This window comes from Trachypithecus francoisi, unplaced genomic scaffold, assembly GCF_009764315.1.
Source record: "Trachypithecus francoisi isolate TF-2019V2 unplaced genomic scaffold, Tfra_2.0 Lachesis_group0, whole genome shotgun sequence".
NCBI classification, from domain to species: domain Eukaryota; kingdom Metazoa; phylum Chordata; class Mammalia; order Primates; family Cercopithecidae; genus Trachypithecus; species Trachypithecus francoisi.
In genome coordinates, this window is record NW_022681453.1 from 4,952,938 (window position 1) to 5,025,026 (window position 72,089).

At 38.6% G+C, this 72,089-nt stretch overlaps 2 protein-coding genes across 6 annotated transcripts in view; both read right to left on the bottom strand.

Moving 5' to 3' along the window:
• Positions 1-1,349: 1,349 nt before the first annotated feature.
• Positions 1,350-38,682, bottom strand: MLF1 (myeloid leukemia factor 1). Of its 5 annotated transcripts, none has more exons than XM_033203179.1 (9): positions 38,470-38,601; positions 17,600-17,861; positions 15,149-15,296; positions 14,300-14,341; positions 10,737-10,820; positions 9,121-9,249; positions 6,789-6,948; positions 4,148-4,280; positions 1,350-1,655 (listed from the first exon to the last, which is right to left on the bottom strand). In XM_033203179.1, exons 3-9 carry the CDS (start codon positions 15,266-15,268, stop codon positions 1,550-1,552), a joined length of 774 nt encoding a protein of 257 aa, XP_033059070.1. In that variant the 5' UTR covers positions 15,269-15,296; positions 17,600-17,861; positions 38,470-38,601; the 3' UTR covers positions 1,350-1,549. The 5 variants fall into 5 exon arrangements, with proteins under 5 accessions (XP_033059070.1, XP_033059065.1, XP_033059048.1 ...); XM_033203174.1 differs by lacking the exon at positions 17,600-17,861 and adding an exon at positions 31,562-31,715; XM_033203157.1 differs by lacking the exon at positions 17,600-17,861 and having other exon boundaries at positions 38,470-38,632.
• A 29,806-nt stretch (positions 38,683-68,488) lies between these two features.
• RSRC1 (arginine and serine rich coiled-coil 1) overlaps positions 68,489-72,089 on the bottom strand; it is a 438,117-nt gene continuing 434,516 nt past the window's right edge. Inside the window, exons 9-10 of the mRNA XM_033203207.1 lie at positions 69,780-69,932; positions 68,489-69,080 (exon numbers count right to left, since the gene is read on the bottom strand). Coding sequence (XP_033059098.1) covers positions 68,988-69,080; positions 69,780-69,932 — 246 coding nt within the window. The 3' untranslated portion in view covers positions 68,489-68,987. The remainder of the gene's footprint in view (positions 69,081-69,779; positions 69,933-72,089) is intronic.

The window sequence follows — 72,089 nt, forward strand, 5'->3', positions numbered from 1 at the left end:
TCTCTTAACTGTAATCTAATGTACAGGAATTATACTGTTAAACACAATTATTTATTAAAGGGTGTTTTTAGATTTGACTACAATGATTCAACTTATCATCAGTGTAATGAGTTAGGCAAAAGGAAAATAAAGTATGTACTTTATTAAGACTTTGCTCTATTAGGTTAATTTATATAAAGATGTTATTTAAAATTTGTGCCGTATGACAATTTCCCAATGTGTTATGGTATGTTAGTAGTATACTAAAGTATGCCTAAAAGGAAATTTTTAACTAATACATGCTCAAATTTAACAATGAATGAACACATTTGCATTTTATTTTAATGACTAAAGGCATAAAACATAAACTACTAAAATTAACAAAAATATTATATAAGAAATTAGAGAAGTATGAGCATAGTCATATAATTTTACTTATGAAACTGAAAAGAAAAATACTTAGGATTATAGAGTGATAGCAAATTTTGGCGGCTTTTTTCCTTGATAGAAATATTAAACAACAGATGTGAGTTAAGATTTTATATTCTTATAAACTTCAAACCTAACTTTTATAAAAACAGATTAATGTTTAAATTCTAGAATAAAAATGCTAAAGCTGATTTTTAATGGTACAATTAAAACAGAAACAACTGAATTATTAAGATGTTGCTCAAAAACACCCATCAGCTGTCTAACAAATTTTGAGACAATGTATCATTCTGGTTTGGAGAATACCAAATGTATTTTTCTAAATGTCCCAAAAAAGCTGAGCAGAGTTTCTCCAAGGACTCTCCAGCTCTAGAATGTTAGCCTTGGAGATAGATGAAGCTGTCTGTGGGAAAAGAGAGCAGAAATATGCCACATTAAGAAGTTAAAGAGAATGGTCAATATGGTATCTGATGAATATTAAGAATGTAATATAGAAAAGATACATTCTATAAAGAAATTATAACCAAAACAATCATGTACATTAGCAATTTAAAATATTTTTCTCTGAAAATGAACTATTTGATTATTCTTGCCCTTTATCAAAATAATAACTATTTTCTCATAAAAGAGTAACAGTGTAGTTTTGCTTTATTATTTTTAAAGTTTTAATCTAGCTGGCTGTACAACACATTATAAAATTAGAGATAAATTATTTAAACCTTTATTAATATCACCCGAGTACAGTGTTAGTAAAAACTGAGAAATTTTTAACATTATAATTTCTTATAACTAATTATAAGTGATAGAACTGCTCTGCAATCAATCTTGATAAATATAAAAGAATACCTAGCCAACACAAAAACAGCTGGGGAAGCGAAATCAGCTGTAAAAAATTAGTATGTTTTAAAGAGTTTTATATTAAATAGACTTTCACAATGTACTCACATTGTTGACAATCAAAATTTTATTCCTAAAAGAGGGACAATATAAAGCTAGGACCTTCATGAACATTCAGGTATCAGAAGAAAGTTGCCAAGGGCAGAACTGATTTAACAGCAAGAGATTGGTCTTATGCTTATTACCCAGCACCATTATTAACTGTTAAAACAACCCAAACTAAGCAAATCAAATGCATGGCTATTTATTTTTTGTTGCTTTTCACAGATGAGCCTCTGATGTGGAGTTTATCCCCCAAAACATTTGATCTTCTTCCACGTTCAATGGCTGGACTTTGTTGAGGTTTCTCCCTGAGAAATATACATGTGAATATTAATATGATTTATAAAATGGCCAATGGTTTATAAATCAATAAACATGTTAAAAACCACTGTAATATATGAAAAGTTTTATCTTAAAAGTTCCTTAATAGCTTTGAAAAACAAGGCTGGCCAGGTGTGGTGGCTTACGCCTGTAATCCCAGCACTTTGGGAGGTCGAGGTGGGCGGATCACGAGGTCAAGAGATCGAGACCATTCTGGCGAACATGGTGAAACCCCATCTCTACTAAAAATACAAAAAATTAGCTGGGCGTGGTGACGTGCACCTATAGTCCCAGCTACTCAGGAGGCTGAAGCAGGAGGACTGCCTGACCCTGGGAGGTGGAGGTTGCAGTGAGTCAAGATTGCGCCACTGCACTCCAGCCTGGTGACAAAGCCAGACTGTCTCCCCCTCTGAAAAACCAAAACCAAAAACAACAAACAAACAAACAATAAAACAGGAAAAACAAGGCAGACTATTTCAGTGAATTTAAAACAGCAACAGCTGTTTTCCTGAGATAGATTTAACTGTTTATAGTTCAAACACTGTTTAATGTTAACAGTATGGTAGCCACTAACCACATTTATATTTGAATTAAACTAAAATAATTCAATACTTCAGTTTTACCAGCAATGGTTCAAATGTGAATCAACAGCCACATGTGGCTAGTAATTACTACACAGGACAGACTAGATATATAGCATTTTTGTCATTACCGAAGTCATTTCAGAAAATGCCATTGGACACTGCTGGTTAAGAGAAAATGCCACTACCGGGCGCGGTGGCTCAAGCCTGTAATCCCAGCACTTTGGGAGGCCGAGACGGGCGGATCACGAGGTCAGGAGTTCGAGACCATCCTGGCTAACACGGTGAAACCCCGTCTCTACTAAAAAATACAAAAAGCTAGCCGGGCGAGGTGGCTGGCGCCTGTAGTCCCAGCTACTCGGGAGGCTGAGGCAGGAGAATGGTGTAAACCCGGGAGGCGGAGCTTGCAGTGAGCTGAGATCCGGCCACTGCACTCCAGTCCGGGCGACAGAGCGAGACTCCGTCTCAAAAAAAAAAAAAAAAAAGAGAGCAAATGCCACTGCCACTGTTAGGGCCAGAAATTTATAGGTCACCCATAAAGAGCATGCTTCTCTAAGTGGGACCTGGATTTCCTATTCAAACTTGGCACTGCTAGGTTTTTAATCAGTACATTTTTCAAATGAGAAAAATATCTGTAATTAATATAGGAGCAAGTTTTCAAGCAATTCAATAGAAAATACCAGGGCTCTAAATTCCTAAACAAGTATTTTAGAAGAAAAGATCCTAGCATATGAAATTCTCCATAAGGCTTCTGATTTACTTGATACTCACTTGTCCACTGCTAGTTCTGTGAAGCCTTCTACCTTCTGCAGCAATTCTCCACTCTCTTATAGCTTAGAACAGATTTCTATTAAAGGTCTGGTGAGGCCTTTCTCTTTAGTGTAACTTCATAGGAAGTAGATATTATTATTCATTTTCCCCCAGAGAACCACATTAAACTGTAGCTCCAGGGTATGTATAAAATGTATTTTAAAATCTCTATAATATTTATTTATTTTTGAGATGGAGTCTTGGTCTGTCACTCAGGCTGTAGTGCACCGGTGTGATTTTGGCTCACCACAACCTCCGCCTCCTGGGTTCAAGCGATTCTCTTGCTTTAGCCTCCCAAGTAGCTGGTATTATAGGTGTATGCTACCATACCTAGCTAATTTTCATATTTTTAGTAGAGACAGGGTTTCACCATGTTGGCCAGGCTGGTGTCAAACTCCTGACCTCAAGCGATCCACCTGCCTCGGCCTCCCGAAGTGCTGGGATTACAGGCATGAGTCACCATGCCCAGCCAGAAATCTCTATAATCTTTAATATGTCGTTTCAGCAATTTATTTTTCTCAGCTATACTAAAAGGGAATTGTAAAATAAGCTAATGTTCTTGCAAAATTCTTCCAAAACACCTAAAACACATCAAATATGGTATTGCATGTACTGTTACATATTATATCCGTGTCTGAAATTTCATTTACAATTAAATGATAAATTGTGATTTGTTAAGGAAGTTGTTAAGTCTTCCAGATAGAGTCCCTCTCCCCTTAACATATCTCTAGGTATATTTACCAGTGTGAAATGTGTGACTCTATAACCATATTAGAATCTGTTTTACAAGAATAACTACTCCATAGCAAATCAGTTTTCCTTAAGAGGATTTTGGTCTCTGTCTTCTGAGGCATAATTTACTAGTGAATTACTAACCATACAATCCTAAACTATTATTGATTTTTAGATATAAATTTAAATTTGTGTGGAATACTCAGTTTTAGTATAAAATTATTACATCTTTCACAAAAGATACTGTGGATACAACTTGGATGATCATCAAAACTTTCTGATAACAGAAATAAAATTATGTAACTGTACTTCAAATTCTTCTTTAAAAACTAAACTATTTTAGAAACAACTTTTACCTTCTTTTAAGTTCTTGGCAGCCAGGATTCTCATGGCCAACACTTCTCATTCTAGTGTTTTCTAGATTGTGTCGTCCTGGTTTGTACTTCAAAACCTCACTTTGCCACTCCTCATCAAAAGCATGAGCATCATCTATGTTAAATAGAAAAATAATGGGAATAAGTATTAAGGTATCAACTGTCAGTAATTGCCTTGCTCCCACATATTTCAGTCTAGTCTGGTGTTTTCATTAGTGTAACCTCAATATAGAGGCAGGAAGCTGCTTCAAATATAAGGATCTTTGATGAGAGTAGTGTTTCTTTTCCTGTCTGTTCCTCTCCTATTCCTGCTGATGACCTAGTTATTGATGATCTATTTTTTCACCTGCCTGGATATCATATTATTTTACCCAATGGACCAGCTGACCCAATTATAATAACAGTTTTTTTTCCTGGGTCATCTCACAGTGAATATGCTCTTCCTGTATATTGTATACTTCTGTGACTAGCACTTCTATTCACCTAACCATCTTTCTATGTAACTTGACCTCATAAGTTTCTGTTGTCAATTTCCTAAGACAGGTTACTCAGCTAGAATGTCAATTCATGCTGTTATGAAGTAAGTAATCTAACTTCCATAGTAGCAACAATAGAGAATGATAGTACTTCTTCTTTAAGACTGCTTTAAAATATTATGTTCCTTCACTAAATTTTTCATCAAAATGTTGATTACTGTGAAATACTCAGTACATATATAAATGTGATAAAATTACAGAGGTTACAATTAAACACAGGTCACAATATCATGGCTTCTATCTTATTGCATCAGAATAATTTCATCAAACCCTGGCCGGGCGTGATGGCTCATGCCTGTAATCCCAGCACTTTGGGAGGCCGAGGCGTGCGGATCACAAGGTCAGGAGATCGAGACCATCCTGGCTAACATGGTGAAACCTCGTCTCTACTAAAAATACAAAAAATTAGCCAGGCATGGTGGCGGCTGCCTGTAGTCCCAGCTACTCGGGAGGCTGAGGCAGGAGAATGGCATGAACCCGAGAAGCAGAGCTTGCAGTGGACTGAGATCGCACCACTGCACCACTGCACTGCAGCCTGGACAAGAGAGCGAGACTCCGTCTCAAAAAAACAAACAAACAAACAAACAAAAAACCAAAAAGGAATAATTTTATCAAATCCCAATGTTAATAGAATTTCTTCCTCCCCCCAACCCAAAACGGAGTCTTGCTCTGCTGCCCAGGCTGGAGTGCAATGGTGTGATCTTGGCTCACTGCAACCTCTGCCTCCCAGGTTCAAGAGATTCTCCTGCCTCAGCCTCCCAAGTAGCTGGGATTACAGGTGTGGGCCACCATGCCCGGCCGAGTTTTGCATTTTTCTTTATTTATTTTATTTTTTTTGAGATGGAGTCTCGCTCTGTCACCCAGACTGGAGTGTAATGACTCAATCTCGGCTCACTGCAACCTCCGCCTCCTGGTTCAAGCAATTCTCCTGTCTCAACCCCATGAGTAGCTGGGATTACAGGCACGTGAGCCACCACGCCCGGCTAATTTTTGTATTTTTAGTAGAGACGGGGTTTCACCATGCTGGTCAGGCTGGTCTTGAACTCCTAACCTCGTGATCTGCCCGCCTCGGCTTCCCAAAGTGCCAGGACTACAGGTGTGAGCCACCATGCCTGGCCAGAATTTCTTTTTTAATACAACAATTTAAAATTTAAACACTTTATTATGGAAAAACATTATTCAAACTAGTTTCTGAAACTAGGAGATGAATCCAACTAAATTTTAATATAATTTCATTATTGAATTAATACAATTAATTAAATATAAAAGCTTAATACTGATTTAAAAATTAATAAAAATAATTTAAATTTAATGATTAAATTTGTTAATAAATTGTAATATAATTAAAAACTACAGGGAGAAAGGACACTAGAAGGATGTAAATGCATTGAAGAATAAATATAAAACCTAGAAAAAGAAAAGATTTACTTGAGAGAGACATACATGTAATTCAACATACAACAGAAATTAAAATCTTATCTATACAAAAGCCTAAGTACAGAACAGTAAAGAATGATTTAAGTAAAAATTATGGCTTATTTACAATAAAACTTTTAGGTAACCACTTAAAATGTTTTTGAAAAATAGCATCATAAGTGACTTTACAATTATAATGGTAAATTAAAATAAGCACAATATAAACTATATAAAAGTAAAATAATTTGAGGAAAAAGCATGTTTATATATATAAAATGATTAGGAAGAAATACATTAAAACATCACTAGTATTTTGATTTTGGATTATGGATGATTTTTGTCTTTACACTTTTCAAATGTACTTTCTTGATAATCAGAAAAAATATTTAAAGAAGCATTTTGCCAACTGATAATATTAATAACAATTCAAAAGATTCCACTTTCCAAGGATAAAATAAAAATAAGTAATATCCCATGTTGCCAAAATCACTATAAAAAAGAGCTCTCCTATGAAAGGATGAAACCACAATCCTATTACTTTGACAAGGTATTATCTACACATATTATTCAAAAACTACCTCTTATAACATGTTTCTACAAAAAATATTAGTCAACTTTAACTGTTATTTTAACTTTACGAGAAAGAATACTATTTTTTTGTGATAACTTACTTTCATTCATATTGATGAACTCCTGGTTGACCTCTTCATCTCCAGTCTTTCTGTTCTTTGACTTTTTAATGACATGAGCTCGGTCATGGATATGATGACCAATAGCCATTTTTTCTAGTCCACTGTCAGAATCTCTCATTGCTTTCCTGGTTTCCTTTATCTGTAAAAATAAAGAAATTTTATTATTATTTAAATATATATAGAATGTATATAACTCTAAAATTCTCAGGGCCAGCTTACCTACTGAGGTATGGCCATAGATCTACCACTCTAAAAATAATGTATACTCAGTTCCACTATTAACTTGTGGTAAAACTGTGGTGATAAGTCTCTGATATTTCCTGAACTCCTTAAAATGAAAATGTCTAGAACAAACAGAACCCATACAATTTAACGTGTTTCCAAATTATAATCAAATATTAAAACAAAAGTAGCAATTATAGTTTAATGCCTTCAAGACTGTTTTAGACAATGTAATAGAAGGAAGTTTATCGTAGCATTCCTACAAATAAGGGCAACTAATTATTTTTTTTTTTTTTTTTTTTTTTTTTTTTTTTTTTTTTTTTGAGACGGAGTCTCGCTCTGTCGCCCAGGCTGGAGTGCAGTGGCCGGATCTCAGCTCACTGCAAGCTCCGCCTCCCGGGTTTACGCCATTCTCTCGCCTCAGCCTCCCGAGTAGCTGGGACTACAGGCGCCCGCCATCTCGCCCGGCTAATTTTTTGTATATTTTAGTAGAGACGGGGTTTCACCGTGTTAGCCAGGATGGTCTCGATCTGCTGACCTCGTGATCCGCCCGTCTCGGCCTCCCAAAGTGCTGGGATTACAGGCTTGAGCCACCGCGCCCGGCCGAGGGCAACTAATTATTTTTCATGTTGATTGGCTTGAATCTCATCATTCGCGCCTATCAACTCTATGGAAGTGTTACTAAACTTCCATAAATAAATAAACTTCCATAAATATTTATGATAGCTACTAACATGATTTACTGGGGGACATCTACAATTATATTCTGTTTACATTTAAGATTGTCACTTTTAGAAAGTTAAAATTAAAATGTTTGAGATTAATTAGCAGAACTACGGCAAGAGCATCATTAAAAGGTTCATCTTTATATGTAAGAACTAAAAAATGTACTACTTCACACTCATTAGATTGGTAAACCTAAATTTTTACTGTAAGTACTAACAAGGAAGTAGAGAAATGGAAACTCACAAGCCACAGTTTGTGGAAGCCAACAATTTCAATCACTGGGATAGTAGCTTGGAAATGCTAGATAAAGAGGAAAGTACACATATCCTACAACTCAGCAATACCACTCCTAGACTCTTTGTATAAGGAGCCGTATATAAAGATGAATTAGTGAAAGATTAGACTCACCTACATATCTATCGACAGAAAATGATTTAAAAATAATGGTACATTCATATTTTGGATACTACGTAGAAGTTAAAGAAAACAGGGCCACATGTATCAACTAGAATAAATCTCAGAAGCATATTAATCATAATATATTCATATTTTGGATACTATATACAAGATAAAGAAACCAGGGCCACATGTATCAAGTTGAATATATCTCAGAAGCATATTACTCAGCAAAGACAAGTTGCAGAGGACACATGCAATATGATACCCTTTACGTAATGTTGGGAAATCTGGAAAATAATCCATTTTTTAATGATAGAAAGATAAGTAATAAAATTGTAAAAACATGCATGAAAATGATAAACTCCAGATACAGGAAAATGGTAATCTCTGAGAAGGGGAGAAAGGGGAAACAGACCTCAGAGGAATGTATTAGAAGCTTTAACTGCCTCTGTACATTTTTGCTTAAAAAGAAAACAAAGCAAGAGACAATTTGAAGCAAATAGAGAAAAATGTTATGATATGACTAAACTGGGTGGCAGGAATATGGGCACTTATTATGTTATTCTCTATATCCTCTCTGTACATTTCAAATATTTCATGAGTTAAAAAATTAATTCACTTCAAATGTAAACTTAAAAATAGACATTATTTCATGAAACAAAGGCTTCTTTTCGTGTTTTGTTTACCTTGTCAACAAGTAAAGGTAATAAACATCCATAGATATTTACACGAAAAAAGGCACCCTCACGGGGGTGGGGGCACGAAAAATCGCCACAAACTGAGTAAATACAGTTGAGTTTTAATGGTTTCCACGGTGAGGACTACCTTACACCCGACCCCCACACCTCCCTCTTGTCCGCCCGCCATCATGTACCAGATTAAATTTGAATAGTTAAAATTTGATCTAGACAGTCTATCATCCCCTAACTTTATAAAGCTCTAGGAATGCTTATAGAAAACTTACTCCTCCTGGAGCTCTACGGGTTTGAGTTGAGGCCTGAAAAACCTTTGGTGGTTCATCTCCTATTTTGGAATAAGTCATAACTGAGGAAGAACAAAATGAATGTCCATTTGGATCCAGTGAAAGTTGACCCTAAAGGTAAACAAATTATAAATTCAGTTGAGTCAAATATAAATAATTATTGCCAGAGAGTTCAAATAAGTAACACTAGCTCTAAGTTCTACTAAGGATACTAAACTACCAATATAGTATAGTCAAAGGGCACATCCAGGTTCTCAAGTGAGAAGTGACTTGAAAAATTACCTCCACCCAAAAAAAAGGCACCTCTAGAGGGTCCTGATGGTCGTCCATTTTAGGTACCATCATCTCACTCTCATTACAAAGACTAATAAGTGACTAATTGAGAGATCCTTAAGTCTTTGGGTGCTTGTGGCTTAGATTTCAATGAAGATGCTATGCCCCCAAACCTGTGATACTTCTATAGTCAGTGGTTGACCCTTGTGCATAATCTTGCCAACGTCAAGCCAATCAGTTAGTTATACAGCAAGTTTCATACCTCTTCCTGTAGGTACCAGATTGCTACATTACTAAAACCAATAATGCCCTAGATTATTTGGGCATTCTGAAATGATCCAAAGAATTCAAACTGGATGACTAGAATGATATGGGTCTTCTTCAGATCAAATCAAGTGACTGGTTTTGATGTTAATATAGAGAGTACTGTTATAGTACTAGTTTATAAGTATTTGGACTATTAGGGACCTAAACATCATTCCTAAAATTTCTGTTTTCAGAGTTGTTTATAAAACCCTAAAACTCGGCCGGGCGCGGTGGCTCAAGCCTGTAATCCCAGCACTTTGGGAGGCCGAGACGGGCGGATCACGAGGTCAGGAGATCGAGACCATCCTGGCTAACATGGTGAAACCCCGTCTCTACTAAAAAAATACAAAAAACTAGCCGGGCGACATGGCGGGCGCCTGTAGTCCCAGCTGCTTGGGAGGCTGAGGCAGGAGAATGGCGTAAACCCAGGAGGCGGAGCTTGCAGTGAGCTGAGACCCGGCCACTGCACTCCAGCCTGGGCGGCAGAGCGAGACTCCGTCTCAAAAAAAAAAAAAAAAAAAAAAAAAACCCTAAAACTCTTTAGATGTCACAAATCCTTTTAAGTAGACAGGTTATTAATAAAATTATGCAAATTCATATAAAATGTTCATTTACAATAGTGACTTTCAATAGAATCAATGTTTTTGAGGTCAATTTTTTTCCAATTTTTAAAAAAATTTTGAAAGTTAACATTATTTTTCAAACTTGGAGGTTATGAACTCAATTTATTATTTTTCAAACTTGGAGGTTATGAACTCAATTTAGGGCATTGTAACCAGGATTTTTAAAACATGAAATAGACTAGAAAATAACTGCATATACTGTAAATAGTATAGTCATTTTTTCATGAAACTTGTGTTTCAAATATATTTATAAAGTATACAAATATTGCTTACTGGGTTAATCATGTAAGATATCTTTTTTAACCACTATGGTTAAAAAAGTGTTTAAAAACCACTATGAAATAGACTATACCAAAGTATACACAATGTTCTCAATGCTTTGTTTTCAGTACTTACAAAGTTTCTTTCTAATTTCTGCATATAGTTTCTCATATTCGACACCATTTGGTCCACTGTCTGAAAAGGGCTCACATCTGTATGCTACAGAATATCAGAAAGTATGTTATTAACTATAAGTAACAACACAAAAGATGCAAATATATCTTCCAAAACAGCTAAAACATTTTTTTCCAATTCATTTAGTGAAATCTCATGCAGTAATCAACCAGACAAAGACAACTTAAAGAGGATATAATAACAGTGATTGGTTAAGGAGAAAATTGAAGCATACACAAAATCCCAAAGAGACAGCATACAAATAATTAGGGAATTGTAACATTATAAATATATACACACGTGTATATATACACATATATGTGCATGCATAAATACACATACACACCTAATCACTCATTACTCACTTTTTCAAAACACAATTTGGTGTATGTTAAATACTAAGTGATATATTCTTTAGCATATGATAGTTTTCATAATTCTCTTTTTTATCTCTGAATATTCCACCATACAAATAAATAAAACTTGGGTATAAGATGCCAGTGTCACCTCCAGCAGTACCACATGGCTGATAGAAGTTGCCCCTCAAGTAAGTAGCCAGCCTTCCTCTCATCATAGTAGGATCCAGGTGACAGAAGTCAATTCACTTTACTAATAGGCCTTCAATTTGCTGCCTACTGAAGGGTCAGTAGGCTACACCCTTGAAGTATGAGGTATGTGTCTTCAGAAAAACAGTTAAGAATTCCTGTAAACAGTAGTTTCTCAACCAAGATTGATTTTGATTCTCAGCGGACATTTGGCAATAACTATACTCATTTTTGGCTGTCACAGATGAGGAGAGCATATAACTAGCATCTAGTGGGTAGAGGTCAGGGATGCTGCTTAACAACCTACAATGGATAGGACAGTCTCCCAGAACAAAGAATTACCCAGCCCAAAATGACAGTAGTGCTGAGGTTGAGAAACTTTGCTCTAGGAAAATCTACCACTGATTTTAGGTCTTAAAATCTACCACTGATTTTAGGTTTTATCACTGGAAGACTCACCAGAAAATAAAAGTCAAGCACACATTCCAATGTATTACCCAGTAAATCACCTGTTATAAAACAGAATGAGTTGCTTGGTTTAATGAGCTTCTCTGTTCAAGCAAGCGGAGCTCTGAATCCTCTAAGTTCTGTTTGTGTCTCTGCCTTCTATTGCTATTGGATTTTTACAGATATTAATAATGTAAAATAGGTGGGAAAACCAAATTCCTCCTTAGAACCTGCACTTAATATAGTAGGGAACAACAAAGACACATTTAGGAAACACTAATATATATTTGGGTACAAAAAAGACTGAAGTAGAATTCATTCTGCATTTCAGAGAGGCAAACGCAATTCAGGACATATTCTGAATATTTGCTTTAACACTAGATTGAGAATCCGTTCTTATTATCATGAGATATGGAAGGGTTAACCCAAAGAAGGAGAAAAAGAGAGAGAGGAAAAGATTAGGCATTTGGGTATTTCTGTCCTCTTCTCAATTCACGTTCAAATCAACCATCAAAAGATGTATCTGCACTTGCTCTGGGGTGACCCAACACACTGGAGTGACAAAAAGTTGGGGTACAAAATGGAGTTGAGACTTCAGTGGGCCCTTAAGGCCTTCAAAAATTTTGTATACGTTCTCCTCTTTCTGCCTTAAATGTTTCCTCCTGACTTTTAGCCTAGTTAGTTCCTTCTCATGATTCAAGTATCATCACCTGAGAAAGGCCACTGCTGGTCACCTGTCTAATCCCTCCTTCACTTTCCCCCACCTCTATATCATTACCCTGTTTCATCTCCTTCAGGGTACTGTGACTATCTGAAATTATTTTGTTGTGTACTACTGTCCGTCTTCCCACTTTATATAAATAATCTCTCTGAGGGCAGAGCAATTTTGTCTATTTTATTCACTACAATATCCCCAATATATATATAATAATTCCTGGCACTTAAGAGGGTTTAATAAATATTTGTGGAATGAATGAATGAACAAATTATCTCTAGCTCAGCTCAAATCCATATATCCAACAGTTTACCAGATAAATCTACCTGGAAAACCCACAGATGCCTCAAATGCCAAACACCCAAAACTAAAATGATTGTTTTGACCACCGCAATCCTATATCTGTACTGAATCAATGCCTTATCTCAGTGGCATTCCCATCTACCTTAATCTTCATGCCAGAAAAATGGGTGTGATACTCCCGTTCTCCCTCTCTACTGCTCCTTCAACCCTATCAATCACCAAATTCTATCAATTTGCCCTTTTAACTCTCTCAAATGAAGTAATTCATTTTTATCAACACAGAAATTACCTAGTAGAAGTAAGCCATCACTAATACTTTACCAAGAATGCTTCAACAGCCTTCTGGCTTCTCTGCCTCCACTATGGTCTCTTCTAATCTTTTAAGAATCTGAACTCTATTACTACTTTGACATAAGTCATCACTGCTTCCTCTGCTCTTAAGATAATGTTTACTCTCCTTACTATGGCCCAAAGAAGTCTCTGGATACCTCTTCTTCCTCATCAATATCTACTGTTCAACTCATACTCCAGGGTTAAGTGATACTAAACATGTTTTAGATCCCTAGCCTCCAGGTCTTTGCACATGCTGTTTCCTCTCTGTTGAACAGTATTCCTTTCCCCTCCCTCCTTTTCAGGCTAACTTCTACTAATCCTTAAAGTTCAGGAAGTCTGCTTGGACTGACCCACCCCACCTCAAAAGGTGCTTTTTTCCATCTGTGCTCCCATAGCATGCTGAACTTCCTGATCATTTTATTCATAACTCTGTGTTATAACTGCTTTTTTTGTCATTTGTCTTACTAAGTACACTGGTCAGGAGGGTCGAATGTTATACCTGTAATGTCAAACTTCAAGGAAACAAATGATTCCATTGTAGCACAAAATAATAATTTAAAAAAAAAAACTCGTTTCATGAGACTGTAGATACAAATGTTCCAAATTCATGTTATTTTCTGCTACTCCCCAGAATGCTTTTAATGTGTTGGAAGCTAGCATCACAGACACAGCACAAAAACCCTAAGAAACAGGTGACAGAAATGCTGGTTGCAGAGTAGCCATTCTTAAGTACAGACAAGAAAAAGCTGCACAGGCAAGGTGGCAACAAAATCCTAGAGAAAGCAGTCAATCTGTGTTTTTCCAAATGTTGTGCTTATCTATCTACAGTTTAGTACTTTTTAAAAAACCTTTTAGAAAGTAATCATAAGCATGTGGAAGTCCCCAACTTTCAAACACAACTATGAGGATCCCTTTTGTAAATCAAGCAAATATTCATCCAATAAAATCTACTTCTTATTTCTGAAGATGAATTTTATATATGTTGAAATGACTTACTTCAGGAAACATGTGCCTAAACTTTTTAAGGTAAGTTTGATACTTGAAACAGAGGTTTTCAGTACAAATATTAAAAAGCCATTATGAAAGTGAGGCTGCAGGCCAATTTAGTCAGCTTGAGTTAATGAAAAATAAGTATTTGTCAGAAAATATTGCTAAAATGATTTGTGTCTTAGGATACGAACCATACCACCAAAACTGCCAAAAGGTACAAGAGAACTCATTGCCTGGAAAAATAATATCCAATTCACTTTGATTATGACATTTACTATACAGAAGTTTCTCAATTTACCAATTAAATGTTTACTGAGTTTCAAATATCTACATTTCAATTGCTGAGATTCATCTTTATTGAAACCCCTGAAGGCTTGTTATCTTAGAACTATTTATTATTCCTGAGGCTGAAAAAGCAACAGAAATAAAAAAGGGAAAAAAGAAAACGGTTATGATATATAAATATCCTGTTTTTAAAAAATTTTTAGTTGAGTATGTTGGTAACCTCTAGCTTTGCTCTAAGGCAAGATATATGAAAATATATTTCAGTTGTAAGGCTTTCGAGATACAATTAAAGGTTAATCTAAGCTTTGAAGGTCCATAGGTAAGATTATAGAAGATTAGTGTTTCCTGGTCCAATAAAGACAATCCTTTGTAGCTTTTGATACGATTTTCAAGTATTAAAACAATGAGTATGGGAGAGAAAGGATATTTCCTTGCCTGTTCTCATTTCAGATATTGGAGGAAATTACAAGGTGAGAAACATATACATAAATATAAAAAAATAATGGTTTAAGTTTTGCTTCTAATATATAACCCTTTGGACCTAAAAGTTTCGGTTAGCACAGTGGAATTCTATATAGCTGACAAGTCACTGTTCAAGAATTCACCTTTCCAAAGTTCCCCCCTTTAATATAATAGTGATTTCTATAACAAGAATATTAGTCATATCCTATCATTATAGATATATACTTCTGTAATAATTTTCTTCAAATTCCTACAGGGTCTTCTCACTAACTGTCTTAAAAAAGAGAACTTACAGTCAAAGAATCTTCACCATCATTATGTCCTCTATGATTACGAGCTCTCCCTCTACCATCAGAGATACTGAGCAAGTCTCTTCCAAAGGGTTCAGATAAACTTCTCATCATCTGTGGCATATTTTCTTGGTGTGCAAGAATGGACTCACTGTTGAAAATATACATAATCATGAAAGATTCAGTGTTGGAATTTAAATAGTAAGTAGGCAGTTAAATACTACAAAGAATTATTTTGGGCTAACATGTTTGTTAGATACAAGAAGAGTAGAAGATAATTCTATTTTATACAAAAATAGAATTATCTCATAAAGATCCACTATTAGATGGTTCCCTACTTACAATGGTTCAAGTTAAGGTTTTTTGACTTTACTGTGGTATGAAAACACTACATATTCAGTAGAAACAGTACTTCAAGGATCCACACAGTCATGCTGGTTTTCACTTTCAGTATAGTATTCAATAAATTACATGAGATAGTCAACACTTTATAATAAAGTAGGTTTTATGTTAGATGATGTTGCCCAACTGTAAACTAATGTATATGTTCTGATGATACTCGGTAGGTTAAGTGTATTAAATGTATTTTGACGTATAATATTTTCAATTTGCGATGGGTTCACTGGAATGTAATCTTCTCATAAGTTGAGAAACATCTGTAGTTATAAATAAAATTAATGAAAACCTGTTTTTATCAATCTAATTCATTTAAAGCATAATAAAAACCACACCTTTATCCCATACTGCATAAAAATAAATATCAACACTCTATAATCTGATATTTACCGTTTTGTCACAAGTCTCATTCAAGAACCTTTTTTTTTTTTTACCTTATCACAATGGTTTTCCAATTTTGTTCCAGTTGGACAGTTACTGACCCACTAATCAATTCCTTATTCCTTCTTCTAGAACTTAAGGTACACCATGATTGAAGCTCACTTTACCAAGGCAATATTATGCTTTCCTGCAGTCCAATGGAATCCCCTCTCCAATAGTCTGGCCTCCTTTTAGATTCTCCACTTCAGTTACATTCTTCTTAGGTCACCCTTCCCCCTTCTAATTTCAATCCTCTGATGTCATCATAAAGAAGCTAGGAAGTTTTTTAAAAAATTTTCTTGGCCAGGCATGGTGCCTCATGCTTGTAATCCCAGCACTTTGGGAGGCTGAGGCAAGTGGACTGCTTGAGGTCAGGAGTTCAAGACCAGCCTGGTCAACATGGTAAAACCCCGTCTCTACTAAAAACACAAAAATTAGCTGGGCGTGGTAGCATATGCCCATAATCCCAGCTACTCGGGAGGCTGAGGCAGGAGACTCGCTCGAACCTGGGAGGCAGAAGTTGCAGTGAGCCAAGATCACACCACTGCACTCCAGCCTGGGTGACAGAGCCAGACTCCGTCTCAAAAAAAAAAAAGGAATTTTCCTTGCAGCTCTGGCTCAGAGGAAGCTTAAAAATTTTGTCTTCTGCTCGTAAGTCCAAGTAGAAAGAGCTTTTCCTCTGAATTTCATAGCATTTATATACATAAACCTATTCCAAAAGACCTCAGATTTACTCATACATTACCTTGGAGGTTAAAAAAAAGTATAATTGTTCCAAGTGTGAGTTTAAGATTAGCAAACTGCTTAACTGGATTTGTGCTTGTGTGTATAGACAGATGTTTTCATTTGGCCTTGTTTAGGCATAATTTACATTCAATGAAATTTACCAATTTTAGTTGTGCAGTTTGATGAATTTTAAAAAGTGCGGTCATAACCTCCACCATAATTAAGATGTAGAACATTTCCATCATTCCAAAAAGTTCCCCCGTCTCTTTGCAGATAATTACCTGCTCCGAGCCCCAGTTACCATGAATAGGCTTTCTGTCATTATAGTTTGGTCTTTTTCAGAATTCATATAATGGAATCACATAGTATGTCATCTTTTGTGTCTAGCTTCTTTCCCTTAGCATAATGCTTCTGTAATTCATCCATGTTTTTCCCTATTTCAGTTCATTCAGTTTTATTGCTAAGTTCATACATATATCAATATCATACTCACAAAACTGTCTTTGGTTTTTGGCTACTATGAATAAAGCTACTATGAATATTTATGTACTAGTCTTTGTGTATAGATAATTTGTCTTAAGTAAACACCTAAGAGCAAGGACTGCTGGCTTGTATTAGAAGAGTACGTAAATTTTATAAAAACTGTGAACTGAGAGTTACAGTTGCGCTGCATTCTTGCTGAAATGTGGGATAATCAGATGTTTAACTGTAGCCATTTGAGTCGTAGTGTCATAACATCTCATTGTGGTTTAATTTTGTATTATTTGTCATTCATATATGTTCTTTGATAGAACTGTCTTTTCAAATACTTTCCCCATTTTTAAAAATCAGGTTGTAAGAGTTCTTTATATATTCTGGACACAGACTTTTATCAGATACAGGTTTTAAATTTTTTCCCAGTCTTGGACTTGCCTTTTTCATTCTCTTAACATGAATGTATTCAGCCAAACAACCATGAATCTTTGTCAGGTCTTCAGTTTTTACCACATTTTGCTAATGTGATTAAGGATTTTCAGATGGGAAGATTATCCTGGATTATCCCAATGGACCCAAGGTAATCACAAGGATCCTTATGAGAAGGAGATAGTAGCATCATAATCAGAAGATGTTACACTGCTGGCTTTAAAAATGGAGGAAGAGGCCAAAAGCCAAGGAACACAGCAGTCTCTAGATGCTAGAAAAGACAAGGAAACAGATTCACCCCTAGAAACTCCAGAAGGAATGTAGCCCTGCCAACACCTTGATTTTAGCCCAGGGAAACCCATTTTGGACTTCTGATCTTCACCATAAGACAATTTGTTGTTTTAAGTTTCTAAATACGTGGTAATTTGTTATAGCAGCAATAGGAAACTAATATAAGTTCTTCAATTTTAATTTTAAAATATACAAAAGTCTCACTCCTCTTTTAGAGTATAAATTCTTCTAGACTAGGAACTGTATCTTCATTTATATTACCAACCTCTGTGCTTGACACACAGTATACATTATAAATGTTTATGGAGGGCTGGGTGCGGTGACTCACGCCTATAATCCCAGCACTTTGGGAGGCCGAGGTGGATGGATCACGAGGTCAAGAGTTTGAGACCAGCCTGGCCAACATGGTGAAACCTCGTCTCTATTAAATGTACAAAAATTAGCTAGGTGTGGTGGCAGGTGCCTGTAATCTCAGCTACTCAGGAGGCTGAGGCAGGAGAATCACTTGAACCCAGGAGGCAGAGGTTGTGATGAGCCAAGATCGCACCACTGCACTCCATCCTGGGCAATAGGGTGAGACTCCATCTCAAAAAAACAAACAAAAAACATTAAAAATAAATAAATAAGGCCGGGCGCGGTGGCTCAAGCCTGTAATCCCAGCACTTTGGGAGGCCGAGACGGACGGATCACGAGGTCAGGAGATCGAGACCATCCTGGCTAACACGGTGAAACCCTGTCTCTACTAAAAATACAAAAACTAGCCGGGCGAGGTGGCGGGCGCCTGTAGTCCCAGCTACTCGGAAGGCTGAGGCAGGAGAATGGCGTAAACCCGGGAGGCGGAGCTTGCAGTGAGCTGAGATCTGGCCACTGCACTCCAGTCCGGCGACAGAGCGAGACTCCGCCTCAAAAAAAAAAAAAATAAATAAATAAATAATTAATGTTTATGGAATTTGAACCATGCTATATATCAGATAGTCCCCCTACCATTTCTTGGCAAAATTATTAACTATTCTTAATTAAAGGCTCACCTTGGTGCTTTCTACAGAGAAAAATCTCCACTGCAACCAATACCTGCAGTCTTGAAGTTCTTCCTTAGTGACTTTTGATTTCAGGGGAGGGGACACTCCTATTTAAACTATACTTGGTTTTCTCTGGCCCAAGTATTTTAGTACATGGGACTTACATGTCCTGACAATAGTTCCAAGGGCTTCTTGTGCTTCAGTTTCAGCTGCTGCAGAGTAAGACCACCTGTATATCTGAGAAACTACACCCTCAAATGAGGTTTATGCCATAGAAGCTTATGTCTTAATTGAGGCCATCCTGAATGTGGTCTCAAAATTTTGCAAATATCTATAAATATCTGTTTCTTATGATGCAGAAACAGATGTATAAACTTTTTGTAGATTTGTAGTTCATTTTCCTGTCTTTAGATGAAACCACCAAAACTGATGACTTAGAATGAGGGCAGTTTTAAATGTGTTATCCTCGTATTAGTTATCTATTGCTGTTGTAACTTAGCTTAAAACAACATTTGTTATGTCACAATTTCTATTGATTAGGAATCAGGAGCAGTTTAGGTGGGTAGTTCTGACTTAGGGCCTCTCTGTAGGCTGCAATGAAGTTATCAGTTGAGGCTTTAGTCATCTCAAGTCTTGACTGGTGGAGAATCTACTTCCAAATTCCTTCACACGGCTGTTGGCTAGTCTCAAAAATGTGCTTCTAAGCTCGTTCAGGTGGACCTCTCCACAGTGCTGCTTTACATCATGGTAACTTTCTCCAGCGTAAGCCACCATGTGTGAGAGAACACCTAAGACAGAAGTCAAGATGCTTTATTTATTTATTTATTTATTTAGAGACAGAGTCTTGCTCTGTCACCCAGGCCGGAGTGCAGTGGCGTGATCTCAGCTCACTGCAAGCTCTGCCTCCCAGATTCACGCCATTCTCCCGACTCAACGTCCCCAGCAGCTGGGACTACAGGCACACGCCGCCACGCCTGGCTAATTTTTTTGTATTTTTAGTAGAGACGGGGTTTCACTGTGTTAGCCAGGATGGTCTCAATCTTCTGACCTCGTGATCCGCCTGCCTCGACCTCCCAAAGTGTTGGGATTACAGGCATGAGCCACCGCACCTGGCCAAGCCATGCTCTTTTAAAAATGTAATTTTGGGAGTGACATCTTATCTCTTCTTTTGTATTCTGTTTATTAGAAACAAATTAGTAAGTCCCAGCCCACGTTCAAGGGGAGATTACACAAAGGCATGAATACCAGGGAGTGGGGATCACTGGAAGCTATCTTAGTAGCTGTTTACCACACATAAATTTGTGGGTTCATTAGCTTACCAGAGACACATATAATCAAGTTTATAATATTCTTAATTAAGTTCAACAATATCAGTATATTTTGCAGCATGCCATAAACAAATATTGATATCAGATGATATTAAGATAACAAACTTTCAGACAGGAAATTCAGAAGGTACATTAGAATAATCAACATAATTTATTCTTTTTTAAAATTTGTAAAGAAATAAGTGAATGAGCTACAAGGAAGTAAAAGACACACACAGATGACTATTTGAAGATTTTTCAGTGCTAAAGGGAAAAAGATAATAGCTTGCGTATCAGGAAAGTTTTGGGAAGAGGGAGGTAACGTGTATGAGAAGACTTTCTTCGCTAGATTAAAACAGTTCTCCTTGGCATAGATGTCATAAATGTCATAAATAATAAATTATTTATTTAATTTTGTAATCTTTCAATAGTCTCAGAAAAAAACTCAAACATTTCCTTGAATTACAACGGGAAATAATAGTTACAAATCAGCCCATTAGTATAGAGAGAATGCTGCCACTGGGGTGGATCCTTCTTCAAGTGCTGATGCTTTCAAGATCTCTTTTTGACTTGTCCTAATTCAAGCTTGTATTCTTCATGCTATCACTCTTAATCATCATTCATAGACATACCATTCAACGTAATAGTGCCAGGTTAATAAAAAGCTGTATTTTAACAGCACTTCCAACTTCTAAAACTATGTTATGTAGACTGGGCAGTAAGAGCTGGATGGTTTTTCTAGAAATTGCTTTAAATACTGTTATTTTTAAGGAACATATCTGTGGTAAGCAGAATGGTTCCCCTAAAGATGTCTATGTCCTAATCCCCAGAACCTGTGAATATGTTACATTACATGGTAAGGGGGAATTAACATTACACATGTAATTAAGATTGTTGTTCTGGTAACTTTGATTAGCCTTGATTATCCAGGAGGGCTCCTTTAATTAAAGATCCTTTAAATCTGGAAGAAGGAGGCATGAAAGTCAGAATGATGTGACGATGCCTTTTTCCTTCCCTTCACCTGTGCATTAAAACTGCAAGGATTCCCTTGACCTTCCAACTACTGAAACCCAAAGGTCATTCTTCTTCCTCCTTGAATTTCAGCAGCATGTATCTCTAACTTTGATGTATCTCTAACTTTGAACTCTGACTGATAAACTTCTTAATTGTTCCTTTTCCTTCTTGCCCTTTACAGAGCTTCTGAGTGTCACAGATAGGTGTCTGGTGTCTCAAAACGTTGATACTCTCAGCCTTGGGGCAGCCAGTGAGGACTGAGCCCTGGAGCTGGTTACTTAAGCTCCCATCAGTGTCTGTCCCTTCTTGAACCCCAAGTACATGGGCAAACATCTTTTAAAAATGAATGACATTAAAATGTTGAAAGTACTGCCCCCTAAAGACATGCTTTCTCCAGTTTTAATCTGTTTTCTCTTCCCTGTCCTCTAAGGACTACTTCAACTTGAACATGCTTAAAAAATCACTAGAGGTACTTATTAAAATTACAGATTTCTGAGACATACACCTGGAATTTTGATTCAGTATATACTAAGCATGGCCCATTAATCTCCATTTTAGCAAGCATTCAATCTATTCAACAATATTGTCAGGAATCTGCATTCAATTTCTTCTTGTTTTAATGCAAACTGTCTCCTTTATTTAACGAACACTTAATGAACACATATGTAAAAGCCATAGTTCCAGGTAGTGGGGATAGAGCCCTGAACTTTGGAGGTCTAAAGCTAATTTTCAATGTCCTATTGGTCAAGAAGTTGGTCTACTTTCCAAAGTACTCAGAATATAAATTACAAATAATGATAAAGCTATGATTAAATATTTACCCTTTTACATTCTAGTAACTCGAAACCTTATTATAGTTCCACATTTTTTCCTTAGTCAGCTTTTCCTTTTCATGTCTCTATTTCTATTAAAGGCACAACCATTATACTCCAAGTCATCCAGGTTCAAAACTTCAGGTATGAGCTATTTGGGAGTTTTTAATCTGTCCTGTGCTAGCTCCAAGAAATGGAAAAATGGTGAGAAACAATTCCATTGAAAGAATAGGGGAAGAGATAGTGCTCTAGAGTTCAGTCTCTTTCCATCAAGAAAAGTTAAGGATGGTTTACTTCTGAATTACCACTGCTTCTTGTATCTTATAATAATAATCCTTCCTGGATTCTAACATCTAGTAATTTGTACACAGTAAACTCTTAGTATCTTACGTCTAAATTCATTTCATACTCAAACTTAAACAATGGCTTGCTTGGGTATATAAATCTCCATTATTTCCTCTCAGTATTTTGATAATATTGCTCCATCATCCTCTTACATCTAGTGTAGCTGAACAGAAATCTGATAACAATCTGGTTCTCATTCTTTCTAAGACATCTACTCTCTGGATGCTTTATGGTTATTTTGTTTATATATATTTAAATGTATCAAAATTGCATTTTCATGGGTCCAAGTGTAGATTAAAAAAAAATTATCCCAACAACCACCAAATTGCCCTTTTCTTTTTCTTTTTCTTTTTTTTTTTTGAGATGGAGTTTCACTCTTGCTGCTCAGGCTGGAGTACAATGGCACAATCTTGGCTCACTGCAACCTCTGCCTCCCGGGTTCAAGCAATTCTCCTGCCTCAGCCTCCCTAGTAGCTGGGATTACAGGCATCTGCCACCACGCCATACAAATTTTCTTTGTATTTTTAGTAGAGATGGGTTTTACTATGTTGGCCTGGCTGGTCTCTAACTCTTGACCTCAGGCAATCCACCCACCTCAGCATCCCAAAGTGTTGGGATTACAGGCATGAGCCACCACGCCTGGCTTAAATTGCTCTTTTCAATCTGAGTTCCAAAACAGTTCAGTCTTTCATTAATTCTAGAAATTGTTCTTAAATTACTTCCTTGGGTATTTACTATTACCTTGTTTCTATCTGTTCACCTTCCTTGTCAAACTTTTCTTAAAGCATATTTTTCTCATCCTCTGTGATTCTGTGTTGAATGTTGGAAGAAATACCTTGGCTCAATTTCCAAGCTTATTAATTTACTCATTGCTTGTGAACATTCTGCTTAACTCATTTTCTAAACAAATTTAATTTTCTGTATCTCTGGTTCTTCGTTAAATGGCTGCACTACCGACATCTCTCAAGATAATATCCTCTCCCAACTCTGAAGGTATGTCCTTAATTTTTGTGTTGTTATAGAGGAATACCTGAGGCTGCATAATTTACAAAGAAAAGAGGTTTATTTGGGTCATGGTTCTGAAGACTGACAAGAAGCATGGAACCAGCATCATCTTCTGATGAGAGCTTCAGGATGCTTCCACTTATGGAGGAAGGTGAAGGGGAGCCAGTATGTGCAGAGATCCCACGGTAAGAGTGGAAGCAAGAGAGGGGTGGACAGGTGAAAGGCTCTTTTTAACAACCAGCTCTCTGGGGAAGCAATAAAGCGAGAACTCACTCACCACCTCACCCTACCCCCCAGGGAGGGCATTAATCTATTAATGAAGGATCCACCCTCCCATGACCCAAACACCTCTCATTAGCTCCCACTACCAACATTAGGGATCAGATTCCAACATGACATTTTGAGGGTCAAATATCTGAGCTACAGCAAGATCTTTTCTTTTTTCTTTTCTTTTTTTTTTTTTTGAAGCAGAGTCTTGCTCTGTCACCCAGGATGGAAAGCAGTAGCATGATCTCGACTCACTGTAACCTTAAACACCCAGGCTCAAGTGATCCTCCCACCTCAGCCTTCTGAGTAGCTGAAACTACAGATGTGCATGACTGTGCCTGGCTAATTTTTGTATTTTCTGTAGAGATGGGTACCACTATGTTGCTCAGGCTGGTCTTGAACTCCTGGGCTCAAGCAATTCACCCATCTTGGCCTCCCAAGGAGCTGGGATTACAGGTGTGAGCCACCACACCTGGCAAGATATTTCTCATATATTCACATATTTAACATTTTCAAGGTTGTTCTTTCCTTCTTTAGTGTACAAATTGCTATCTAATTTCCCTTCAGTGAAGAACAACTTTAACATTTCTTGTTCTGTAGAGATGATTGCAATAATTTCTCTGCAAGAAATATTTCTTTTACCTGAAAATATTTTATTTCATTCATAATTCTTAAAGGAAATTTTCACAAGATAAACCTAGGTTGGCAGTTTTTTTTTTTTTTTTCTTTCTGCAGATGTTATTGCTTTATCTACTGGCCTCTTGCTTTTGGTGATAAATCAAAGGTAATTCAAATGTTTTCCTCTTGTATCCAGTCAATGTATCATTTTATCTGACTGTTTTCAAGATTGTTCTTTTTATCATTTGCTTTCAGAGGTTTGACTATGATGAACTTAAGCATGGTTTTCTTCATATTTACTCAGCTTAGGTTTACTTACACCTTCTTAATTCTTGAGAGTTTTATCTTTTACCATATTGGGTAATTTCCATTATTATTTTTCAACTAATTTTACGCCATTTCTCTCCCTCTTCTCCAATTACACCAAACATTAGACATTTCAATATTTTCATATAGATTTCTAAAGGGTTTTCCCCCCAATTATTTTCTGGTTTTCAGATTAACTTTCATTTATCTATCTTCAATTTTAATGACTCACCTGTCATCTCCATTTTGCTGTTAAGCCTATCCAGTGAATTTTCTCTTTCAAATATTGTATTATTCTAGACCAAGCTTGTCTAATCTGTGGCCTGTGGGTCACATGCAGCCCAGGACAGCTTTGAATGCAGCCCAAGCCAAATTCATAAACTTTCTTAAAACTTTATGAGATTTTGTTTTTCAGCTCATTAGCTATCATTAGTATTAGTGTATTTTATGTGTGGCCCAAGACAGTTCTTCCAATGTGGTCCAGAGAAGCCAAAAGATTGGACATTCCTGTTAGACTTTCTATGGGTGGAGGGGTATATACCTAAAAAAGTATACATAAACACACACACACACACTTTCTCTTTCTCTATGGAGATTCAATATCCTTTCCTTCCTTGCAAGCATATTTTCCTTCACTGGGCAAAATTGTAACGACTGCTTTAAAATTCTTGTCTTTTAATTCTAATATATGGGTCTTTTCAGGATAAGTGTCTTATTTTTTTATCTAGAGAATGGGTGACATCTTCCTGTTAAGTAATTTTGGGTTGTATCCATACATTGTGGATATTATGTTGTATAGGGCCTGGATTTTGATATATTCCTCCAGAGTGTTTTTTAAAGTAGGTAATTAATCTGGTTGTCCTTAAAGGTCAACTTCTGTCTCTCGTGTGGTAGCTCAAATCTCCATTTAGTTCATTTATCCTTATTAGCTGAACTGCTCTGAGTCTGTCTTATGTGTATGTGGTTAAGCCTTAGATAGAGATTTGTACAGAATTTATTCACAGTATTTGGTGCTCACTGTTCTCTGGCTTTCTCCTTTTGGGGACTCCTCTCCCTCCCTTTCAAGCGACTGTGGTTGTACTGAACTCTGTCTTTGGTTGTTAGGTCAAAAAGACTTTAAAGGTCTTCAAACAGTTCTAGTCACTCTACACGTAAGAGATGGGGCCTGCCTTTAGGCTAGACTTGTCTTTCCTTTTGTTCAACTGTTGAGACCTCTCCAGCAAGTATCTGCTTTTTGGTCATTCTCTAATGTCTTCTCCAGTAAGTTGTTTTTGTATTTCATCCTGGGCTTATAAAGTTAACTGCAAGACAGCTGGTCCAGTTGGAGCTCTGTTGGTCACAGCGAAATGAAAAGTCTCCTCAAGATTTTAATTACACTGTTTTCTATAATCTTCTGTTTCATTAACTTTGATTCCTTAAGTGTTGGTTCTTCTGTTTGGTTAGCATAGCTTCTGTCTTTCATGGTGTCAGTTTTTATAAAATGTTTGAAATAATATATTTAGAATAAAATAAATTAATGAATGTCAGGAAATGAATAAAAGTAAAGCTACTTCCATAGATATGAATTGGGGGGAGTAGCTGTATGTGTACTTGGTCCTACAGTTTGGTTTAGTATCTGAGACTTCCATTTTCCATCTCTGTCTCTCAGACCTTGTATTGCCCTTTTATTTGTTGTTGTTGTTGTTTTTTTTTAAGTAGCTTTCCTGCTTTTACATGCTTCCCAAACTCTTACATTATAAGGGCAAATAGACTTACATCTTTTTTCTACCAAATTAGCTTCTCTAGCTAATTTTCTTGTTCTTCCCTTTGTTTCTTTCCCTTTTATTTCTTTTTTAAACAACATTTATTGTCTCACAGTTCTGGAGGCTGGAAGTCTGAGATCAAAGTGTCAGCAGAGTTGGTTTCTCTTGAGGCTTCTTCTCTCCTTGACCTGCAGATGGTGACCATCTCCGTGTGTCCTCACATTATCCTTTCTGTTGGTTCCTTTATTTCTCAGATTCCCTGCAGCAAAATAGCACCTGGGGGCAATAATCTATTATCCAAAAGGGAAGTGAGGGGAAGAGTGGAGTGACTACAAATTAGTTCTTCCCCTGTCATATACAGCCATTTTCAACTACTGCTTTAAACTAGCAACACAAAGGAGAAAAGAACATTTTGCTGCCGGAAATTACTGAGCAGACTTAAGGCCAGAAGGGAGATACAATTGGGGGAAAGGGAAGAAGAATGTAAGAGGTCGATTGGCACTCAATCCATTAAAGTGTGTGTGCCTATTATTATTTGAACAAACTGTTCTCTATTAGATCCATTAGGAATAAGAAAAATAAACGTGTTCATTTTACCTTAAGTTATTCTCTGATGCTCTTGCTTTCTTTATGTACATCAGTTTCTGACTCGTATGATTTTCCTTCTCTGAAGAACTTCTTTTAACATTTCTTGCAAGGTAGGTCTACTGTCAACAAATTCACCAAATTTTTGTTTGTCTGAGAAAGTCTATTTCTTCTTGACTTTTAAAGGATAATTTTGCAGGGTACAGAATTCTAGGTTAGTGGGTTTTTTTTTTCCCCCTCTCAACACTTTATATATTTCATGCCATTCTCTTCTTGCTTGCATGGTTTCTGCAGAGAAGTCAGACATAATTATTTTCTTTGTTCTTCTACAGGTTTTTCCAATCCCCCCCGCCCAGCTTCTTTCAAGATTTCTTCTTTAATTTTGATTTTCTACAGTTTAAATATGACATGCCTAGGCTTAGTTGTTTTTTGTTTGTTTGTTTTGCATTTATTCTGCTTGGTGTTCTCTAAACTTCTGAGATCTGTGGTTTGGTGTACGATATTAATTTGGCGCTAATTCTTAGTCTTCGTTTCTTCAGATATTGCTCCTATTCCTTTGTACTCCGGTACTCCCATTACACCTGTTACACCTTTCGTAGTTGACTTACAGTTCTTGGATATTGTGGGGTTTTTTTTCAGTCTTTTTTTCTCTCTGATTTTCAGTTTTGGAGGTTTCTACTGTCATATGCCCAAGCTCAGAGATTCTCTCCTAAGCTGTTCATAGTCCACTGATAAGCCCATAAAAGGAATCCTTCATTTCTTTTACCCTTTTTTTTTTGGACACAGAGTCTCCCTCTGTTGCCCAGGCTGGAGTGCAATGGCACGATCTCGGCTCACTGCAACCTCTGCCTCCTGGATTCAAGCGATTCTCCTGCCTCAGCCTCCCGAGTAGCTGGGATTACAGGCATGCACCACCACACCTGGCTAATTTTTGTATTTTTAGTAGAGACAGGATTTTGCCATGTTGACTAGGCTGGTCTTGAACTCCTGAACTCAGGTGATCCATCTGCCTTGGCCTCCCAAAGTGTTGGGATTACAGCCGAGAGCCACCACACGCTGCACTTCTGTTACACTGTTTTTAGTCTCTAGCATTTTATTTTATTTTTACAATTTCCATTTCTCTGCTTATATCTGTTCTGGCATGTTGTCTGCTTTTCCCATTAAAGCCCTTAGCACATTAATCATAGTTTAAAAACATTCCTGGTCTGATAATTCCAATATTCCTTGCTAGAAATATGGTTTGGATACTTGTTCAGTTTCTTCAAACTGTTTTTTTTTGCCTTTTAATATGCCTCGTAATTTTTTGTTGGAAGTAGTACATATTTACTGGGTAAAGGGAACTGCAGTAAATAGACCTTCAGTAACGTAGTGATAAGGTGCTGGGGGAGGCAAAGTATTCTGTAGGCATAAGATTAACTCACAGTCTTTTGCTTAGCCTGACCTTGGGTGGTAAACCTCAGCAGTGTGCCTTAGTCCTCCTCCAGTGTGATCAGATGGCTGGAGGAGCTGGAGTTGGGTATTTCCCTTCCCCCAGGTAGACTGGGCTTCGGTAAAAAAGTTTCTCTTGACCGCAGGACTTGCTAAGAAAAATAGAATGCTCTGGCATATTTAATGGTTACTTTCCATCCCCCTCTGTTCTGCTGGAAGCATGAGAAGATTTTCTCCAATATTCACTGTGAGAACGTGGTAGAGCTCCTGTAGGTAAAACTCACAAAATTATGGGGGACCATGGAGTTTTTAACTCTGACACTTGTCCACTCTGAGTCTCCAGTAATTTGTCAACTACAGGTCAGGTTTTCCTACTACCCTCGCACTGGTTCATGAGGAGGTTTCTGTACCAGTTAAGTTGTGATTCTCTGGATCTGCCTATCTCCAATTATGGGGGCAGAGATTTGCCCTGTGACTTCATTTCTCTGCTAGATACAAGAAAAGTTGTTGTTTTCTCAGGTTGTTCAGTTTTTAATTTGTTACTAGCATGAAGTGGTAACCTTAAGCTTCTTACATTGAATATTATTATTATTTTGAGACAGAGTTTCATTCTGTCAGCTGGAGTGCAGTGGCATGTTCATGGCTCACTGCAGCCTTGACCTCCTAAGCTCAATCGATCCTCCCACTTCAGCCTCCTTAGCTGGGACTACAGGCATGCACAGCCATTCCTGGAAATTTTTTTTTTTTTTTTGTAGAGACAGGATTTTGACATGTTGCTCACGTTGGTCTTGAACTCCTGGGCTGAAGCAATCTGCCCGTTTCAGCCTCACAAAGTGCTGGGATTATAGATGTGAGCAACCATGCCCAGCCACATACTCTTGTAGGATTTTTAATATGAATTTTTGTCTTGAGGGGCAAAGGAAATTTAAGACTATCATTCCTAGATTTCCTACCTGTTAAAAGTTTGAGAATCACTATTCTAGCAGAATTATATGCAATGAGCACTATGAAGAAGTTGTGACAATTTATAAATTAATTTTGATTTATAATCTCAGTGTGTACAGATCAATAGTACACACTGAGCAGCTCATGTTTTAACACACTAGAAGGCAGAAAGGGAGCTGTTATGTGTTTTCCAAAATCAAATCATGAAGAACAAAAGTTACTTGAAAATTAAGAATTCAAAATTTGGTGTATGTATCACTTTACTTTTTTTTCCCACCTCACAAAATCTTTTCTTTTTCCTTTTTTTTTTTTTTTTTTTAAGTTCCAAGGTACATATGCAGGATGTGCAGATTTGTTACATACGTGAACATGTGCCACGGTGGTTTGCTACACCTATCAACCCATCATCTAGGTATTAAGTCCAGTATGCATTAGCCATTTTTCCTAATGCTCTCCCTCCCTCTTCCCCACTCTACTTTCTATTTGAAGGTACAGAGTTTCAAGTAGTTCTAAGATGCATAAATGAGTTACCTATGGAACATTTTCTAACTCCTACCTCAAAAAAACAGATTATTCTAAAGTATTTGTTACACCTTTACAGTATGTTTGAAATATTTCATAATAAATATAACTGCATGAGGTTAAAGGATTTCATGCCATCTGATGTTTTAAAATAGGCATTTCAAAAGGAGGTCCTTTTGCTTAGAGCTCCAAACTCACTGGACATTTACAGCTTAGAGTATGGTTAAAGTATGGAGACTAAAATGCTTGTTTCCATTAATACACACTTACTTAAGAAAACCAGTCAACTTTTCCTTTAGATATGTGGATGTGATTTGACTACAATGAAGAAAAGTATTTCAAGAAATACTAAATTTGTTCTTTGAATAAGGAAGTGCTAAACAGCTATTACTTTTCTACAGAAACAAAACTTAGTAAATCAGTTTTTCTCATTGCATTATAATTGGGCTAAAAATTAATCAACTAAACATGGCTCATTTAAAATTTGCCCAGGTTTTTCTTTCTTTATATAGAGGTAGGGGAATATTTAAATGTTTATTTGAATATGCATATGTTCAGCAAATGCTAAAAATTTTATTTTTTTGAGTGACATGAACAAAAGACTGCCTGTTGGAAGATGCATTAAACAAAAGTGAGCCTATAGTTTGGTGTTTGCACCTGTCTGAACCATTCAGGAATAAATCTGGCTGAAACTTCTAGTGAATTTAATTCATGTCTACCCAGAACAGCAGCTGCTTGGAGATATGGCTTTAATGTTTCTTTTGTCCAAGTTTGAATTCACTTTGATCAAAGCTAAAAAAATCTCTATGGTAGCACAGAGTTGTTTTAACATTTTTAAAATTAACCTAGGCTTTTCTTCTCAAATGAAAAATTTTAGCCCATTCATAATGTTCTCTTTTGAAAATAAACATTTCATTCTTCTAGGAATATAAATTGGAAATAGGTTTTAAAAAGCCCATACTATACAAGCTAGTCATTTCTTGTACACAAAAGAGTCTAAGGTAATAATTTGAAAATGTTGTTAAACATTTATGTGAGAAATATGCTTTGTATGTTCATAGGATGCAATATTTTGCAGACTCTAAAGTCACGCTTTAGTGAATATCTAAAGACTAGGAAAACGTTCATGGTATATGTTGCAGAAAAGCACTGAATACTTAACCATAAAGTGTGGTCGAAATTTTGGAAAATAAAAATCCACATGTGGACATTTGAAACAAAATACATCAAAATAATGAGTTGTATTATTTCTGCTACCAAACTTTCTATACTTTGCAGATTTTCCATGAGGATGTATTTTCATTTAGGTCAAGAAAAATGTACTTTTACTTACTATGATAATGACTATACACTACCTCTTTTAGAATTGCTGACACAAACCACAGCCAAACTGAATAAACTTTGGTCTCAAACATACTTTTTCTATTCTATATTATTTACCTGCAGCATATATCACGAGCTAGCAAAAATAAATTGTTGCCTACTTCCCCTTCAAAAGCGTTTATGTCTTAACTCTTAGATTGATTCCAGGTCACTTGGGAATGATTTCAACGTAGTGTATGTACGTACGTACGTGTGTTTAAGGGCTGGTAATGTCTCCCTTTAGAACAATGTTTTTAAAACTCTCTCTCTCTCTCTCTCTCTATCACACACACACACACACACACACCACACACACACACACACACTTATTCTGCCTAAGTTACACTTCTCTTTCATCTATGTAAGAATAAAGATACTTGTGCTTCTAAGTAAATAGCATTACCTATGACATAAGGTTCTCAGATAACTGACATGGCAGGCTCATTCATTAAGGGAAATTCCTCCCTTCCACTATACATGGTAGTGGCAAAAGCTTAGCCAGCAGATGGTTATGTTTCTCTTGATCGTAAAGAAATGTTCCCTAGTTTCAATGAGGTCTACAAGGAAAATAGAACAGAAGATCCAAGTTTTGATACTAGAAATAATGCATGTAACATTTAAAGAAGGCTCTTGAGGGTAGGGGCCAAGACATCTAAAATTTTAAACGAGAACCCACAGGGTTGGGCCTATAGTAGAAACTGAAGAAATACTTAAAGAATGAATTACATTTCTATTAAGCAATTCTATTTTTCCATTGTCTTGAAGTTCAAAGTGTTGGTGTGGCAGAAGCCTTTGATATCAAAAGAATTGTGGAAATGATTATGCTCCCCTGATATTTTATAAATATTTCACTCCTTTTTCGTGGATATTTACAATATTAATTGGCACAAGTAGGCATTATCTTCTGGGTACATGCTACTGTATGGCATTTTTGACCAAGCAACCATGTCCTAGTCATGTTGTGTTCCCTGGCTCCTAATTCAGTGGTGTTTACCTCATGAACCAAAGAATGCCCCAAATGAATAGTATACCTTAGTAATCCTTTCAACTCAAGGCTTACAGTGTCATTCTTTCAAATATGATCTTATAATTTGCAAAGTTCATTTATAAGAAATTTATATATCAAAATATTCCTAAGAACAATTATAGTAGGTAATTTCACAGTAGGTATTCAGGGTCTTAGAATAAAGTGGGACCTTGAGAAATCAGTAACTTAAATTTTAGCTGAGTATTCTCAAGCTACTTTTATTAACAATATGTTTAGAATGAGAGGTATACGTGGGAGAATATTAACTAGTCAAGTTGTGACAATTTGGCAAAGACTCTACCTCAGACTGTATGTCTGAAACAAATATTTAAGTATTTAAGTAGTAACCTTGAATACTGTTTCCAAAAGCTTAACAAGGTGGTTTTATTTCCTACAATGAGAATGTTTTCCATCAATAAAAGAGTTAATCCACATCTTGTACATAGAATACATTTACTTTGAACTCCACCAGTGGATAGGACAAAGCAATGTCCTTTAATAAATCCAACTACTTCCAAGTATAAAATAAATACAAATTTGTAAAAATTTTTAAAATTGAGATTATACATATAAGGAGACAGAAGAAGTAACATCGTGAATACATGCAGTATTTTAACCAAATACTGGTCATCAGATATATGATGCTCATATGGAGAGTTGAGAGGCTTAAAGAAGAGACAATAATTTATGATTAAACATTAAGGTTGGCTGGGCATGGTGGCTCATGCCTGTAATCCCAGCACTTTGGGAGGCTGAGGTGGGCGCATCACAAGATCAGGAGTTCGAGACCAGTTTGGCCAACATAGTGAAACTCCGTCTCTACTAAAAATACAAAAAATTAGCCGGGCGCGGTGGCAGGCGCCTGTAATTCCAGCTACTCGGGAAGCCAAGGCAGGAGAATCGCGTGAACCCGGGAGGCAGAGGTTGCAGTGAGCCAAGATCATGCTACTGCACTCCAGCCTAGGTGACAGTGCCAGACTCCGTCTCAAAAAAAAAAAAAAAAAAAAAGAATTAAGGTTGACAGATTTGCCAGCCTGCTTCTGAGCTTTCTATCTCCAATAGGTGGTAAGTGGTAACATAGTTTTATTTGTAGACTTGCCCAATCTGAATTACATTTTTGTAGCTCAGAAGATTCAGAGTTCCTGTTTTGTACCAAATAGAAAATTCTGGACCATACTACATATTTATAAACTTTCATACTACATAATCAATGTTTTTTAGGGTATAGAATGCCAAAACCATTTAACCTCAAAATCCTCTTGTCTATACATATTTACTTAACAATATGCATATTGTTAGCAAATACAGATGTGAGAGAAAGGTAGTATTCTTGAAAAAACTGCATGCCAGGAAGTGCTAGCTTTTAACCTTTGTGTTTTTAACCAAGTAACAGATATTGTTTAAGAAAGTATATCTGAATATACTGTGATGTAAATTTTCAATGAAATAACTTTAGCCTTGAGACATAATAAGATACCAAAGTTTAAAAATTCCAAGTATGGAACAAAACACCAAATTTTAAAATATCACTTTTAACATTTCCTTTTACTTTTCTGAAGAAACATTTAAGATGCACTGTTATAATAAGGTAAACATTGAAACTGGATATATTTGAATTCAAAACTACAGATTTTAATTACTTTTTACTTAAGTATTTTAAGCAATTAACAATTTAACCACAGCATCTTATCAGTCTCGTATTTAGTAATTCTATTTTTATATCAAAGAAGTATATATTTTTGGTCCATTTCTGAATAATTAGTAAATCAGTAGAGTTTGCTTATATTGAATAACCTTGATTGTGAACAATATAAGCAACTCTAATGGACTATTTAGAAAATGGTAATGTTCTGATTAGAAAATACCAGTATCAACAATGTTATTTGTTGAATGCAATTGATAATTACTTTCAGCAACCAACTAAATACCAGATTGACTACAAGAAAGAGAATAAAGGACACCAACTCACCATTAAACAATATTTACTCTTTTCTATGACCTGACACAATGTTAGCAACAGGGATAATATTTATATAAAAGAGAGTGAGCATGGGCTATGTGTTTCACATCTCTATGTTCCTTAGGTCTGGGGATGATTCATTAAGGAGTTTTTCACTTTTATGAATTCTTTATGTTTGACTTAAGAAATGGATACTCATTTTGTTTGGGAGTTGAGGTAAAAGGTGGGAGGGTCAAATCGATTACCTGAAATAAACATAAACTCACATTCTTTTTCTCCCTTATCCCCAAAAGTGTGTTAAATATAATTCACTGTGGAGAAAAGAAACTGTTAAGTGTGAATCAATTTTATAAAGTCAACTGTAATATGGTGATAATGAAAGATGGAAGTCTGTAAGCAGAGTTCTGGCCACTGTTTTGGATATTTAAAAGGTCTATGCAAAAGCTTTGTGATGAATAAAGGAGACTAGGCTTAAAAAAAAAGTTAACTGCAACAATTTTACCTTAAATTTGTATGATATGGCTCCCTGCATTTGAAAAAGGCTATAGATAGTGGTAACTGAAAGAGTAACTGATGGTCCTTTCCATCCTAAGCATGGAGGAAGAGTTCTTCTGTATGCTTACTATTTGTAGTCTGTTACTATTTCTGACCCTGACTCTTAAATTCATTGCCTTTGCTCAGAAAGAATCACCCAAGAGTTTAAATTACACTTCCGCTAGACATTTTTTAAAGAACATATTATACTTATTACACATTCAGTTTCATTAAGGATAGAATCCTTAACTATAACAATGAAGGATATAAAACAACTTTTGGTATAATCAAGGATATACTACAACTCAAAAATTGTCGATCATAATCTTCTTAGCTGTTACCCATTGTACGATGTCATATTTACATATGAACGACTTCAACAGCTCAGTAATCTATGGATTTGTAGTATTGTGATTCTCTGGAAAGCCAGAGCTTATATAATACAAAATAATAAAATTGTGGGTTTTACAAAATAATATTCTCTGGCTCAAATATTCTTTTTTTTTTTTTTTGAGACAGTGTTTCACTCTTGTTGCCTAGGCCGGAATGCAATGGCACGATCTTGACTCATTACAACCTCCGCCTCCTGGGTTCAAGTGATTCTCCTGCCTTAGCTTCCCAAGTAGTTGGGAGTTTGCGTCACCATGCCTGGCTAATTTTGTATTTTTTTTTCTTTTTTAGTAAAGATGGGGTTTCACCATGTTGGTCAGGCTGGTCTCAAACTTTTGACCTCAGGAGATCCACCCACCTCAGCCTCCCAAAGTGCTGGGATTACAAGTGTGAGCCATCATGCCTGGCCTCTGGCTTTCCAAAGAGAGAATCACAATAATACAAAAATTTAAACTTGTTAAAATAACACTGTCCATATCCCAACAGCTCCTAAACAAGTTAACCAAAATGGCACAATAAATTTGCCTGAGTTTCTGTATGCCTTAATAAATAATCTTCAGAAAAAAACATTATTTATTTTTCTATATTAATCATTTCATTTCCCACTGTTCATTATCTTTTTAATTATTAATGTTATTTTGCTTTAAATCAGTACTAACACATTTAAGTCAATCATTTATTTAAACAACAACATTGGCTAGGCACAGTGGTACATGCCTGTAATCCCAGCATTCTGGGAGGCTGAGGCAGGCAGATCACTTAAGCTCAAGAGTTTGAGACCAGTCTGGGTAATATGGCGAAAACTTGTCTCTACAAAAAAAATTAGCAGGGTGTGGTGTCTCCCTCCTGTGGTCCCAGCTACTTGTGAGGCTGAGGCAGAAGGATGAGCGTGGGAGGCAGAGGCTACAGTGAGCCCGCCCCTGCACTCTAGCCTGGGCAATACAGTGAGACCCTCTCTCAAACGAACGAACGAACAAACAAACACAACACACCCCCCACAGATATTGTTTGATATTGTTGGATGTGCAAAAAACTGTTATTTTAAAACCTTTTTAAAAAATGCTCTCCAAATTGCAAACCTACAAAATTTAAGGGATCAAAATAAACTAGACATGAATTCAAAATTCAAACTGGCAAAAAACACTTGGGCTAAAAAGTATTACAAATTTCCCCCCTTAGGGATACAACTAGAATATGTCAATATGTTTGTAACAATGGCCAAAGTTATAATTAAGAAAAAAAAAACAAAAACCCACTACTCAAAAAAAAATCATAGTGAAACTAATTTCTGGATGCCTTCTTCCTAGGGCATCATATTAATTCACTGGGAACCTTCATAAGGCAATGAATGGCACTTGCTTACCTGAGGTGTTAAACACACACCCGCCCCCCCGCGCCCCCCACTATCAGCTCCCTGTACTATTTTTAGTTTTGACAGAAAGAGGAGTCCCTTCACAAACAAGGTTAGCTCTGTAACAAAGCGAGCAAAGAAAACAGTGCACTTGGCAACGTCCAACAACTTCGAAGAGAGAGCACAAGTCTCCAACTTTGTTGTGCTCTCATAGGCACATTCCCCACTCACATGGAAAATGCTGTTTTAAAAACTTCCCCTTTTCAATGAACTGTCATGCTATAAAATATTACCTGCTCCTATTTGCAATTTTAAGGGGAGCTATAAAATATTCCCTGATCCCATTTGAAATTATGTGAACATAATTCTCACCATAAGTTTCACCGAGATGGCAGCTGTCACCTGCAAAGCCCTTGCAGGGGCAAAGGCCAACTCTGCACATAGGAAGCCATGGCGGACACCCAAAGTCCGGCCAAGTGGAGAGCAGCAGGCTCCTCGGGAGTGTGAGGGAGGGAGGCTACTAGGACTTCTTTCCACCTCTTGCTCCCAAATCCTCCTCCCTGCATCTGGGGCCCTCAACTCTCTGTCTACCTCATGTCTTCAACCCTCCTCCCCTCGACCTCACGCCCCCAAACCCTCCTCGCATTGCACGCCATCAACTCTCCTCTGTCCACCTCACACCCTCAACCCTCCTACCCCCACACCTCATGCCCCCAAACCCTCCTTCCTCTGCCTCACGCCCCCCAACCCTCCTCCCACTACCTCTCTCTCTCACCCTCAACCTTCTCCCCCCTACCTCACGCTCTCAATCCTCCTCCCACATCACGCTCTCAAAACCTCCCCACCAACTCACGCCCTCAACCCTCCTCCCCAACCCTCTTCCCACATCTCACACCCCCAAATCCTCCTCAGCCCCTAAATCCTCCTTGTCCACCTCACACCCTCAACCCTCCTACACCCTCCTCACACTCCCAAACCAGCCCCAACCAACTCATGCCCTTAACCCTCCTCCCTGCACTTCAAGCTCTCAACCCTCCCCCGCACCTCGTGCTCCCAAACCCTCCCCCACCTCACACCCTCAACCCTCCTCCCCCTACCTCACGCCTTCAACTCTCTCCCTCACCTCATGCTCCCAAACCGTCTCCCCACCTGACGCCCTCAACCCTCCTCCCCCCACCTCGCGCTCCAAAACCCTCCTCCCCCGACCTCATGCCCTCAACCCTCCCCCACACCTCATGCTCCCAAATCCTCCTCCCACCTCACACCTCAACCCTCCTCCCCCTACCTCATGCCTTCAACTATCCCCCATACCTCAGGCCCCAAACCCTTCCCCCACCTCACGACCCAAATCCTCCTTCGTCCATCTCACGCCCTCAACCCTCCCCTCTCCACCTTACTCCCCCAAACCCTCCTCCTCCCACCTCACACTCCCAATCCTCCTTCCCCCACCTCACGCTTTCAAACCTTCCCCAGCCTCACGCGCTAAACTCTCCTCCCCCCACCTCACGCTTTCAAACCCTTTCCCCGCCTCACACGCTAAACCCTCCTCCCCCACCTCACGCTTTCAACCCTCCTCCCCCCACCTCACGCTTTCAAACCCTTTCCCTCACCTCACGCCCTCAACCCTCCTCCCCGCACCTCATGCTCCCAAACCCTTCCCTCACCTCACACCCTCAACCCTCCTCCCACACCTCACGCCCTCAAGCTCCTCCCCCCACCTCATGCTCTCAACTCTCCTTCCCCCACCTCATTGCCTCAATTCTCCTCCCCACACCTCACGTCCCCAAACTTCCCTCTGTCCACCTCACGCGTCCAAACCCTCCTCTCTTCATCTCATGCGCCCAAATCCTTCTCTTACCTCTCTCACACACCCCTAACTCCTCCTCTCCCTTCCCTCCCAGGGCTCTATATCCTCGTCTCTTTCAAACCGCCTCCAGAGTTACCCGGAATTCTCTCTCGTCCTCTAAAACTTCCTTTTCCTTTAAAATAGGTCCCCTCAAAATTCCTTAATTCCCGCGCGACCGCGGACTCCTGGCTCCCATAACTCACGAGAAGAAGGGGTCATCCTCAAAACTGCTGCTCAGCATCCTGAACATTCTGGCTCTATCTTGGGCGGCGGCAGCCGCGGACAGATTGGAAAACCGATGTTAACTAGCCGCGGCCGCGACCAGAGCCTGCCTCCAGCACTGACGACGCCTCACTCGCTACGCAGGCGGTGCCCGCCGGGAAAGGAGGTGCGTGACGCCAAGGTGCTTTCCCATTGGACATTGCTCTGTGACGTCGCCAGGACGAGGCGGAGAGCAATGCGCGGCTGCCCTGGCAACCACAATCGACACAGTGGAGGCGAGAAGTTTGGCCTTGCGCCGGCCGGGCAGCTTTTCACCAAGGCTCCGGTGGGATGGGATAGCTTGTTCTCCGGGCTGCAGGAACCAAAACATTAGACCACCCTTTCTGTGACCTTGGGCATGCCGCCGTCAGTTCCGAGCCGCAAGTCTTTTTTTTCGGGGAAAATGAAAAGGGGTCAAGATTTGGACCAGATGACACCCAATGTCCCATTCAGCGGTCGCATTCTGTCATCCACAGGAATTAGTCCTGTATCCGAAACATTCTCTGGTAGTCAAAAGCTGTGAACAAATAATGAGAAAAAAAAATGTGCAAAACGTTTTTTAGTACAGTTAGCAAATAGTTCTTGAAGGAAATGGGATGAAGCCTATCAGATTTCAACAAACTTTCTTACCTCTTGTGAGTTTGAAACTCAAAGCAATAATGTTTCCCAAAGTGGGAAACGCTTAAGTGATATGTAGACCTAGTATTAAAAAGTAAACGAGAAAGCTGCTCTCTTTTCGGTTGTCTTTCTGTGTCTCTCTTTCAAAGATCAAGTCTCACTTTGATTCTGATATGTTTTTAACACTTCTCCAGCATTTCTTAACAGCAGGATTCAGGCCTGCAGGAAGCAGCCGTATCCAACTAAAATTCCACTACTATGTATTTTTGTTCGCATTACATTTAGCAGGGAGCTTTCTATTTATGGCAAGGAAACTGATTTTAAATTTAAAGCAGTGCTATACATTAAGAGCTAGATTTTGCATTTTTAAGTGAAAAAGTAACCTATCGAATAGAACAGGTGGGATTTGGATATGGTGGGGCGGGGGGTTAGGCAGAGCAGGGGAGGGGAACATCATGATAGTGGTACTCAAATTACTACGTTTTAGAAAACACTATCACGGGGCCTTTCAGGAGCCTGGAGACAGATGGAGGAGAAGACAGAAGAGAGATTAAGTAAGGAGAAGAATGGTAAGAGTTTAAGAAAAGAGAAAATACATCTTGCATGTCCACCCTTAATTCAGTGGGCTCCCCAGCTTCTCTACAGGGCTGCCTTGCAGAGATAAAGGGGCATCCATAGCTCATCAGGGCCCCCTGGGATCAGGCCAGAGGGGTGGCACTTTGCCAGCATGAAGAAGTGTGCAGGGCCTGATTTGGAGGTGACAGGAGTAGTCAGGGGTTATTTTGAGAGCTGGAAATTTAATCCTTTGGACCTTTTACTCCCCACCCCCCTTTTTTAGCCAAGTTCTCTGCCAGCTTCCTTCCCCTGAGACTAGTAGCACGAGGTAGGGCAGACTTCACAGCCCAAGATGAGATGGCACAGCCCATCCAGGGAAGAGGATATTTTCTTTTCCTCTGAACTCAGAATAAAGCTCTGAGAGCATATATACAAAATTTCTAAAATTTCTAAATAAATTTCAAGGCAAACAAAATTGTTTTACAGGACCTTAAATTGTTTTCCTCTTTAAAATAGTACAAGCACAAGATGTTAAGGAGGCCACACTTAAAAAAAAACTTGAAATGGAGTAAGTTATGTGATAAAAGATAGTATTAAAATAGTTCTGGATTAAGGCCAAGTAAATTTGTAATGTTACCCTCTAGTTTCTATGGGAATTTTTTTAGAATCATATTGTTACAAAAGCTTTAGTCCAGGCACAGATTAGTTAGGGAATTAGCTGAAGCCTGTGAAAGCAGTTTGGATCTAATGACAAATGCAAAAAAAAAAAAAAAAGGAGGGCACAGGAGAGTTGGCACTGAAGAGACCTTGACATCATTTTCAGAACTGATGGGTAAGAGGTGGAAATTAAAGAAAGAGTGGGTCAGGAGAGAATGAATACTCCAGCATGGGAGGAATAGAGAAGCAGAACAGGACTGAGAGGAGAGGGTCCTGGACTTGGCTGTAAATATTATCATAATAGCTAATATTTTTTGAATGTGTGCCAGGCACTGTTGTAGGCACTCCATATGCATTACCTCATTGAATCCTCATTAACAGTTTTATGTAGTAGAGATGGCTCTTATCCCCATGTATACATGATACATTCAAGACACAAAGAAGCTGAATAAATTGCCAAGGTTCACACAGCTAGTGACTGAACTGAGCTGGGTACCTGAAGCTTTCCTCGGTGAGTGCTGGGTATATGGTATGTGAGTCATGAGTCATACTTAAAAGATGCAGGATGAAAGCTGGTAATCATTTTTCAAAATCACGCTGACAAGCTAAGCGGACCCAAACTAAAAAGTACAAAATTCAGTGGGAATATATTCAAATCACATAAATTCAATTCCACAAATCTTTATTGAGTGACAACCCAGTATTGGGGACTGATCTACAATCTTAGGCATCATTGAACAAATTGGACAAAAATCTCCTTCCTGGAGTTTATGTTCTTGTAAGGACAGATTCAAAATAAACAAAATAGAAAACAGTATATTGTAAGGTGGTAAGTGTTAGGCAGAAAAGCTGATCAGGGTAAGGAGTATGGAGAAGTGCAACTATAAATAGCAAATTTTGTGTATGCCTTACTAAGGGGAATTTAAGCAAAGACCCATAGGAAGGAAGTGGATGTCTAGTGGAAAAGCATTCCAGACCAGTGAAATCCTAAAGTAGCATTTGAGCATTTGCCTGGTATATATAATGTACAGTTCTACTCATATGTCTTAAAACTCACCTTCCGAGTGAGGAATGAGATGAGCCAAGTAAACTGAAAAATTGCCTAATAGTATAATAGCTCTCATTTACACTTCATATGTTCCAAGCATTGCACTAAGTGCTTCACATATAATTCACATATAAATTTCTCATTTAACCTTTATAGCAACCATGTCTAATATTATGTTTGTCCCTATATTACATATAGAAAAGCTGGAACCCAGAGAAATTTGATAATTGAATTTTGATAATTGATTTGAAAGTTGATAATTTGATTAAATTTTAATAATTACAATTCGATGTCACTCAATTCAAACCCAGATTTGTCTTACTTCAAGGCCTATATTCTCACTACCATCCATACTTTGCCTCCCTATTTTAAAAATTAACTATTTATGGGGCAAATATTTGCAGTAAACACTTTTACATATATAATCTGTAACTACACTGTTGCCTAGGTTTCATTTTGAAGGACACTGACTAAGGAAATACAGAGAAAAGCATGAAACCCAAGCCAAGTCTGCAACTCTATTAAAAACATCAAGACTTCAATATGTAAGTGATTTCATGTTTCTTTCATTGATTTATCAAATACTTATTAAGGACTAGTAATATCCCAGACATTATTCTAGACATTGAGGTTACAAAACTCCCTGGCCTTTTGGAACTTACATTCTAGTGGACAGCTCTTTCCCCAGCTAATTTTACAAATACTGTTGTTACACCACCTCAGAATTTTCATAATGTTTCTGAAGACATTATCTCATGTGCCCAAAATAAAATAAACAGGCTCTTGAGTGCTGAACTTTTAACTTAATTATAGCTTTCCAGAGCCATGAGTACTAGGCCATTACAAACACCTTTACCACAATTAAGTTCAATGTGTCTAGGGTTTCGTTGTCCTAATCCCTTTGTCTTAAACAGTGCATAGAGGTCCTCTGAGAATGAGATGCCACAGCGAACTCACAAGGGGTTATGGGACAAATTTTGAGAGAAACTTGGCATGCGTTAGACATTGTGCAATGTGCTAGTTTAGGGCAGTTCATGTATTTCAATATTAGATTGCACTACATTGTTTTAGATGATGTCATATCATTGGAAAGGTAGGTTTTTGAAAGTTACTATGATGAAAATGAAGTGCCTGTCAACGTGTAACAGTAAAGATTGGTGGCAACATTCAGTCTGTTTCTAAGATTTGAAAAATTGTGCTGTGCTAGGCAGGCACCCATCTGTTAGTATGATTATTTAAGAGTTATACAAAAATATGTTTCTTTCAATTTTTGTGCATTATTTTTTGAAGTTACTAAGTTTTTAGGTCAGAAATATGCTGTTTGTATCTAACTTATACAACAATGGACCTATTCAGTATTTCTTTAGACCTAGGGGGCACAATGAAACAATTACTGAGGAACTAAGGGCTCATGAACTAAGATAGTTTGGGGACCTCTCTCTAACCCCACAATCTTTCTTTCAAATTAAAAAGAAATTTAAAATATCATGCATTCATTTTCTAAGAAATACATGTTTCATTTTATTTTTCATGTTTATCTTCTTTCCAGTCAGCTGACTTACCAGTCCTCGAATAGCTTTGCTTTATATCCTTTTGAGAGATGGGAAAATGGTGCATAGCAATTAAGTGACCTATAAGAGCACAGATCCCAAGGTCCTCAAACTCCCAGTAGGGCTGCCTCTAGTCCATATGGCATCTTTGCTGAAATTAGGAAAAGTGCCTCCCTCTCATGATACTTCTATTAACGAGAAATTTGTCTTAATAAATATACAAGGCTGTAATGTATATGATTTGACTGGTGCTCGCTTAGGTGTTGTATACATGTCCATGGCAGCGCTGTTCCTAATCTTCAATTCTTTCCACTACATACGAGTTAATTGAGTGCCAAGCTTCATCCCCAAACTCATGGGCAAGAAATGTAATTTTATTTTCCTGCAATCAACCTTAACTTACCTTCTGGGCTTACATTCCACTGGGAGTCATTCCCATTTCCTCTTCCAGGGAGACAATGCCAAGGTGTAGTTGGTTGCTAGCCATGCTGCATTCCTAAAGTCATCTTTATTGCCCTCACTGGGTAGGGCCAAGGGCACTAAACATCTCACTATGTGTGGTACAGTCTGGCACAATGAATTGTCCTTCCCTAAATAGCAGGTCCTCTCCTTTTAAGAAATACACTCTCTAGAGCAAATGTTTCCTCCAGTGAAGCAAAAATTTAAAGAAGAATTGAGTTAACAAAGGAAAAAAGTGGCAGACTTTTAAAGTCGTATTTACTTTTGCAGCTTTTATCTGTAGATGTGTATGCCTATGACTAGTGGTTTATTTTACACAAATTATAATTGAGGCATATTTTAGTTTGAAAACTATTGAGTAAAAACCACTTTTGGGGGGGTTGGTAACAACAGATCGGCTTTAGCGAAAAGATGCTAGAGGCAAGAAGCTGGAGCTTTGGGCCCTGGAGTTGGATCTTAGAATTCAGGTGATAGTGAGGGAGTTGTAAGAATTCAGGCAGTATGAGGGTCTATGTAAGCAGAGGAATGTTCTGTTTCAGTGATGGATGGGCAAAGGGGGTGAGGATGACAGAAAAATCTGGAGAGGAAGTCAAGATCTGCTACTGGATCATGGCTGAGCCAAAGATTATACTGTTGTTTAATAAGCGTAGGCAAAAGTTTTGGCCTTTCCCTCATTTCTTTGATGTATATCTTTGAGGCTTGGATACTTAGGGATGTATTTCATAATCTTTAAAAAATAATCTTTTATTTTCTACCATAAAGACACATACACATGTATGTTCATTGCAGCCCTATTTACGGTAGCAAAAACATGGAATCAACCTAGATACCCATAAACGATGGACTAGATAAAGAAAATTTGGTACATATATACAATGGAATACTACACAGCCATAAAAAAGAATGAGATGGTGTCCTTTGCAGCAACATGAATCCAGCTGGAGGTCATTATCCTAAGGTCATTAATGCAGGAACAGAAAATCAAATACTGCATGTTCTCACTTATAAGTGGGAGCTAAACATGAAATACACGTGGACATGGCTGGGCGTGGTGGCTCAAGCCTGTAATCCCAGCACTTTGGGAGGCCGAGACGGGCGGATCACGAGGTCAAGAGATCGAGACCATCCCGGCTAACACGGTGAAACCCCGTCTCTACTAAAAAAACCCAAAAAACTAGCCGGGCGAGGTGGCGGGCGCCTGTAGTCCCAGCTACTCTGGAGGCTGAGGCAGGAGAATGGCGTAAACCCGGGAGGCGGAGCTTGCAGTGAGCTGAGATCTGGCCACTGTACTCCAGCCCAGGCGACAGAGCGAGACTGTCTCAAAAAAAAAAAAAAAAAAGAAAAAAAGAAAAGAAATACACGTGGACACAAAGAAGAGAACAATAGACAGTGGGGCCCACTTGAGGTTGGAAGGTGGGAGGAGGGTGAGGATTGAAAAACTACCTACTGGATACTATGCTTATTACCTGGGAGATAAAATAATTTGTACAACAAACCCCCATGACACACAATTTTTCTATGTAACAAAACATGTACCCCATGAACATAAAATAAAATTTGAAAAGAATAAATAAAATAATGATTTAGGTAAGTGCTAATTTCTATTCAGTAATAGTTCCTGTTTAAAAAGTATCTACTGGGCTGAATGTGGTGGCTCACATCTGTAGTCCCAGCACTTTGGGAGGCCGAGTCAGGCGGATCACAAGGTCAGGAGTTTAAGACCTGCCTGACCAATAAGGTGAAACCCTGTCTCTACTAAAAATACAAAAATTTAGCCGAGTGTGGTAGCGTGTGCCTGTAGTCCCAGCTACTTGGGAGGCTGAGGGAGAAGAATTGCTTGAATCTGGGAAGCAGAGGTTGCAGTGAGCCGAGATCATGCCACTGCACTCCAGCCTGGGTGACACAGCAAGACTGCATACCCCCCGCACCCCCCCAGAAAAAAAGAAAAGAAAAAGAAAAAAAAAAGTATCTACCAAGAGTTTTGTAAACTTTTATCCCAACTAATTCTCTCAATAATGCTATGAGGGAGGCATTATTTATATTTTGCATGTGCCAACACAGAGGTTCAGGTAGGAGAAATGATTTTTAGCTTGTATGGTTCAACTATAAGTGGTCTTCTAGCTGGTGAGTGGTTTAATGTGAATTCTGATCCAGACCTGACCATTTTGAAGGCCATTCCCTTCTCACTGCATGCATAGCCAACTCTCATGATGACAAAAAGGCCTTGATGTTGTGGAATTACATAAATGTAAAGCTGCTGGGAGAATCCAAACTTAGGTTGTTTGGTTTAAGTACATAAAGAAGTTTTTCAATTTTCCTGAAAAATGAAACAAACAACACTGAAACTGTCATTCAATGAATAAAACAAAGGTTATTACTTTAAAGACAAATAATTTGAATGGCAATGTCAAATATAAATATACCAATTATTTTGGTGACAAAACTCCAAGTTTCCACACAGCTCATAATGGATTCTTGAGCAGTTGATGAATGAAAGTCCACATCCAAAACTTGCTTAGTCTTTACAATTTACATTTTAAATTGAGGTGTAACTTAAACATGATAAAGTCTACTACACTTCAATGTATAGCTCAATAGTTTTTTACATATGTGTAAACTTATGTAAACAACACCCAGTTGAAGATATAAAGTATTTCCAATACTCAAGAGAATTCCCTTGTGTTCCTTTCCCATCCATGTCCCTCTAGGGTAACCAGTATTCTGAGATTTCTTTCTTTCACTTAACATTATGTCTGCAAAATTCGTCCTTGTCATTGTGTGTAGCAACAGTTTATTCTTTTTCTTTGTTGCATTCTAGTATATGAATTTGCCACAAGTAATTTACCCATCTACCGTTGATGGATTTTTGAATTGTTCTTTTTTTTGGCTTAAAACACAAGGCTACTATGATCATGCTTGTGTTTTTCCTGATTAAGTTTTAAAAATCAACTTAACATTCAGCTATTCTTGAATCTTATTGTCATTGAGATTCTGAAACCTTTTTTCTACAGACAATAATTTTATAAGAAAGATTTTTGTGTTGAGTCAACACCTTGATAGTTGCTATTGTCTTAGAAACACTTCTTTTAAAAAATAAAAAATCTTAGAATTATAGAGTCTAAAACAAGTTGAATAGTAGAAAGCACTCTTCAGAAAATACTGTTGAGGTCATCTGTTCTCAGGAATACTTTAATGTGGCTGTCTAGAGCGCTATTTTTAAATCCTTGATAAGATTTGAAGAGAGTTCACACTGTAATCTGGAGGCCCCACTGCCAAGGCAATCAATTGAAGTCTGTTCAGAGGACAAGTAAATTATTTTGGAAAACATTAAGGACCTGGAATGACTTCGTCTCTTTGTCATATGCTTAGATGTCTTTACTATTTGAAATTGGAGGAATAATCACAGAAGAATTGTTTTTAATTTCAAGAAGCTAGAAAGGACACAATAGTCATTATAAGGCCATGTAAGTTTTAATGCCATTTGTGATATATATTCTGGGGTAACAAGTTAAGGGGAGCTGCGGAATTGAGAATGAGTGGCTCCAAGCTATACCTGATTTCCTCCCAATTCATATCTCCCAAAGACCTAGAAATTCCCCCGGGAAACAGCCTCCAGGAAGGCTCACACTGCTGAATGGCACTGGCAGTCTGTTGGGAGAAATAAGACAGCTGAGGCCAGAGGTTGCCAGGCAGGGGGTGGGGGTGGGGAGTGGAGAATGCTGGGGTTTGCTGCAGGTTGTTAATAATAAAAGCTAAAACCTGTTTATTAGGCACATTAATTCACAGCAGTTTTTTTTTTTTTTCTTGAACTCCAAGTTCCAGGGTACATGTGCAGGATGTGCAGGTTTGTTAAATAGGTAAACGTGTGCCATGGTGGTCTGCTGCACAAATCAACCCATCACCTATCCTCAGCAAACTAACGCAGGAAAAGAAAACCAAACACCACATGTTCTCACTTGTAAGTGGGAGCTGAATAACAGGGACACAGGGAGGGGAGCAACACACACTAGGGCCTGTTGGGGGTGTAGAGGGAGGGAGAGCATCAAGATAAATAGCTAATGCATGCAGGGCTTAATACCTAGGTGATGGGTTGATTTGCATCCTTTAGCTTTTCTTCCTGATGCTCTCCCTCCCCTCGCCCCCTTCCACCAGCCTCATTGTGTGTTGTTGCCCCCAACGTGTCCATGTGTTCTTACCGTTCAGCTCCCGCTTATAAGTGAGAACATGTGTTGTCTGGTTTTCTGTTCCTGCAATTCACAACAGTTTTATTACTATTTTACATAAGCGAACACAGGTTTTAGAGAATTAACTAATTTGCCGAAGGCTGTATTGCCGGAAAGTGGAAGAACTGGGACTGGAACTCAGGCTGTCTGACTGTAGAATCTGGGCTCTTAATCACTGAGTATAACCTCAGCTGGGACACTCACTGGCTAACACACAGGAGACTAGCTGTCTCCTTCACCTCCAGTTGAGGGTGGGGCTTTACCTAGAGTTGGAGTCAAAAACACAACACCAATAGGGATCAGGGAAGTAAAAATGTGAGGCAAGTGAACTAGGTAAGATGATAAGGAGAATAAGAATTAATTATAATAATAATGCCGGGCAAAGTGGCTCACACCGGTAATCCCAGCACCTTGGGAAGCCGAGGTGGGCAGATCACCTGAGGTTGGGAGTTTGAGACCAGCCTGACCAAAATGGAGAAACCTCGTCTCTACTGAAGATTAAAAAAAAAAAAAAAGTAACTGGACATGGTGGTGCAGGTCTGTAATCCCAGCTACTTGGGAGACTGAGGCAGGAGAATTGCTTGAACCTGGGAGGCAGAGGTTGCAGTGAGCTGAGATCGCGCCATTGCACTCCAGCCTGGGCAACAAGAGTGAAACTTCGTCTCAAAAAAAAAAAAAAAAGAGTTAATAATAATAAAAATAAAAACTAACATTTGTTGAGTTTCTACTGTGTGCCAGGCACTGCTCTAAGTGCTTTACAAATTTTAACTCTCTTAATCCCCCAAATGATATAATGAGATAAACACTATAAGGATGCCCATTGTATATAAGAGGATGATACAGGTCAGAGAAGAAAAACTGCTTGCTCAAGGTCAAACAGCCAGAGGACCCCAGCTCTTATCACTGTGCTGTATATTCACAGGAACCTGGCATGGTGGGCACAGTTGGGCACTGAGGCAGCTTGCCTCCAGCAGGAGGAATATTGCTACTCAGCTCTAGATGATTGCCCTGAAGAAATTCATGCCCACTGGTAATATGGAATTGTGTATGAAATCTAATTTTTTAAAGTTAACAATTAATTAAAAACAAAATAGCAGGCCAAACAAATATTTGGGTGAACATGGCCCATAGACTGCAAGCCTATGATCTAGTTAGAGTGAGTTTTCATGGCATGAAAGAGACACATGATCCCGGTAACATTCACATACTGCCTTTTGAGTGTAACTCAAAACTATGTTGATGGCAGGTCTTGTGTTGTGAGAGCTGAGAAGCAAAGCGCCCTGACTCCTAGCAGTAGGCCTTTGTGAGTGGACACCAGTTACCAACCATATCAATGAAGAGTCATAATTTAAAATTCCAGGGCCACGAGAGAGTTGTTTTATTTCTGCAGGATTTTTAGATTATAGATTAATTTTTTCATTTGGACCACAAAAGGTTAGCACAACTTTATCAGGTTCTGGGTATTACATTACCCTTTTAATTCTCTTTACTCTGTCTTAAAATAGATTGACATCATTTTGGTCTCTGATTTAAAGTGCCTGCCTTTCAATTTCTTATTTATGAAGACAGTCCTCCCTGTATAGCTTTGCAAAATTAGACTCTAATAATGTATATAATAAAATATCAAAAGCCCATATTTCCATATAAAAACAATCTATTAAACTAAAGGTGACTGCCTCCAAATTTTTTTCTCATAATATTAGTCATTTGTTTACTTGTTACTTGTTTTGTCACCTATTGTAGAGTCATAGGTGTTAAACAAAAAACTTACTAGGCAATATTTTTAGGAGAGTCTTTCTTTTACCTTATTTTTCTCCCCTTTATATATAAATATAAAGGTTTGAAACCTTTATATTTATATTGAATATGTACTCTAGGTTCTCAGGAAAAAAAATGTTTAAGCATTTTATTAGTCTCTTAGGGCTGCCTTAAGAGCGTACCACAACCTGGTGGCTTAAAACAACACACATTGGGAGGCCGAGACGGGTGGATCACGAGGTCGGGAGATCGAGACCATCCTGGCTAACACGGTGAAACCCCGTCTTACTAAAAAATACAAAAAATTAGCCGGGCGAGATGGCGGGCGCCTGTAGTCCCAGCTACTCGGGAGGCTGAGGCAGGAGAATGGCATAAACCCAGGAGGCGGAGCTTGCAGTGAGCCGAGATCGCGCCATTGCACTCCAGCCTGGGTGACAGAGCGAGACTCCGTCTCAAAAAAAAAAAAAAAAAAAAAACAACACACATTTATTCTTTCACAGTTCTGAAGGTTAAAAGTCTGAAATCAAGCTGTTGCAGGGCTGTGCTTCCTCTGGAAGCTCTAGGGAGGAATCCTTCCTTGCCTCTTCCTAGCTTCTCATGGTTGCTGATACTTGGCTTGCCTTGCATCACTCCAATCTCTTCCTCCGTCATTACGTGGCCTTCTCCCCCGTGTGTCTCTGAGTCCAGTTCTCCTTCTCCTTATAAAGACACCAGTCACTGGATTTAGGACCCACTCTGATACACTATGACCTCATCTTAAGTTGATTATATCTGCAAAGACATTATTTCCAAATAAGGTCATATTCACATTTTTCATGTGGATGTGCATTTTAAGGGAGGGTACTATTTAACCCAGTATGAATATCTATTAGTAACTTGCACAAAGATAATCAGAATAGCTAGAGAACAAAATTATCAGTGTTAACTGTTATATAAGACTTGCAATATGACCCAACAATCACCTGGCAAACTTGAAAGTATATGACTTTACAAAATTTTAGACAGTATGCATTGTAGAGATTAACCTCGTTCCTTCTAACTTCTTATCTGTTTGTATTAGTCTGTTTTCACACTGCTACAAAGATCCTACCTGAGACTGAGTAATTTATAAAGGAAAGAGGTTTAATTGACTCACAGTTCTGCATGACTGGGGAGGTCTCAGGAAACTTACAATCATGGTGGAAGGCAAAGGGGAAGTGAGGCACGTATTATACGGTGGCAGGCAAGAGAGAGTGAGGGGGAAAGCACCAGAGACTTATCAAACAACCAGATCTTGACAGAACGTACTGACAATCATGAGAACAGCATGGGGGAAACCATCCTCATGATCCAATCATCAGTTCCACAGATCTTTAGGGCAGGGGCAAATTGCCACCACTTTCTTTGCTAAAGCATAGCAAGAATGACCTTTACTCTAGTTCCCAATAAGTTCCTCATCTCTATCTGAGACCACCTCAGCCTAGACTTCATTGTCCATATCACTATCAGCATTTTGGTCAAAGCCATTCAACAAGTCTCTAGGAAGCTCCAAACTTTCCCTCATCTTCCTGTCTTCTTCTGAGACCTCCAAATTGCTCCAACCTCTGCCAGTTACCAGTTCCAAAGTTGTTTCCATGTTCTTGGATATCTCATAAGAATGCGCCACTACCTCGGTATCAATGTTCTGTATTAGTCTGTTTTCACACTACTATAAAGATACTACTGGAGGTTTCAGGAAACTTACAATCATGGTGGAAGGCCAAGGGGAAGCAGGGTATGTCTTACATGGTGGTGGGTGAGAGAGAGAGAGAGAGAGAAGGGGGAAATACCAGACACTTATCAAAAACCAGATCTTGTGTGAACTCACTATCATGAGAACAGCATGGGGGAATCTCCCCCCACGATCCAATCACCTTCCATCAGGTCCCTCCCTTGACATGTGGGGATTACAACTCACATTACAATTGGAGGTGAGATTTGGGTAGGGACACAGCCAAACCCTAACACTATTCTACTTTCATTCCTTCTTTTGTCCCATTTTATCCACTGGCTTGCTGAAATTTCTATTTTATCTGGTCATAATCTATGGATTTTGATAAAATACCTGGAGGTTTTCTGAAACAAAGATTGGTAGGAATAAATAAATAATAAAATAACCACTGTTAATTTTATGGTAATGTTGAGATATTGGCCTGCTTTTGAGAGCAAATTTACTATGAGATGCTTGCTAACATGATAAAGTACCAGTGTAGATCTCAAAGTGAAGGATGTAATTGCCCAGACCTTTTCACATTAGGTATCTGCATGAGTTATAACTCTTTTGTGAAGATAAAAAGGCTTCTGCAAGAAATTGCCCCAGTGCTGTAAGGACTGTCAGACAGGAGGGCATCTCAAATGAGATTAATGATGTTTGCCTTAATATAAGAAAATTTAGCATAACCAAGATTACAGATTCTGCAGAAACCTGCCAGCACTCATTTATTTTGAATAAATATTATTTTTAATTAAAGTCCTAAGGTAGATTATTCCTGAAATAATGAGATGTACAGTGATTTCCTTTGGGAATTAATGTTCTTTCTTAATTTTCAGTCATTCTGATGATCACACCTCATTCAATCTTACTCATGGCAGTCAGCTTGGTAGGACACACTGATTTCCAGCTAAAGGCACTAATAACCCTGTATTTGTTTTTCATGGCACGCTCATTTTCTAATTATATTTGTCATTGAACCCAAACACTTTTTATAGGTATGTCCCTCCATAGCAGTATATAGTGAGTTGATTCATAAAATTAGGAAATCACTCACAAAATAAAGCTTCATAAAATAAAGGGAACATAAAATCAGAAAATTATAGTGTTATTTTAACTATTTTAAAAATTGGTTCTGCTTCTTTGTAAGGCATTTTGCTAGGTGTTTTATCAACTCTACTCCACATGAGAACTCTGCATGACAGAAATTGCTATTCCTATTTACTAGATCATGACATGGAGGTTCAGGAGGTAGCTTGCCAAAATTTAGCTCTATACCTCATGTTTGTAGCATCATGCTATGTAGCCTCTCTACTAATGGTAGTAATCACTACCATTAGTAGAGAGGCTACAGTAGAGAGGCTACATAGCATGTACACAGCATTTATATGAACATCAGTATTTATCAGTATGTGGTTCAACCAGATTTTCAGGGATTCAACAGAGTTGGTGTTTTGGTTACTGTTGTGTGTAACAAACTACCCCCAAGACTTTGTGGTATAAGAGAACCATTTTATTATGCTCACAGATTCCATGGGTTAGAAATCTAGCCAGGGAAATGAAGATGGCTTATCTCTAGAGCCTCAGTTGGGAAGACTCTATGGCTAGAGGGGTTTTCACTCACATGTCTGGTGGTTGATTCTGGTTATTCGTCAGAAACTCAGTTGGGACTGTTAGCTAGAACACTAAAATCCACACTGTCTATAGTGCGTGGGTTTTCTCAGGATGTGGCAGCCTCAGAGTAGGTGGTGATCTTATATGAAAGCTCAGGGCTCCAGGAGTGAGCATCTATCTTAGTCCATTTTCACACTGCTTATAAAAACATACCCAAGACTGGGTAATTTATAAGAAAAGAGATTTAATTGACTCACAGTTCTCTCCATGGCTGGGGAGGGCTCACGATCATGGCAAAAGGCAAGAAGGAACAAGTCACACCTTTCATGGCAGCAAGGAAGACAGACAGTGTGTGCAGGGAAACTCCCCTTCTTAAAACCATCAGATCTTGTGAGACTTATTCACCATCACAAGAACAGCACAGGAAAGACCTTCCCTCATGATTCAATTACCTCCCACTGGGTCCCTCCCATGACACGTGGGAATTGTGGGAGCTGCAATTCAAGCTGAGATTTGGGTGGGGACACAGCCAAATCATATCATTCTGCTCTGACCCTCCCAAATCTCATGTCCTTACATTTCAAACCCAATCATACCTTCCCAACAGTCTCCCAAAGTCTTAACTCATTTCAGCATTAACTCAAAGGCCATAGTCTAGCATTAACTCCAAAAGTCCACACTCCAAAGTCTCATCTGAGACAAGGCAAGTCCCTTCCACCTATGAGCCTGTAAAGTCAGAAACAAGTTAGTTATTTCCTAGATACAATGGGGGGTACAGGCATTGGATAAATACAGCCATTCCAAATGGGAGAAATTGGCCAAAACAAAGGGGCTAAAGGTCCCATGCAAGTCCAAAATCCAGCAGGGCAGTCAAATCTTAAAGCTCCAAAATAATCTCCTTTGACTCCATGTCTCACATCCAGGTTACACTGATGCAAGAGGTGGGGTTCCATACCTTGGGCAGCTTTGCCCCTGTGGCTTTGCAGGATACAGCACCCTCCTGGCTGCTTTCATGGGCTGAGTGTCTGCTTTTCCAGGTGCACAGTGCAAGCTGTCATTGAATCTACCATTCTGGGGAATGGAGCATGGTGGTCCTCTTCTCAAAGCTCCGCTAGGCAGTGCCCCAGTGGGGACTCTGTGTGGGGGCTCACACCCCACATTTCTCTTCTGCATTGCCCTAGCAGTGGTTCTCCATGAAGGCACCACTCCTGCAGCAAACTTTTGCCTGGGCATCCAGGCATTTCTATACATTTTCTGAAATTTAGGTGGAGGTTCCCAAACCTTAATTCTTGACTTCTGTGCACCCACAGGTCCAACACCACATGGAAGCTGCCAAGGCTTGGGGCTTGCACCCACTGAAGCCACAGGTCAAGCTGTGCCTTGGCCCATTTTAGCTACAACTGGAGTGGCTGGATGCAGTGTATCAAGTTCCTAGGCTGCACAGAGCAGGGGTGCCCTGGGCCCCACCCACAAAAGCATTTTTTTCTCCTAGGTCTCTGGGCCTGTATTGGGAGGGGCTGCTGCAAAGGTCTCTGACATGCCCTGGAGACATCTCTCCCTTTGTCTTGGTGATTAACATTTGGCTCCTGGTTACTTATGCAGATTTCTGCAGCTGGCTTGAATTTCCCCTCAGAAAATGGGTTTTTCTTTTCTATCACATTATCAGGCTGCACATTTTCTGAATTTTTTTTGCTGTTTCCCTTTTAAAACGGAATGCTTTTAACACCACCCAAATCACATCTTGAATGCTTTGCTGCTTAGAAATTTCTTCTGCCAGATACCCTAAATCATCTCCCTCAAGTTCAAAGTTTCACAAATCTCTAGGGCAGGGGTAAAATGCCAACAGTTTCTTTGCTAAAACATAGCAAGAGTCACCTTTACTTCAGTTCCCAACAAGTTGTTCATCTCCATCTGAGACCCCCTCAGCCTGGATTTCATTGTCCATATCATTATCAGCATTTTGGTCAAAAGCATTCAACAAGTCTCAGGAAGTTCCAAACTTTCCCGTATCTTCCTGTTTTCTGAGCCCTCCAAACTGTTCCAACCTCTGCCTGTTACCCAGTTCCAAAGTCACTTCCACATTTTCGGGTATCTTTACAGCACTGCCCCACTCTACTGGTACCAATTTATTCTATAAGTCTGTTTTCACACAGCCAAACCATATCAGCATCCCAAGAATTAGGCACAAACCTTTACTGAACTAGCTTTGGAAATTATGTTGTGTCACTTTGGATGTATTCTGTTGGCTACAACCAAGTTACTAAGATTGACACAGAGTCATGTAAGGGGACATAGATGTTCACCTCTCAATGGGAGAAGCATCAAAAATTTGCAGACATGTTTTATAACACCATTACAGAGAGTATCAACTCTACTATATATTGTTACTTCTTGGTGCGGGGTTCTTATCTAGTTCCTTTTTTTGATCCACTTTCTCTCCAGCTGCTTCCTGATTACCTATTTGATTCCCGGGAAAATCAGAAGCAAGGAGAAGCTCCAGGCAAATGCACCTCTATTACCAGCTAGAGCTTCTGCCACTAATTTCTAGCTGGTCTGCTGCCTTGATAAGTTGGCCAGAGAAGAATAGAAACAGCCGCAGACCCTTTTCAACCTTTTCTCCGGAGGACAGAGGGAGCCAGATTATACCTTTTGTTTCCCATAGATCATTTCTCTTGGCTCTTCAGGACCAAGTGCAGGCTGAAAAAATTCATATTTATTGCTTCACTCACAGGAGTTCATGCACCTGGTATCTAATCCTTTGTAAATTAAAAGATTTGTTGATAGGAAGCATCTGCTGGTGGAGACTGAAATCATGGCTCAAAGAATGGTTGGTAAATATAGAATTAGAGTAGAATTAGCCATTTCCATGTGGTTAGAATATAAGATGAATGAAAGGCTTTTTTTTTTTTTTTCTTTAAAGGAGGAAATGTTTAGTTGAGTAAAGATGTAGAAACTAATTAGATTGGCAAGGAGGTGATCAGGCACCAGAATTAAATTGATGATTTGGTGCCTTCTTTGCCTTGAGCCCACTCCTTAAGAGATCACACCATTATGACATAAAGTCAAGCTGAAACATTCATGCCAGATCTCTCTAAATGGGATACATTCAGTTTCAGAGAGGTACTCTTAACTGACTAGCATTGACTTGGAATAGAGAACTGAGGAGCAATGATAATTAGGAATTCTCAGGGACTATATGTACTCGTTCACTTCATGTTTGAAATGTTTCTACATAAAGCTATTCTTGCTATTACAATATAACTTTGTGAAAAGAGTGCTTGTCTACTAGCCTTAGAAGAGCTAGGAAAGGAATTATGCCATCTAGCAGTATTCCATGAGTTAATGGAAATTTGAATTGGTAGATGTGCTATGTGGCCAGATTCTTTTCCAGGATTTAAATATTTTCTAAAGCTTCATAATTATCAAGGTATTTTCTGCTATGGATGAACTGAAATACTACCTTTCCAAATATCTCTTGCAACAGGAGAGCAGTCAGTTGACTCAGTTGTAGCCAATGAGGTATAAATTTTAATATATATATATATATATATCTTCAAATTTTAATTTCGGAATCACCTTAAAGGGAGGCAGTGCATTCTTCACAGCTAGAGCTTCAGCAGCTATCTAGAACCATATGGTGGAAGCCACTTACTGAGACCTGTGAAACAAGAGCCCGGGTCCCTGACATATGAAGCCACCATACCTACCTTAAAATGTCTTTCACTTGAGGGAAAAACACATCTTTCTTACGTAAGCCACTGTTCATTGTTTCTGTTGTGTTATCAAAACTAATTGATATACTTAATTAATCCTAAGTGACACAATGCCTTTGAAGATAATTATATCAGCTTTGGTCCCAGCAGGAAAAGATGACATACTCAAAACTTTAATGAAATCATTATATACAGAGATGTGGGCACGGTTAAAGGAACCAATTTGGGAGTAGTAGCTACAAGAAACTATTTCAGCACCTAGGTCTGAAGAGGTATAAGGAGGGAGCTATTGATTCAACATGGTGAGAGCTGTATCCTTGAGACAGAGGCTAGCCTACAAGGGTTAGAAAAGCAGCCACACCGGCCCAGCACGGTGGCACATGCCTATAATCCCAGCACTTTGGAAGGCTGAGGCAGGCTGATCATTTGAGGTCAGAAGATCGAGACCAGCCTGACTAATATGGTGAAACCCCCTCTCTACTAAAAATACAAATATTAGCTGGGCATGGTGGTGCACACCTGTAGTCCCAGCCTCTCAGGGAGGCTAAGGCAGGAGAATCACTTGAACCCAGGAGGCAGAGGTCACAGTGAGCTGAGATTGTGCCACTGCACTCCAGCCTGGGGAACAGAATGAGACTCCATCTTAAAAAAAAAAAAAAAGAAAAAAGAAAAAAGGCAGCCACACTGAAACATGGCCCCAACAGATACCCAATTCTTTCTCCTCCCTCCTTTTAATTTCCTGACAGTCCCTCCCATTGGCCAAATGCAACCAGAAGCCAGAGGGCAAGGGAAACTGGGTGATGCAGTCTGCGAAAGTCAGCCTCTTGGGACACTGCAGGGAAAGAGGAGTCCAGAGTGATTGTGAAGGGATGATGGAGAATACTAGCATATATGCAATTTATCCTAATTACAAATTGACTTTTTAGCTCTTTTTTTTTAAATTTTTTTTTGGAGACGGAGTTTCACTCTTGTTGCCTAGGCTGGAGTGCAATGGCGTGATCTCGGCTCACTGCAAACTCCACCTCCTGGGTTCAAATGATTCTCCTGCCTCAGCCTCCTGAATAGCTGGGATTACAGGCTAATTTTTGCATTTTTAGTGAAGACGGGTTTTCGCCATGTTGACCAGGCTGGTCTCAAACTCGTGACCTCAGGTGATCTGCCTGCCTCGGCCTCCCAAAGTGCTAGTATTACAGGCATGAGTCACCACACCTGGCCCACTTTTTAGTTTTTAAGTGGCTTGAAGAAGAGACTGATATAATCTTAATTTGCATGAAATCACATAATTTGAAAGTTTATTGCTGCTGTTCATTTATTGTTTACTAGTTTAGATGTGAAAGGTACATACCCTATGGCTCAGCAATTCCACTTTTAGGAATCTGTGCATCCACTAAAAAGAATGAGGCATATAGCTGTACTGCTTTGGAAAGTTATTAAATGTATATAACCAGGGAAAATAGTTAACTGCAGACCAATATGTTTCTCATGGTCTGAAACCAGTATGTTGTTATGGTCTGAAAAGCAAGCCCATGTGTAAATATCTCTATACAGATGTATTTGTTTAGGCATAGTGCAAAGTGGAGAAGAACTATTCAGAATGGTCACCTGGTCAGGAGAAAAACAGCAGCAGCAGAAAAGGAGGGGCAGACTTTCTTTACCTTACACAGTTGGTTGCCTATGGATGACTTTCCTTTCCTTTTATGTTTTTTAGTATTTTCCAATAAAAAAACCCAAATCACAAAAATATGGAAGATCTCACTTAAGAAAAAGCTTAATTCAGGATATAACTTTCATTTTGTATATCCTTTTATCAGGCAGTTTCCTCCATATAAGGTTAGCAAATCAGCAGATTTACTAAAGTACATGTGGCCATTTGGTAGCTTGGATACTTACATTATATAATTTATAGAAAAAATATAAATATTGAGAAAAATTTTAAGTACTTAGCAGAAAGATAATTACTTTAGTAAAATGTTGGTCAGTCCTATTTAATTTACAAATTCCATATTAAAACTGGAATCCAATATTTAAATCCCAATTGAAGACATTTAAACATTAGATTAAAAAAGAAATTCCCAGAGTAAAAATACATTTCAAATCTATGCTGCCTTTGTTAGTAAAAGGACAGAATTTTTTGCCACAGATTGTGGTAATTCTGAAACAGTTTTTTCAAAAAATAAGAGAAGCAGCATATATTTTTATAATTCTTACTTTCAAAGATCTCCAAGTTCTGTGTAAATATCTTTCCAAGGAAGTAATAAATCAATTGAATGATTTCTCTGGATAATTATATTGCAGTTATTATAGTAAGGTAAAAATACTTAAAAATTGGAACTTCAAGTTAAAGACCTCCAAAAGAAACAGAGTCTCTGGCATTCTCTAGGCTGTGGTGAAACATAACCTGTTATCAATCACTTGTCACCTTCTCATATTATTAATTATAAATAAGATATATTAAAATTCTCTGAGCACTTTGCTGAAAATGGGTAACATGACCTTTGAAACACAGGTATGATTATGGGATAACAAGTATTAATGTGAAAATACATTTTTCTTAAAGGTTCAAGTGTTTTTGATGGAGTAGCTATTAAGTAATACAGGGCTTGAGCTGCTACTTATGCGCTATAATAGGCATATAAAAAATTGTTTTTTGGCCAGACGCAGTGGCTCACACCTGTAATCCCAGCACTTTGGGAGGCCGAGGCGGGCAGATCATGACATCAGGAGATCAAGACTATCGTGGCTAACACAGTGAAACCCCGTCTCTACTAAAAATACAAAAAAATTTAGCCAGGTATGGTGGCAGGCGCCTGTAGTCCCAGTTACTCGGGAGGCTGACGCAGGAGAATGGCGTGAACTCATGAGGTGGAGCTTGCAGTGAGCCGAGATCGGGCCACTGCACTCTAGCCTGGGCGACAGAGCGAGACTCCATCTCAAAAAAAAAAAAAAAAAAAAAAAAAAAATTTGTTTTTTAAAAAAACATTTCAAGCATGAAATGTATATATCTCAGACATTATAATTTTAGATGAACTTCCATTTTCACCTCGTGTAATTAGACTGCAGATGATTCAAATATACAGCATTTTGAGAAAAAACTTTTTTTGCAAATTGCTAATAAATCAGTTATCATCTACCTTATCTTCTCTGGATCAATTAAGACTTACCATAGCAGAGAAAGTGAAAAGAAAAGCTATAATATGGCTAAACAATGTAGTTATATAATTTGTTTCAAAAATCTACCCAATCTTTATTTTATTTTATTTTATTTTTTTTATTATACTTTAAGTTCTAGGGTACATGTGCATAACGTTTATATCATGTATAACTCCCCAATGCAATCCCTCCCTCCTCCCCCCTCCCCATGATAGGCCCCAGTGTGTGATGTTCCCCTTCCCGAGTCCAAGTGATCTCATTGTTCAGTTCCCACCTATGAGTGAGGACATGCGGTGTTTGGTTTTCTGTTCTTGTGATAGTTTGCTAAGAATGATGGTTTCCAGCTGCATCCATGTCCCTACAAAGGACGCAAACTCATCCTTTTTTATGGCTGCATAGTATTCCATGGTGTATATGTGCCACATTTTCTTTTTTTTTTTTTTTTTTGAGGCGGAGTCTCGCTCTGTCGCCCAGACTGGAGTGCAGTGGCCAGATCTCAGCTCACTGCAAGCTCCGCCTCCCGGGTTTCCTCCATTCTCCTGCCTCAGCCTCCCGAGTAGCTGGGACTACAGGCGCCCGCCACCTCGCCCGGCTAGTTTTTATATTTTTAGTAGAGACGGGGTTTCACAGTGTTAGCCAGGATGGTCTTGATCTCCTGACCTCGTGATCCGCCCGTCTTGGCCTCCCAAAGTGCTGGGATTACAGGCTTGAGCCACTGCGCCCGGCCTGTGCCACATTTTCTTAATCCAGTCTGTCACAGATGGACATTTGGGTTGATTCCAAGTCTTTGCTATTGTGAATAGTGCCGCAATAAACATACGTGTGCATGTGTCTTTGTAGTAGAGTAATTTATAATCCTTTGGGTATATACCCAGTAGTGGGATGGCTGGGTCATATGGTACATCTAGTTCTAGATCCTTGAGGAATCGCCATACTGTTTTCCATAATGGTTGAACTAGTTTACAATCCCACCAACAGTGTAAAAGTGTTCCTATTTCTCCACATCCTCTCCAGCACCTGTTGTTTCCTGACTTCTTAATGATTGCCATTCTAACTGGTGTGAGATGGTATCTCATTGTGGTTTTGATTTGCATTTCTCTGATGGCGAGTGATGATGAGCATTTTTTCATGTGTCTGTTGGCTGTATGGATGTCTTCTTTTGAGAAATGTCTGTTCATATCCTTTCCCCACTTTTTGATGGGGTTGTTTGTTTTTTTCTTGTATATTTGTTTGAGTTCTTTGTAGATTCTGGATATTAGCCCTTTGTCAGATGAGTAGGTTGCAAAAATGTTCTCCCATTCTGTAGGTTGCCTGTTCACTCTGATGGTAGTTTCTTTTGCTGTGCAAAAGCTCTTTAGTTTAATGAGATCCCATTTGTCAATTTTGGCTTTTGCTGCCGTTGCTTTTGGTGTTTTAGACATGAAGTCCTTGCCCATGCCTATGTCCTGAATGGTACTACCTAGGTTTTCTTCTAGGGTTTTTATGGTATTAGGTCTAACATTTAAGTCTCTAATCCATCTTGAATTAATTTTTGTATAAGGGGTAAGGAAAGGATCCAGTTTCAGCTTTCTACTTATGGCTAGCCAATTTTCCCAGCACCATTTATTAAATAGGGAATCCTTTCCCCATTTCTTGTTTCTCTCAGGTTTGTCAAAGATCAGATGGCTGTAGATGTGTGGTATTATTTCTGAGGACTCTGTTCTGTTCCATTGGTCTATTTCTCTGTTGTGGTACCAGTACCATGCTGTTTTGGTTACTGTAGCCTTGTAGTATAGTTTGAAGTCAGGTAGCGTGACGCCTCCAGCTTTGTCCTTTTGACTTAGGATTGTCTTGGCAATGCGGGCTCTTTTTTGGTTCCATATGAACTTTAAAGCCGTTTTTTCCAATTCTGTGAAGAAACTCATTGGTAGCTTGATGGGGATGGCATTGAATCTATAAATAACCTTGGGCAGTATGGCCATTTTCACGATATTGATTCTTCCTATCCATGAGCATGGTATGTTCTTCCATTTGTTTGTGTCCTCTTTGATTTCACTGAGCAATGGTTTGTAGTTCTCCTTGAAGAGGTCCTTTACATCCCTTGTAAGCTGGATTCCTAGGTATTTTATTCTCTTTTAAGCAATTGTGAATGGAAGTTCATTCATGATTTGGCTCTCTGCTTGTCTGTTACTGGTGTATAAGAATGCTTGTGATTTTTGCACATTAATTTTGTATCCTGAGACTTTGCTGAAGTTGCTTATCAGCTTAAGGAGATTTTGGGCTGAGACAATGGGGTTTTCTACATATACAATCATGTCATCTGCAAACAGGAACAATTTGACTTCTTCTTTTCCTAACTGGATACCCTTGATTTCTTTCTCTTGCCTGATTGCCCTAGCCAGAACTTCCAACACTATGTTGAATAGGAGTGGTGAGAGAGGGCATCCCTGTCTTGTGCCTGTTTTCAAAGGGAATTTTTCCAGTTTTTGCCCATTCAGTATGATATTAGCTGTGGGTTTGTCATAAATAGCTCTTAGTATTTTGAGGTACGTTCCATCAATACCGAATTTATTGAGCGTTTTTAGCATAAAGGGCTGTTGAATTTTTCAAAAGCCTTTTCTGCATCTATTGAGATAATCATGTGGTTCTTGTCTTTGGTTCTGTTTAGATGCTGGATTACGTTTATTGATTTGCGAATGTTGAACCAGCCTTGCATCCCAGGGATGAAGCCCACTTGATCATGGTGGATAAGCTTTTTGATGTGCTGCTGCATCCGGTTTGCCAGTATTTTATTGAGAATTTTTGCATCGATGTTCATCAGGGATATTGGTCTAAAATTTTCTTTTTTTGTTGTGTCTCTGCCAGGCTTTGGTATCAGGATGATGTTGGCCTCATAAAATGAGTTAGGGAGGATTCCCTCTTTTTCTATTGATTGGAATAGTTTCAGAAGGAATGGTACCAGCTCCTCCTTGTACCTCTGGTAGAATTCAGCTGTGAATCCATCTGGTCCTGGACTTTTTTTGGTGGGTAGGCTATTAATTGTTGCCTCAATTTCAGAGCCTGCTATTGGTCTATTCAGGGATTCAACTTCTTCCTGGTTTAGTCTTGGGAGAGTGTAAGTGTCCAGGAAATTATCCATTTCTTCTAGATTTTCTAGTTGATTTGCGTAGAGGCATTTATAGTATTCTCTGATGGTTGTTTGTATTTCTGTGGGGTCAGTGGTGATATCCCCTTTATCATTTTTTATTGCGTCTATTTGATTCCGCTCTCTTTTCTTCTTTATTAGTCTTGCTAGCGGTCTGTCAATTTTGTTGATCTTTTCAAAAAACCAACTCCTGGATTCATATACCCAATCTTTAATACAGTCATTCAATCCATTGTGCTATTTTAAAAAAGATTTATTTTTCAATTACTTATGATTTTCAATTCAAGTTTATAACACAATTTTCATAGAACATTTATAGAATCACAGACTGCAGCTATGAATTTTACTCAAGACCTGGGATTTTAGCAGTTCATTTTATTTATTTATTGTTTAGAGAGAGGGTCTTGCTCTGTCACCCAGGCTGGAGGGCAGTGGCATAATCACAGCTCACTGCAGCCTTGAACTCCTACGCTGAAACAATCCTCCTGCCTCAGCCTCCAAAGTAGGTGGTACTAAAGGCATGCACCATTTTACCTTGTTAATTTTATTTTTATTTTTTGGAGATGAGGTCTTGCTGAGTGGTGAAGCCAGCTGGATTTCCTCGGTCGAGTGGGGACTTGGAGAACTTCTCTGTGTCTAACTAGAGGATTCTAAATGCACCAATCAGCACTCTGTGTCTAGCTAAAGGATTGTAAATGCACCAATGAGCACTCTGTAAAAACGCACCAATCAGTGCTCTGGGTCTAGCTGAAGGATTGTAAATGCACCAATCAGCACTCTGTAAAATGGACCAACCAGCACTCTGTAAAATGGCCAAACCAGCGCTTGTAAAATGGACCAATCAGCAGGACATGGGCAGGACCAAATAAGGGAATAAAAGCTGGCCACCTGAGCCAGCAGCGACAACCCTCTCAGGTCCCCTTCCACGCTGTGGAAGCTTTGTTCTTTCGCTCTTCACAATAAATCTTGCTGCTACTCACTCTTTGGGTCTGCACCACCTTTAAGAACTGTACCACTTGCTGCAAAGGTCTGTGGTTTCACTCCTGAAGTCAGCGAGAGCACGAACTCACCAGAAGGAAGAAACTCTGGACACATCTGAACATCTGAAGGAATAAACGCCAAACACACCATCTTTAAGGGCTGTAACACTCAGCGTGAAGGTCTGTGGCTTCATTATTGAAGTCAGCAAGACCAAGAACCCACCGGAAGGAATAAATTCCGGACACATTGCTGTTGCCCAGACTGGTCTGGAACTCCTGGCCTCAAGCAAACCTCCTGCCTCAGTCTTTCAAAGTGCTGGGATTACAGGCATGAGTTACCATGGTAGGCCTAGTTTATATATATACAGTTTTTGAGACAGAGTCTTGCTCTGTTGCCCAGGCTGGAGTGAAGTGGCACGATCTTGGCTCACTGCAACCTCCACCTCTCGGGTTCAAGCAATTATCCTGTCTCAGTCTCCCAGGTAGCTGGAATTACAGGCACCTGCCACCACACCAAGCTAATTTTTGTATTTTCAGTAGAGACAGGGTTTTACCATATTGGTCAGGCTGGTCTCGAACTCCTGACCTCAGGTGATCCACCTGCCTTGGCCCCCCAAAGTGTTGGGATTACAGGCATGAGCTACCATGCCCAGCACCTCCCTGATATTTTAAAAGATTATTATAAAGGGAGCCTGAACTATACTACGTTTTTTACACTGTGAGATAACAAGCCTGAACAACAATACAAGATGCTAAGGAGAGAGGGTCAGTTCAGTTCATCACTCTTTCAGAACTGCACTGGGATCATTTTGCCATTCCTTCTCAAGACCTAAAAATAAAACGATTACATTGTTGATTTTAAAGTGTTGTCTTACTCTATTCGTAGTCTTTATTTCTTGAAAGTTGACCTATAGCTTTGGAAGGACAGCAATGATAGGTGCCAGTTGGTGGACCCAGAGTGGTTACATCAACAAATTTTGAAATACTTATACAAAAAAAGAGTCAGACTAGAAAAATTCTGGGCAAGAGTAGGACTAATAAGATCCCTGCTTAAATTCCAGCCCCACTGTTTAGTTCCTAATGCAATAGAGAAGGCACCACATACAGTGTACTTCCCTATGACATCCAAAAACCTCTGTCAGCTCAGAGCCATTTGTAGATATAAATCAGAGAAACCAAAATAATTTGGTTATAACATTTATTTATTTATATATTTTTGCACTGACTCCAAATAGCTTGAGCAATTTAAATAAACAGACTGCTAAATAGATTTCTTATTTAAGATGGGCTAATTAACTCTTCATTACAACATATTTATTGAGACCTTCTCTATGTCAGGCATTAGACCAGATTCTGGGGAAACAATAATAGCCAAAATAACTTGGAAATATATCATGACAGCATTTTCTTTTAGAAAAAACTTACCAAATAGAGTTGAATATATTAATCAGTGTCCATCCCTATGATAAAAGGTTAAGATGATTACAGACTTTACAACGTGTTCTTTCTTATATCCATTTGTATTCTTGCTGTGCTCTACTGACTGAAATGTTTTCTTATCAAGAGGACTTACTTTTCCATTATTCTATAAAGGAGTTACAAAGAGTAAGGCTTACAGGAGGGCATTAAAAAATTGTCCAAATAATCCAAACATTGTATCAGTTGAGTAATGACCAAGAGTTGATTTAAAATCTCTTGTAATACTCACAAGGAATTTTGGGGTAGGGAAAGGAGGAAAGGAAAGAGTAACATGGGCGAAAGCTTTGGGATAAACTCTATCTAGAGTTTAGTGGCTGAAAATGTTCTATGTCTTATTTCATTTCTAGTTTTTGTTACTATCTTATTTGCTCACTTAAAGATTTTCACTTGATGCACAAATCAAAGGAAAATCTGGGGAGGGACCTAACCACAGGCAAATGCATTGTGTCTTTCAGTTCCAAAACGATGTTTTCTATAACAGTACAGAGTAGAAAAACAGAGTAAAGGAACACACAGTGGTCCACATGGTCGTGCAAGCCCTTACTGGCAGATGCAGTTCTTTTTTAGCGGCACTGAAAGTCTCTTTTCAGTTCCATTGCAGAATCTGTCGTCTTGGCTGACAAGTGGCAGTACGCAAGATTGTTGATGCTTCTGGCCAAATCAAGACTTATCTTATTCAGCTTATTCTCCGCAAAAATAAAGAAATAGAGAGACAGAGGGTTACCAGGTACCTGAAATTTTGCCTGGATTTTTGATAAGATTGATTGAGCAGGGCCACTTGGGTATTTCATGAGAGGGACTCTGTTCAAAACTGCAGTAGTTCCCAGTCTTCTAGAATAGCTATCAGGAAGATATATGTGGGTGACTGGGAGTTCCTGTGGCTCCAGCTTTCTTGTCCTTCAAGACTCAGTTCGATTGTGATTTCTTCCATGAAGCCTTCCTTAATTTGTTAACTTAATTTCTCTCCTTTGCAACCAAACCCTCTCCTCTGCCACTAAGTACTATATCACCGACATTTACATGTCTGGGCTTCATAACTAAGCCTCTTGAGGGCAGGATCTCTACTGGATTCAGATATGCATTCCTTAAGCACATCTTACTGTGCCCAGCATGAAGCAGGTACTCAACATGATATTAATGAATAAATGGGTAAATCTGACTGTGAAGAAGACCTGAGATTTCTCAAGTAAGTAGATGGTAGGTCACTAATTGCAGAGCAAGTAAGGTTTCTTATGACCTTGGCAGGGAAGAAGAGCAGGGAGGGCTGAGGAAATCGCTGGAATGGCAACTACTGACCATGGTAGCTCAAGAACACACATAAACACATTTAAGTTGGAGTATAGCAACTATTTGTTCCACATTTCACTAAGATGTCTATCATGTCAAATGTTCCCTTGGCATAAATAGCAGAAGTTTCTATGAGGGGCTTTCTTTTATGTCATTTTACTGAAAAATCAAAGTAGGCAGGTCTGCAATTAGTATCCTCATTTCACATGTTAGGATGATGAAGCAAAGGAAGTGAATGATTCAAAGTATTCTGTGCTCATACCTTTAGCTCTTTGCCTCCTCTTAACTAGAGAGTGCCAGGAAAAATGCTCTTATTTCATTTTCCTTGAGAATATACTTAGTTGTCAGAAATGAAAACTTAACCTGTATTATCAGTATCCATCATTTCTTAAGAAATCAATGTTTCATAAAATACTTAAGGTCTCATGTACATCCAAATTATTATTAATCAAGTGACATGAAAGGAATTACTCTGTTTTATAGACTCACTATAAAAGTATATTAAAGAAGGCTAGCTTGAGTTAGGCAATATGTTTGATCATGTTCTATGCAGTCCTTTTCATTAAATTTGATTTGGCTTGTATGGTAATATTGTGGTCTTTGATAGGCATGCAGGTAAATGAAGTTAATAATATATAAAAATGAATCATGTAGAAAATCAGGGAGGAGGGAAGTAGTCACTGAATTCCTGTAGGGACCATAGTTTGGTTCATTTAAAAAATTTGGTTTTCAGCCGGGCACAGTGGCTCACGCCTGTAATCCCAGCACTTTGGAAGGCCGAGGCGGATGGATCACGAGGTCAGGAGATTGAGACCATCCTGGCTAACACAGTGAAACCTTGTCTCTACTAAAAACACACACACACACAAAATTAGCTGGGCGTGGTGGCAGGGACCTGTAGTCCCAGCTACTCGGGAGGCTGAGGCAGGAGAATGGCATGAACCTGGGAGGTGGAGCTTGCAGTGAGCTGAGATCGCGCCACTGCACTCCAGCCTGGGTGACAGAGTGAGACTCCATCTAAAAAACAAACAAACAAACAAAAACTCAAAAAACAATTATGTCACACTACAAGCTTCTGTATTTGGGGAACTTGCCACAGAGGAACACTGGTATTAAATATACTTGAAGTAGACCAGATTTTCACTGTTTTATAGATAAGATGATGAGGGATATTGAGAAAACTGCCTAGCCCAGACCACTAAAATATACTTTCCAATAGGGTGGTAGTACTTCTATAGTTTATAAGTTATTACAAAGTATGAAATAAAAATATTTCATAAACTGTAACCCCTTTTTAAAGTCACTAAAATTGTATGCATCTATATTAAAAACCACACAAATCTCAGTTCATTTAGGGCACTTTTATTTGCAGCTAAGGAAAAAGGAAACTAGCATCTATTTAGAATGGGAAAGCATGTTTGTATGAAACCAAATGTTTCATCATCACTTATTTTCTATACTCTGTGCAATTGAGTGTTTTATATTTTTCATTTTCAACAGAGATTTGAATTTTAATAGTCCCAGAAATATAAAGAAGATGGCATTAAAATGTCCTATATGTTGGCAGTCCTACCCTGAAGACTTTTTGTGCTTATCTTGTGTTCTGAGCTACAGTTTCACAGAGACTAAATTAGAGTGACTGGACAACAGGAGAAAATAGAAACAGGAAATATTCATGTCAGCTGTTAAAAACCAGTTTTGTAAAGCAAGGCCTAAAAGTCCTATCTCTGGCATGTTTAGTATGGAACATACAGTTGATTGTCATTCAGCTACTAGAGAAAGGTATTCTACAATGGCAGATAGCCTTATCAAAACAATTAGCTGGTTTTCCCCACAGGGAATAGCAGTGGGTTAAGTAAGATTGAAGTGAGAGCTCTTATCGGTTTTCTCAGAAATGATTTCTCTATCATAGGTATTTGGCCAACTGATTAGGTCTAGCATGAACATATGATTTCTAAAATGAGCTGAGATCTGCTAACATGTTGCAAGGGAGCATCTAGTAGAAGCTGATCTCCAAGCAAAACCATCAATTTATTTAAGTTTCAAAAATTTTTTTTCCCATAAATATGTTCTTTAACATGCACATTCTGCTTATATTGTTTAGCGTGCTTTTCATTGTGCCTAAAAATTTGCAATATGGTGAAATAAAATATTTAAAAATGGTTGAATACCATATGAAAGATGAAATCTCATATTTATAGCATGTAATTCAATCCTCATGATTGCACTAAGAAACACTACTGTGTACCATTCATTTTAACAGACTTATTTATGATTAGCTTTATTAACAGTATAACATTTTCATGCAATCTTAAATTTTATGTTTTAATTTTCACAATGTTTGATTTAATTCAAATCAACAAATATTCAAGCCTACATGAGAGACAAATGAAATGAGACTACCTTTATATATAATCAGAAAAATCCTTTTAAGAGTAAAAAGTTAATATTGGGATTTAAAAACTTCAATTTCCAATGTTATTGCTGACAATCCAATCCAACTATATGTATATTACTTAGGCCACAGGACTGCCCATTAGTCTTTCTTGTCGGAGAGCAATTAACCTCTTGAACCATTTTTCCTCAGCATCAGCTTTCTCGATAAATAACTGAAATAAGAAAAGAAAAAGAAAAAATGTTACTGTCTCCCAATAAGTTGAATTTGACCTAATATGACAGAACCCACCTTTGTAGAATATACCTCTCAACACAAGACTTGGATATTGTTTAACTCCTGATGACCTCTTAATTGATGACTATCTATTTGGAATTACTAATGCTCACAAATTCTTGGATTAAAATAACTACTAGTATCAACACCATTGGTTAACAATTTTGTACCTTATATTTGTGAAGTTTATTTCCTACAACTTTTCCAAAACACAGCAGAATTACACCATTTCATAGAGGACAGCAAAGTACGATGTTAGTGATGTGCTCACAGATAATGAACAAAGTAGAGCTAAGTCAGAAATGGAACTTTTAGTTCCATTCTCATGGAACACTTCTCATGGTGCTGATCAATTCAGCTAAAAAAAAAAAAAAGGGAAAAAATGCTTCTCTTCGTCTGTTTTTCTTAACCATAGACAGAATACATTTACAAGTTAGGCAACATGAATTGGACCCTACTGTATTCAACTATAGATAACAGTTCTAATGGCCTGGGGGCCAGATGCCTATTTTTACCAAGAGAATATGAACCTGTTTCCTCCAATGGTCTTCTTGGTGTTAGCACAAAAGGATAACAGTTTGAAATAATTTCAGTAAATTAGACTTCAACTGATATTCGTAAAGTTTAAGGATATTACATTTGGATGGGCCAGGGAATTGTCATCTTGGTACTTGATAGCAGTAGGGATGCTGCTGGGATCTATCTCTTTTTCAGTACTGGGTGGATCGGCAACTGCTGATGCTGGTCCTGATGTTGAAGTTGCCTGTTTCACTTCACTAGGTTCCACTGACTGAAAGAAACAACACATATTAATTTCAACACAATACACAATTAGAGTTTCACTTCAATAATATTTCTGATTTTGAGTAACAACTGTCCAATTAGTCTCCTTTGAAATGATACCCATCTCCAAAAAGGCCCTACTTTTTGTATTTGTTTGTTTTAGAAATACAGTTGTTTTATTTTTATATTTGCTTCTTTTAGGAATAATTATATTTAGGAATACAGTTATATATATAGAAATAGAATATAAGAATAACTATGTTGTATTTGTTTTAGGAATAACACAAAAATGCTGAGAAAATGTTCATCATTTCTTATGATGAGCATATTTTTCTTAAGAAATTGGTACTTATGTGCCTATACTATTGAGAGATACATTATTTCATATATCTAAATTCTATTAATTGAAACAAGCTTACAACAAATATCCAACATTTAGTTGGCCTCTTTAGGTATGAAAAGTAAATTCAAAGGTTATCTTTAAAAAAATAGCCTTATTGAGTGATAGAATTCATATACCATACAATTTACCATTTTAAAGTACATAATTCAATGGCTTTTAGCACATCCACGGAGTTGTGCAATTATTACCAGAATCAACTTTAGAACATTTTCATCATCCCCCACAAAACCTCATACCATTAGCAATCATTCCCCATTTATTCCAACCTTTCCATTCGAGGTAAAAATTAATCTCCTTTCTCTATGGATTTGCCCATTCCAGACATTTCAGATAAAAGGAATCATACAATATGTGGTCTTCCATGACTGATTCTTTCATTTAGCATAATTTTTTTGTTTTTGAGACAGAGTCTTGTTCTGTCACCCAGGCTGGAGTGCAATGGCATGATCTTGGCTCACTGCAACCTCTACCTCCCAGGTTCAAGTGATTCTCCTGCCTCGGCCTCCTGAGCAGCTGGGATTACAGGTGCACACCACCACGCACACTCGGCTAATTTTTGTATTTTTAGTGGAGACGAGGTCTTGCCATGTTGGCCAGGGTGATCTCGAACTCCTGTCCTCAAGTGATCTGCCCGCCTTGGCCTCCCAAAGTACTAGGACTACAGGCGTGAGTCACTTGCCCAGCCGCATAATGTTTTCAAGGTTCATCCATATTGCAGCATGTATCAGTACTTCATTATTCTTTATTTCTAAATAATGTCCCATTGGGGGGGGGAGCAAGATGGCCGAATAGGAACAGCTCCAGTCTCCAACTCCCAGCGCGAGCGACACAGAAGACCGGTGATTTCTGCATTTTCAACTGAGGTACTGGGGTCATCTCACTAGGGAGTGCCGGACAACTGGTGCTGGTCAGCTGCTGCAGCCCGACCAGCGAGAGCTGAAGCAGGGTGAGGCATTGCCTCACCTGGGAAGCGCAAGGGGGAAGGGAATCCCTTTTCCTAGCCAGGAGAACTGAGACACACAACACCTGGAAAATTGGGTAATTCCCACCCGAATACTATGCTTTAAGCAAACGGGCACACCAGGAGATTATACCCACACCTGGCCGGGAGGGTCCCATGGCCACGGAGCCTCCCTCATTGCTAGCACAGCAGTCTGTGATCTAACCGCAAGGCAGCAGCGAGGCTGGGGGAGGGGCGCCCGCCATTGCTGAGGCTTAAGTAGGTAAACAAAGCCGCTGGGAAGCTCAAACTGGGTGGAGCTCACAGCAGCTCAAGGAAACCTACCTGTCTCTGTAGACTCCACCTCTGGGGACAGGGCACAGCTAAACAACAACAACAAAAAAAGCAGCAGAAACCTGTGCAGACGCAAACAACTCTGTCTGACAGCTTTGAGGAGAGCAGTGGATCTCCCAACATGGAGGATGAGATCTGAGAACGGACAGACTGCCTGCTCAAGTGGGTCCCTGACCCCTGAGTAGCCTAACTGGGAGACATCCCCCACTAGGGGCAGTCTGACACCTCACACCTCACAGGGTGGAGTACACCCCTGAGAGGAAGCTTCCAAAGTAAGAATCAGACAGGTACACTCGCTGTTCAGCAATATTCTATCTTCTGCAACCTCTGCTGCTGATACCCAGGCAAACAGGGTCTGGAGTGGTCCTCAAGCAATCTCCAACAGACCTACAGCTGAGGGTCCTGACTATTAGAAGGAAAACTATCAAACAGGAAGAACACCTATAACAAAACCCCATCAGTACGTC

Bases quoted from the DNA above. Each gene is read 5' to 3' on its own strand.
- MLF1 (XM_033203157.1), bottom strand. From the start codon at position 38,516: ATGTTCAGGATGCTGAGCAGCAGTTTTGAGGATGACCCCTTCTTCTC. The intron at 10,821-14,299 runs GTTCGTATCCTA...GATATTCTGTAG, and splicing joins TTGGCAGTTTTGGTGGTATG to CATACAGATGTGAGCCCTTT. The intron at 1,656-4,147 runs GTAAAAGTTGTT...TATATTTCTCAG, and splicing joins TGCCAAGAACTTAAAAGAAG to GGAGAAACCTCAACAAAGTC.